We start from the raw sequence: 72,089 nt of genomic DNA, 5'->3' as shown, positions 1-72,089 counted from the left end.
GACAAAACAAATTTTATTTTATTTTATTTTTTAAAACTTTTATTAGTGAAATACCATGAAGTGCAGTTGTACATTTACAAATTTTTGTTCTTGGGTTTTGATTATACAATGATAAATTGCTCATCCCTCCGCCAGTGCCCATTTCCCACCACCATGGATTCCAGTATCCCTCTCACACCTATCCCCCCCATCCCACCCTGCCTCTGTGGCAGGGGATTCCCTTTTGTTCTCTCTCTCTTTTTGGGTGTTGTGGTCTGCAAAAAAGGCATTGAGTGGCAATAATGTACAGTCCATAGTCACAATTTTTATTTTAAAAGGATTTCTTGGCAGAGATTTGGCATTCTTTGATAGCAACAACTCCTTTTCTTCTGCTTTTTTTCCCTAGAAATATATACTTATACTAAGACTGATTAGTCATGGCACCAAATTGACAAATGTCCCTGTTTTGACTTCAGTTCTGTTTCCTAATTATCACATACGATTAGCAGTGGATAGATAAGAACTAGCCCCAAATTCTTGGGGCAAAGGGAAATGTTTATGCTTTCCTTAGTTTGGAAAATCCCTGTCACTAGTATAGTGACTTTCATCTAAATTTGTAAACACAATGATTAAGAAGAGGTAAACCATGACTGCCAATTCAAGGAAGAACAGGCCTTCAGCAAATATCCTTGGTTTCAGAAGGTTGGCTCTGGCCTGGGTGTGGGTAAAACATGAGATCTGTGAGCTGCTGGCAGTTAACACAGCTCTGAGGCTATGTGGTGACTTAATCACTTATCACTTAAGTGATAAGTGATTAATCACTTAATCCCCGTTATTCATCGATTTATTCGAGCGGGTGCCAGTAACGTCTCCATTCATCCCGGTTGTGTGCTAGCGTAGCCCAATGGTATCTGTTCGTTTTAGGAACATGTAGAGCCTCAAACCGATCATTTAGGGTCTTGACGAAGAAGTCTGACCATCTTATAGGTGGGCGTCCACATGATCTTTTGATGTCTCGTGGAATCCAATCAGTAATGGCTCTAGTCCAGCGGTTGTCTGTAAACCTCATTACGTGTACAGTCCATCTGATTTTTGATATCTTGGCAAATGAGACAGCGTCCCTGATTCTTGAGCGTTGACGAAGATCAGAACTCCGGATTCTATCTCTCATTTGAGTGAATTGTGATATTCCAAGCATAGTTCTTTCGATTCCTCTTTGAGAGACCCGAATAGTGTTCTCATCCTGTTTTCATAGGGTCCAGGTTTCTGAGGCATATGTTAATGCAGGAAGAATAGTGGAATCAAAGAGATGTGCTCGTAGCTGGAGGTTCTTTGTCCTTTTAGTTATTTCTTCAATGCTCTTGAAGGCATTCCAAGCCGCTCTCTTCCTTCTGCGCAACTCAGGTGCCAGGTCATTCATCATGTTGATTTCTCGACCAAGGTATATATAACTGTTGCATTCGGAGATGGTGGTTCCGTTGAGAGCGAATGGAGCGTCAGGAACAAGGCTGTTTCTCATAAACATTGTCTTCGCAAGATTCAGCTGTAGTCCGACCTTTCTACAATCACCGTCAAAGTCGTTCAGCATTTGTGCCGCTTGGTTGATGTTTGGTGTTATTAGAACGATGTCATCAGCAAAGCGGAGGTGGTGTAGTTGCCGACCATCTATCTTCACTCCCATGTTTTCCCATTCCAGCCGTCGCATGATGTTCTCGAGGGAGGCACTGAAGAGTTTTGGTGAAATGGTATCACCCTGCCGAACCCCTCTCTTGATATGGATGATTACTTCTTTGTAGAATGGTGAGATCTTGGTAGTGAATCCGCAATAGAGCTCACGAAGGATCCTGATGTATTGAGTTTGTACGCCCTGATTGGCTAGGGCTTCTATGACCGCTTCCGTTTCAACAGAATCAAAGGCCTTCTTTAAATCAATGAACGTTAGACAGAGTGGAATCTTGAACTTCCGAGATACCTCGGTGGTGGTGTGACACTGCTGAGAAATACGGAGAGCCCTGGTTAGGTAGGGTCATGGGGGAGAATGGAATGATGACAAGAAAACAGAGCAACAGGACAAGATGATAGATTCCTTTGTACAAACGTTTTCATGTCTAATTTATTAATCTGTGAAAAAGAGAACCAACTTCTTATCATTCTTCCTGGCAATATATCATACTTACATAGTGCATCAGGAAAAAAAAACGCTTCCCTTGTTAGTTAATATAGCCTGAATATCAGTGAGGTCTTTGAACTCTCTCTATGTATACACTCCTGATGTCTTAAACGAATCTCTCTATTTAACTATCTAAACTGCAATGTTCTCACCATTTAACTCTTTAAACGCTGATGGCTCCAAATCTTCTAAGATCAGCTTTCATCTCTTCCATGATATCCAGGCTTCTCTTCCCAACTGTCAACTCTCCCTTTCTTTCTCCCTCTACCTACCAACTATGGTCTCCCTGCCAAAATTTGCTAAGACAAGATTTCCTGAAATATAGACGTAAATTGACTTCTTTTTTTTTAAATTTAGGCAATTTTGATTTTCAAAGTCATTTATAATGGAGTTTTGTCATACAATATTCCAATTCTAATCACACCACCAGTGTCTGCATCCCTCCACCAACAAATGACCCATTTCTCCCTGCATTCCCACCGATCTCCTTGACAAACCCGTTTTGATGTTTAACTATTTTAATTTGGGTTCCATACTTACAGTAGTGTTGGCATTGGTGGTTAAGACATACACCTCATCTTTTTCATGCTGGCCTTCCTGGATCAATGCCCACTGACACCATGTAGGGGAAATATATGAGAACAAATCGTTTAGCTCCAAATTTATCAAATAGTCTTTAAACAATTCTGATCGAAAAGAAAATAGTGTGAACTGGACGGGACAACCCTCTGGCAGCCTGAAAAGTTTTTTCATTTTTCCACATTAAGAAGAGGAAATCATACCTGCTGTCCACAAGGCTCCCATGTGGCCGCCATCTTTCTTTCCAGAGAGGAGAGGGCGAATGGGGCAACACCCTTTCCCCTCCACCAGACTTGATGGCCTGGATCAATGCATAGTCCGTTCACTTTTCTGCTCCAAGCTGCTGGGTTCTGCATTAAGTCCTTGTGCTTCTGGGGCCGTGGCCGTGCTGGAGAGCCGCTCGCGGGGGGCAACTGGTGACCTCGGTAGGGCGTGAAGGACGGACCAGAACGTCCCCCTTCCCATGAGGTTTTAGTCGCCCCCACACCCCCGGCTCATACCTGCTGTCCACAAGGCTCCCATGTGGCCGCCATCTTTCTTTCCAGAGGGAGGAGGGCGGAAGGGAGCAACACCCTTTCCCCTCTGGGCAGAAATGATTGCCTGGATTAACGCATAGTCCTTTCACTTTTCTGCTCCAAGCTGCTGGGTTCTGCATTAGGTCATTGTGCTTCTGGGGTGGCCGTGCTGGAGAGCCGCTCGTGGGGGTCAACTGGTGGCCTCAGTAGGGCGTGAAGGGCGGACCGAAACGCCCCCCTTCCCTTGAGGTTTTAGTCGCCCCCACACTCCCGGCTCATACCTGCTGTCCACAAGGCTCCCATGTGGCCGCCATCTTTCTTTCCAGAGAGGAGAGGGCGAATGGGGCAACACCCTTTCCCCTCCGGCAGACTTGATGGGCTGGATGCCCCCCGCGAGCGGCTCTCCAGCACGGCCAGGACTCCAGAACACAGAAACCAATTTCTTAACTATCTGACTTTCAGTAGAAATACTTCCAGGGTCAATAGGTAAAAGAGCAGAAATCCAAAACCAACATTTAATTCTTGAACCCAGCCGTAGAAAGCAAATCACTTCACAATGCTTTTTCAGCATGTCTGATTTGGGGGGGGGGTAAACTCTAAATAATAGTGGTGAATCTTTTATTGAAACAATGAATCTAATCAAAGCAGATAGAGTGTTAACTAGAATTCATCTGCCTCACAGGGACGGGGAGGGGTGGGGGGTGGGGTTTTATTGGGGTTCTTCATGGTAAAAAATAAGTATTGGTAAAGGGAAATGTGTTTGATATTTGCATGACTGAGACATAAACCTGAAAGCTTTGTAACCTTTCCCACAGTGATTCAATAAATAAATTTTTATGAAAAAAAAAAGAGGAAATCAGTGAAGGAGGTCAGTCATAAAGCATGTTAGTTGACCCTGCTGAGCTGTGGTCAACAGGGTGTTTTGTGCTCTTCTCCCCTTCAACCAGAAGTCCCAACCCTTTTAGTTTTGCCTCTTAAGTCTGCATAAAATGAAAAATGTTTTACCACACAGGCAACTATGTAATGAGCCGAGCCAAGGTGATAAAAATAAATTTCAGCAAACTCATATGTGAGTCACGGTGGTAGATACTAAATATGATGTTTTTGTATTAAATCTGCAAGAGACACATATTACAAACCTTTTCATGATTCAGATTTAATCATAGGATATTTTAACACCCAACCTCCACTAGTATACAGTTCCATTGCTACTGTCCCCAGTTTCTCTCCCACCACTCTCTCTCCCAACCCCAAACCCCAAATTTTAAAAGACTCTGGGAGTGGGGAGGACGAAAAGTTATGGACCCATAAGGATCAGTACAAGTCTTTGGGTGTGTGGTGCAGGGATGTCTAGAAAAGTTCCGATCACACTCCGCTATGTGATCTAATCTCTATATATCTATTCTCTAAATTAGATACCAGCGATGTATCCACACAGGTGTATTCATATGACTATCATGTACACTTGTGAGATCCAGGGAAATAATTCTTAGAACTGACATTCATGGAAACTTAAGTAGTAATCAGGTTTTTATGATTAAGTTGTTATGATTTCATAGCCAGTGTTAGTTTCCTTAACCAACCTGGAATGTCTTTAAAAGACCAAATACAGGAATATTAATTCATTTTTAATTTAATATGGAAAATGCTGAATTTACAGTTTATATTGTGAAGAATATCTTTTTCAATATTTTATTTGGGACAATGTCCTTTACTAGTATTATTAGGAACTGAATGTGGTACCCTATAATGTCTAATTCCATTCCTAGTCCTCCCATTTCTACTTGTACCAATCAAGACAAACTTCACTTTATACCTAGATTTCAGTAATCTCAACTAAACATTAAAGTAAAAAATAAGTCTAATCAAATAATTCTGTTATCGAGCAGTTATTTAAAATGCTTACACAAATGAACAGAATATTGAGAAAGAAATGAATACTCCAAATTGTGTTTGAAGAAGGCTAAGAATACATGTTGTAATTGACCATATATAAGAAAGAAAATTAAAGTAAATTACTTGGTAAGTTCTGGTAGTCTTGGAACCATGTTGCCCATGGGGTATTCAGCTAGATAAGTCTTCCTTAACTTGGATTTTCCTTGTTCACATCCCTGATATCACTCTTTTCCTCCTCAGATCCCATTTCCAGTAAACCATGTTCCCACCAGATCTTGTTTCAAGCTTTGTTTTCAGAGGAATCCCAATTTCAAGCCCTTCCTTTTGCACTTATTGTCCCTTTTCCCATTATTTCAGACTTTTCTCCCAACATTTTTTCCTTAGTGAATACAAAATTACTTCAAGAGAGTTGAAGCTTGTTAGTTTTGAGAGATTACTGGGATCAATTCCCTCCAGCCATACATTAAGGTAGCAAAACACGTTTCACGTTTTTTTGTTCCCAGCCAGTCAACTACCCTTGCCTGGGAAAATCTATTAACTGGTCAGTCTCAAGTCAGTCAGAAATTGCGTTCATTTCCCCCCATTTTCAACAAAGTAGTTACTGCTACCAAGCAGAGTTAGTTAAATATATGTTCCTGTTAACATATATTTGTACTTGGGATCCATGGGAATGCCTTCCATCTGGCTTTTATTGAAGGTGGTCATCCCGTTTGCTTTTCTGGTGGCATTTTGTTTCTCACTATTCCTCTCCACAGCTAAAGTGATGTGAAAATAACATATTTAGTAAATGGTATGATTGAAAGCCCAGAAGGAATGCCAGCCCTTTCTGCTCTCTCGGTCTTATATGTAACCTGTTCTTTGGAACCTATCTTACTTTCGTATTTTGTCTTGAATCTCATTTACAAAAAATATTTTAAGGTATTTGAAAAACATCCACCAACTATCCCATGATGATCACCAGATTTCCACTTCCCTACCCTTCCCGGTTTCCTTTCCATCCATCCATCACCCCATTAACTCTCCTAGGATGATCTCTTTCCACCATCACCTTCCAGGCTCAAGGTCAACCGGTACCAACTGCTTTGGGAGTGGTGACCTAGGACACATGTTTTAGTATGGTACCTACCGCAACACAGTCACAACGCCATTTATAAAGCTGGATCTTGTGTGAGCTACAGTTTAAAGCGATGTTTAGAGAAACCTACAGGCACCAGGGACCATGGAAGACCAAAGACCAGCCCGCTGAAGCTAATATAATTTGAGCTCCCGCCACCAGAAATTTCCTGAAAGCTGGCTTGGCTACCTTGGGGAGTTTACAAATCCAAAGACTTAAATCGGCACTGGATCTCATTGTTGAAACTAGCTAGTAAAGTGTCACCGTGATAGAAACTATGAATATTGTTGGGAATAAGTGAAATGATGGAGCTATGGGTGCTGAACAGAGGGCCCGAGGACATGGTAATTTATCTTTGTATCTCCCAGGAACTGATCTTCAGGCTTCATGCTGCAACTGTTCTCTTGGCTTTGTCACTGTTCAGAGTCATCATTGAATGACTCTGAGGGCATTGGTCACTCATCTGGTAGGTTGATTACCCAGTGTAAGTGTTCGCATCCCCCAGCCAACATTTATGGATAGACCACCCAAAATTTTAGTGATGTGTCTCAAATTTGGTTATCTTCCAAAGGTTGCCATGAGACGTAAACACAGCCTCCATGGAAGAATTTTAACTTTTCTACTGGTCATATTAGACTCATCTGCCTACCTCAGCCTATTCCAAATTTATTTTTTTAACCAAAAACCGCAGACCGTGCCATTTCTCCCATTTTTTTTTGGAGGACACCAGGGATGGGGCATACTTGACTGTGCTCTGGCCTTACTCCTGGCTCAGTGCTAAAGTTTCACATCTGGTGGGTCTCTGGGGACCATAAAAGATTGCAAGAAATGAACTGAGTCCTTCTTACTTGCAAAGCAAATGCCCTGTCAGCTATATTCTTCCTCTGACCCTACCCCACTCTTCCTCAGGTCCATGCAATTTCTCTTCTTATGGGCTTTATAACCCTGGACAAAGTTTGTATTTCTTGGAGTCTTGCCTATTCCCCCTTTTTCCTCTCTCTAACTTCCCATTCTTTCCCATCAAATCCTTCCATCCCCAGCCACTCCCAAATCAACCAGAGAGGACTGCATCTCAAAATTCAGAACTTTTATTAAGAACCAATTAACTATGTTACATCTATTTAATTTGAAAAATATATTAGAATAAATAAAAGGTGTATGGCATTTCAGTGTTTGCCTAGGGCAACCATCTGGTACATAAATTGGAACCTACCATTCCAGCTCTCTCATTACGTAGCCATAGTAGAGGGAGATGTTCATCTCTTTTTCCCTCTCAATAAAGAACTGCACTTTCCCCCAACGAGGTGTGCTTGGCAGCGTTCTCACGCACCTGCTGAACCTTCCTTTTCATAGCCTCAGGCTCTGTTCTCTGCTCTTTGGTGATGGGCTTTGACATGACTGGCTCGGGAACATTGGGCTTTCTCCATGGAATCGGCTGGAAATGGAAGTCATGGAGGAGAAAGTGACTCTGACGTTTGGGTGGCGACTGCCGCTTGTTCACAGAGACAGGAGGACCCTCCCACTGCAGAAATGTGCCAGCTGCTGTCTTGTAGGGAGCAGGTATTGAAGCTGCAGGATGACGAATAGGCTGGCTACTGGGGTTATGCAAACCTGGTCGAGATGGTTTGGTTGAAATGGACTGAGCAGGTTTGGCAGAACCAGACAAATATTCAGTGGTTGAACGGGAAGAATTGGCAGCAGTTGACTGAGCTGCATTGGTAGAGCCAGACTTGGCAGGGTCAACTGCAGCAGGATGATGTGAGGCCACAGATTGTCGCCTCCGATGAACAGGTCGAGCTTGCAGTCTCTCCATGTTAAGAAAAGGCAAAGGTACCAATTTGACCTATCCAAGGAGGTGGCAGCTCAGACTGGGTTGGAGATGAACGTTTGTCAGCACTGCTATTTGGTTTCTGTGCTTTGACCTGAGATTTCTCAAGGACTTTTCCATCCTGTGCAGCACCTAGCAATGGCTTGACAGCTGTGGGTGGCTTGATATCTGTAGGCTTCTTTGAGCTACTCAGGACCTGTGAGGAAGAGATTCCAGGTTTTGGATCACTCTTCTTCCCAGAGCATGAAAAACTTTGACAGAATCCAGCATGTGTATGCCTAGGTAGCGGCGGGGCTTTTTAACAGCATCTTGGCAAGCATTAGGTTGACTTTTCTTGTGTTTCATCTTGCCAATGTTGGGCTTTTCTTCTGCCTTGACCTTGTTCCCTGGCTGCTTACACTCGTTAGCTTTCTTAGATTTTTCTCTGGTGTTTTTTATCTTCTCCTGGCCATGGCTCTTTGTCTTGCTGATCCTGCTGCATGCAGCTTTGTGAGGTTTGCTGTTAGTTTTGGCAATGGTCACAGGACACCTATCACTGACTGCAGCATTATGAACAATCCCCGCTCCCCCTAGCAAGCAATCTTGGACTTTTGGCTGGATTTTGGCTGGGTTCTCCCTCAAGAGGCTCAGAAGCCTCCTTTTTGTTCTTCCGTTTTGCATGGGAGGTCCCCTTGGTGCCACTTGAATTTTCTTGCACCTGCTTCAGAGTGATGGTGTCAGTGGTGTTCATTACCTGCAGGTCTTTTCATTGTTCTAGGTCTACTGGGATCTGGTAGGTCTCCAGAGCTTTTGAAAGCCCATGGTTCATCTGATCAAAATTTATACCTTTTTGTTCCTGAGTTGGAGTAGGGGTCAGCGCCAGGTTACTTTGGGCTGGAGATATTATGGGAACTTTCCCAATCTCAGGTGGTTGATTACTCAAAGGTCTTTGAATCCTGCTACTGCAAATGTGGGCAATTCGGAAATTTGTGTCAGACCAAATGTCTGACCTGAAGGTTGCGATGGCAGGGAAGTCTCCATCCCCAGGAAATTCATCTCTAAAAAGGAACCAAGGAAGAATTCAGTCCCTGCAAAATGAGATATTCCCTCCACAAACCTAGTGCTGCAACAACTGTGCACCTACCAGCCATAGGGAAAGCATTGTTACTGAGTATTCTACGGATGATGGACAAGGTCCTGTGCTAGAAGATTGGAGGTAACTGTTATAGTTCTTACTGTTTGTCATGTGATGCTGTTGATTTTTGGTTTTCTTTGTATTTGAAAGAGTTTCTGTGTAAACTAACTTAAAAAATAAGAGACTTGGACAGAGGGATAGTACATTTGATAAGGCACTGGCCCTACGCACAGCTGACCTCAGTTTGATCTTTTGTATCATGTATTATCTCCTAAGCATCTTCAGCAGTGATTCCTAGCACAGACCCAGGAGTAAATCCTGAGCACTTCAGGCTATGACACAGATTCTACATCCTCCAAAAAAAGCTTTTTTTTAAAAAAAATAGAGATTTTCAAACTAATAAGTGCCATAGAGAGCTTAGCATTGTAATGTATTTTACTCTCAATTTATTCACTTTCATAGAAAAATAAAAGGACGTTAATATCATAGAATAATAGTATGAATGAAGCACTACTTCAGCATGATATTTGTGCTGAAGTACAGATTCTAGGTTTCATGATTTGAGACAGAATCTCTAAACCACAAGTGTATTCAGAACCTTGCTGCTCATTAATGGAAGGAAAAGTTAACGTGGTACCATTACATAAGAGTTCTGAAACTTCTTACGAAACTAACAAAATACTAGTTTAAGACATGTATTTTACTTTTAGTGTGGTAATTCTGGAGGACTGCTGAACTAGAACAGTGAAAAATGTGGCATTTTCTGCCACAGAAGCTGAGTGGGATGGAGGGTATGGGTGGTGGCAGGAATACTAGTAACCGTGGTGGTGGAGAATGGGCACTGGTGGAGGGATAGGTTCTACATCATTGTATAAATGAAATGCAAGCACAATAATTTGTAAGTCTACAAGTGTCCCTCATGATGTTTAACTAATAAAAATTAAAAAATAAATCAAATAACTTGGGAAAAAATGTGGCATTCTTTTGTGTGCTCCTGAAGTTCATTATAAGAAAAGTAGTTGTCCATTATACTATCATACCTTCCAATGTGCATTAGGAGCTCTTATGCTGAGTGTGAAAATAATATGCTATAAAATATGTGAGGGGAGTAAACATGAACTGAGTTTAGTTAACTTCATTTCATAAACTTAAAAATTTCAGTGTATTTAAATACCACCTGTCTATGGAAAGTTTTCCTCTTCTTTAACCCCAATTTTTGAGTTTTCTTTCCCTTCTCTCAGGTTAACTCACCTTGATAACTCGATTCTGTGATGGATTGAGCAGACACAGAGAAGTGGATTCCAGAGGAGGTGGCTGGAGGTTGGTTATTTGGAGGCAGGACCTCCTTCAGCACAATAACCATTTCTCTAGGTGAGTTCCTGTAAGCTTGGGGGGCAGAGCCATTTTGTCCTGTGTATGAAATGGAGTCATAGGACTGCAGGCCAGAAAGGCGAGTTCCCAGACCTCCTTGATGATTGTAATACACCTGGCTTCGGTCCTGGTAGGGAAGTGACAGACTTTGACTCTGATATGGATACCGAGACGGTGTTCTCTCAACAAGACTGGCAGAAAGTGATGGGTACACAGATACCGTGTTGTTGGTATCTAGGGTTCTCTCATAGCGAGCTGCCTTAGACATGGAAGAGACAGCGGTGACTTGGTCAAGGACAGTCACAGAAAAGTCTCCCATAGAAGACTTCTCTTCAGTACTTTCTGAATTATCCCATTCCAAAACACTAGTACAGGAAGAAGCTGAGGTGGATATATGACTCTGGTTAAACACTCCAGATAGCATTGTTGTGCTGAAATGTTGGTAAAGATAGGGACTACACATCAGTGGTTGGAAAGGGGAGCCAGAAGTTGAGGCCAGGAGCCAAGAAGAACTACCAGCTGGAGTAGATACTCTGGAGTAGTTGCAGACACTTCCTGTTAGGGAAGCTGCATCATTCACCACGGGAAGGGAATGCTGCAGAGTATGTGCAGTTCCCAATACAGATGGATTTTGAAAATTTTCTGTAAGGAACAAGAGGGTGATGAAAAAAATCTGTGAGACTAATAATCTCCTTCAACGCTGAGAGGAACAATATGAACTTAAAATTTAAGCCATCAAGATGCTTCTAGTACCAACAGTCAATTGAGTTTCCAAAATTCAAACAATTTGGGGTGATTCAAAGTCTGGAACCTTTTGGCACTTTGTGTATTTGGTATCGTGCTCCCAAATGAACACAGAACTGTAGAGCCACCAGGTGATCTTCTCTGTACCTGGATTTCATGGTTACAGATAGTTTTTCCTTACCCTAGCAATGCCTGTAGCTTGCTCCCCTATTGATTCATATGTTATTTCCTATAAGGGAAGCTTTTCCAAACTAGGAAGTCTAAGAGAATGGGTAACATTCTTTGGACAAGAAGAAACCTGAGGGCCAGAAATGACAAAGAGACTTCATGTTTTCCAATAATTTTTATTGGTCATGTTAAGAAGTATAGTTTGGACCAATAACTTACAGTGTTTTTGGGCTCTTTCTGGCTCTGCACTCTGAGTGACCCCTTGTAACATTCAGAAGAGTGTATGAAGTGACAGAGGTCCAACCAGATTGGCTGTGTAGAAGGCAAGTGCCTTATCTCCTCCAGTACTCTCTCTCTGTCCCTTATGAATTTCCAAGTTACGGAACCTAAGCATGTGGATTTTTTCCAGGACTCTGCATGATCACTACAATGAAAAAATGGTTAGGAATATACCTTACATTAATATAGGCATTTGGGGTCTTTACAACTATTACCATTGTAATCATCAGGTTTCCATTTGACTTGTGCAATGAATATGTGCTAGTACGGTTCACTTACGACTTAATCTTTTTGATGCATTGAAAGTTACCCTGATTTTTGATCCACTTCAAAAATGACTACTTGAGTTTTTCCCAAGAAATGTTTTTGAAAGGAAAAATTTATTTAAATTCTGTGTCTTAAGTTGTTTATAAATAAATCTAAGAATAATAATGCATACACAAATATAATTTTTCCACTTCATGTGTTTTCATAGGTGGAAGTATAAAGAAAACATCATGAAAAATATGTATCACAGAACTGAAAAAGAAGTATATAGATATCAGTGAAATCTGGGCTATGTAGCAAGCTGTATAGTACGTAAGTTATGGAGAGCAGACCCAAGTGTAAACCCTTAATAACTGTGGATGGGGTCTCAAACAAAACCAAATAAAACAGTCCAATAAGTTTATTAAAAAATTGTTCCACATCGATTCCTCCGCCCCTGTCGGAGAGCCCGGCAAGCTACCGAGAGTATTCGATATGCCAGACACAGTAACAACAAAGTCTCCAATGGAGACGTTACTGGGCCCGCTCGAGCAAATCGATGATCTACGGGAGGGCCTTTTACTTATACAATATGAATAGTGTATTCTGTTTTAGAAAAAACTGCTTGCCAAGAAATGGAATAGAAGGTGATTTTTGAGAGCACACTTTACCAGTCCATTAAACAGAAAAGATTTACCAGTAACTACATAAAAAAAAGAAAATAGGAATAAACTTGATTGTATTTCATAGGTAAGAAATGTTTCAAATGAGTAAAATAGAGAAACTTCGTAATTACAAAAAATTATTCTCATCAATACCTCTGAATATTAAACAGCAAACAACAAGTGTTAAACTTAGCATATGATTTCAGTTTATCACACAAATAGAAAAGACCATATAAAATGATCACAAAATATTGAAAATTACTTTCAAAACCTAGTGTTGAATTATCTTTATTAACCTGGAAAACGTTCTTCTCAATGTTTATAAATGAGCACCAAAATTCCATTAAATATTCTTAATGTAGGAACAATCAAAATTAAGAAATATGACAAAAATGTGTAATTCGACATGTGTGACTTGATTTTCCTATTTCCTCTTAGGATCTAAAAACGGAAGTTGACTATTATCAAAATACTCTCATGTTAGGAAGAAAAAATCACATGAAATAATATTTGTAAAGATGACAAGCAGCTTTAACCTGGAACCTACTAACCACACAAATGAATCAAATCTCCTGAATCAAGTTAGAAGATACGATTTTTTTAAATTTCAACAGGCAACGCGTACATGTACTTAAAAACTAGAACGTCATAAAAAACATTGAAGATTCTATTTCTTCCACCCACCTAGATAGCCACTATTAGCTATTAATGGGATGCATCATTTCTGAAGCATGTTCATATTCCAAATTGTCATGTACCAAGTACTGTGTTCTAAAAGTTAATAAGGAAAAATGTCACCAAGGATGGCTTTCTGATATACTGGTTTTCCTACTGGTACCCTACTCAAGGAATTGTATACTTTCTAGTCCTGGCATTTATTGTAGTAAATTGCTTTGACTTGTTCTCAGTGTATTTACCTCAGCATATTTAACATATATTCTTTCTTTTTTGATTTTAAATCCTTGGTTTTCTTCAACATTGAATCCAGATGGTTTCCCCTTCCTTGATAATTGCCATTCATATTCTTTCTTTCTTTCTTACCTATTTTATTCTCCCTCATATAGTCTTGGTTTCGATTGGTCAATGTTTGATGAAAGTGATCCCAAACTTTCTTACCTCAGACGGCTTGCCTCCCTATCGCTCAGCACTCCACACCTTCCCCATGCCCCAAATTTTCTTATTACCTGGTTTAAATAGAAAACTCAAAGATCAATGATTATTACTGTGTAATACAACTATATTTAAAATACTGAAGTATAAATACAAGAGGAGAGACCATTAGAGAGAAACCATGCGGGTATATATTAACAGGTTTCCACAGCATCTACATTTTTTGTTTCTGTAAAAATACTGTATCTGATTTACTTTTGTCAATGGATATTTTATAAAATACACGATTAAAAGGAAAAAGAAACACAGAGAATCAACATATATATATATATATGTGTATTTGAGCTTGTAAACATTTCTAAAATATAATGTAATCAATGAGGAAAAACAGTTTGTATGTGAGAGAAAGAAAGCCTATGTCTAAAATCACACAGGAAATATCAAAGTCAAGCTAAAATGAGACTTATAAAATTCTACTTGAACACTTTCTTTCATTACTACGTGCTGGTTTTACTAGACTTCTTTTAAGTTTAGTGATGATAAATCTAATGAAAAGCTTTGAAAAATATTATACCTTACCTGACATGGTCAGAGAAGAGGAAATACCGATGAAAGGTAGACGAGAAAAGGAGACGGTAGGAGAGTACGTCTGAATACTGAAGCGGATAAAGACCACAAGTGTCCAGTACAGACGACTGCTCACTGGTGATTGGTCATTGGTCACTCGTCACTTGCCATGATGATTCAAATTTGTTTACAAACAACTACATGGGACCCCCAAGATTCTACCAGTTGGTGGTTGGTTTGGTGGGAGAATGATGTCATAAAGTAGGCAGTTGAAAGGTAGAGGCTAGCCAATCAGGAGGTCAGAATCCCAAGAAGAAGACCGGATTGGATAGAGAGCAGAGTAGAATGAATCAGGCTAGAGCGATGGAATCCTACAAGACGGTTATAACAGTTTCACCTTCGTCAGACTCTTGTGTTAGAAAAATACTCCCATGATACTCAAGAGCTTAGCTATTTCATTAACACATCAAGAAAATTACGAAATAATCGTTTATATTGCACTGTTAAAGAAACAACATTTGGTATTACTAGTATATTTTAGATAACGTTTACAGCACAGCGGGTAGGGCATTTGCCTTGCAGGAGGCCAACCCTGATTCCAATTCCTCTGCCCGGCAAGCTACCCAGAGTATCTCGTCCACATAGCAAGAGCCTGGCAAGATACCCATGACGTATTCGATAGGCCAAAGCCAGTGACAACAAGTCTCACAATTTGTTGTAAGATGTTACTGGTTCCCGCTCGAGCAAATGGATGAACCGCAGGAGGACAGTGCTACAGTGCTATGATTGAAAAAATTGGTGGTTTCTTTCAATATGACAACACTTACTAGGACAAATTGTAGATGAATCGAGATGTCTTATAATGTAAATAAAATGAGAAGAAATAGTAAAGGCACAGGTATCTTATTTGTACAAAACAAACAGTTGTTCTCAGTTTAAAACTGTAGAAGATAAAGAAAAACATATGCTCATTTCTGTGAAAATCTTACAATCTGAAAGAAAAGATAAAAAGTAAATTAAGTGATCAAAAAACAATAAAAACATACAACTAATGTCAATTAATATGATAGGCAAAAGATGAATGTTTTTAATAAATTAGTGCTGTGAAATAAATCAGTATTTAGCTATTAAACTTCTATATAAAAATAAGCATAAATTATGATCATATAATCTATATTCAAAGAAGTGTAAATAACTTGTAAACACAGGAGCAATTTTCAAACTCAGTAGTAGACAAAGAGCACAAATTAAAATGACAAATTAAAATGTGTCCCAAATTACAAACATTTAAAAATCAGGTAACATCTTTTCCTAGCAAAGATGATAAAAATAGACCTTTTCAAGTTATTTTATTGAGAATTAAATCTGTATAATAGTATGGCAATATATACTTAGCTTTAAGCAGTTTAATATTCTTTAAGTAAATTAGCTTTTGTGTGCGTATATGGAAATTCAGGGATCAAGCCCATAACCTCACAAATGTGAGGCAAATATTTTACCACTGAGATATATTTTCAACCACAGTGAGATATTTTGGTTTTGTTTCTATAGTGTGAGGAATAGAACCCAAAATTTCATACTTGCAAGCCAAGTGCTTTAGCCCTGAGCTACATACCTAGTCATAAGTAAGTAAGCTCTTTTCTTTCTTTTTGGGTCACATCTGGCGATGCACAGGGGTTACTCCTGGCTCTGCACTCAGGAATTACCCCTTGTAATGCTCAGGCGAACATATGGGATGCTGGGAATTGAACCCAGGTCGGCCAATTGCAAGGTAAACATCGTACCAGCTGTGCTATCGTTCCAGCCCTAGTAAGGTAGCTTTTTATATCAGATCTTAAGTAAACAATCAGAAAAGTAGACAAATAGATATAAATGTTCACAACAATATCATCTTAGCAGTAAAACATTACAATTATAAAAAACTCAATAGAATGTTATAGTAACTGAAATTTATTTTTTAAAGATTATACTTGTATATATACTAATATAAATACATAATTGAAAGACTCCAAAGAAATGTACCTTCATTTTACTTGTATGTTTATTGTGGTTCTTTTCTCTTTTTAATATAGTTATCCCATGAACAATAAAAATTTGGACTTCTGTATGATTTTTTGTCAATAATTATATTTTGAAACTTTTTTGGAGATTGGTAAAGGTAAAGGCCCTCCCGTTGATCATCGATTTGCTCGAGCAGGCCCAGTAACGTCTAAAGCCCTCTTTACTATTGTAAGATCTTTCTCTGGTTTTATTTTTACTTTATGTTCTAATCTTAATGCTACCACCATCTACTCAGTCAACCTAGCTAAACCCTAAGGTCTCTTCCACTTTCTCCTGCACAAGTTTCTGCTTTCTGACAAAAGGGAGGACCTTGAATGCTGACATCAATCTAATACCCAGGGCCATAGGAGATAATGTAGTGCTTATGGAACTTGTCTCACAGGCACTCAATTTGACTCCCAGCACCACCTGATTGCCAGAGTATAACATAGGAGGACCCCAAGCACCATGGCTACGTTTTCTGAGAATTGCCTGTGGGGCCCCCACACCTCCTGAGCATTGCTGTAGAGACTCTCCCAGCAACCAAAAAATATGTAATACCCCAGAAACATGTACTTGTCTTAAATAGGGACCCTCACTTGAGGTGAGGTTCACAAGGAAATATTGCATGAAAAGATAAATCAAAGAAGCAGGGGAGAAAGGGTATATCATGTGAGAAGAGATCATATATTTGGTGAAATGTGTTAAGATTCAGATGCCCTAGTCTTCCCACCAGGGATATTCCTTCAAAAATGCCCCCATTATACTGGAAGGGTGCTAGAACATTACATGACTGAAACTCAATTATGAGCAACTTTGTAACTGTGTATCTCTTGGTGATTCTAATTTTTAAAGTAATTTTTAAATGCACCCATCAAAGTTACCTTTTTACCACTAAATGGGAAAGGTACTTTCTAATACTTATCCTCACCAAAATCTCAACAAAGTGTGACACTTGCCAGGAAATGTCCTCCCTTGCATTTTTCTCATGATACTTATTAGTACTTCACTCTTCTGTTTCTTCCCTCTTCTCATACCAAATCTTTCCGTCTCCCTTGCAAGCTCCTCAAACATTATGTATCTATTCAACACTGATGCTCTTTGCCACTTGCTCCTCTTGATTTCTTGTTCATGAACTGATTCTAAAACATAGCATAGCTGCAATTACAATATTCATGCCAAAGACAGTCATTGATGTAACTTTGGGTTTAGCATTCTACAAGCTATTGGCACACTGGTGAGTAACATTATTTTCCTACAGAGAACACAAAAATAGTTATGCTGGGTTTTAAAGTTCTATCAGTAGTCTGAGTTACAAATTAAGGATATATATTTTTAATGTTTTTTTGAATATCTGTGAGATAGACCATTACAAATCTATTCATAATTTGCTTCCAGTCATACAACGATCCAACATCCATCCCTCCACTAGTGTACATTTCCCACCACCAATGTTCCTGGTTCCCTAAAGCCATCCCCCAACACCCTACCCCCATCACCAGCCTGTCTCTATGGCAGGATCTTTGATTCTTTCTCTCTGTCTCCTATTTATTTTGTGCATCATGGGTCTCGTACATGTACTAAGAGGTCATCATGTTTGTTCAAGGATTTTAGTATTTTTTACAGGAAGCTAAGGCTGGAGTAGCTTTAAGGTATGGAAATGACTGCTGAGGCTTCCATAAGTACAGGGCAGTGGGGATGGGATGCCCATTGTGACCCAGAGAATGCCTGGAGATTTCAGTCACAAAACCCGCATATCCGAATTTTCAGCTGTTATATTTCAGTGAGAACCATCCTGAGAAGTTGGAAACCAGACGATTTTCGATTGTGGGAGCAAGTGGCTGCACTGGGTTCTGGTTGGGTGGACACCCAACTAACCTGCCTCCCTCGATTTACCCTAGTGTGTTCATCCTTTTGCAGGTCCAAGGTTAACTGTGGTTTTTGATCTCTTTCAAGACTTGTTTATGGGTCTCTGAAACAAGACCAATCCATTAGCTTGTATAGCTGAGCCAGGGGTGGTTTGTGAACATGGCTCCCACATATCTTTAGGGAGTTTAATTTCTCGGGAAACTTAGTCCTGAGGTGTTGGGATCCAGCCAGAGGCACAGTGGCAATTTGAGGTTATCAGGAAGCATGAAGACACCATCACAGTGTTGATGCACTCACCTGAGGGTACAGGTTGACTTCCTGGAGGCATTGCACCACCAGACTAACAAAGATTCATTGAATTAATGAGCGAATAATCAATATTTTTAAAATGTGTCACTTTATTGCATTTTAGAAGGGTAACTCCTAACAAGGAAATAATCTTCAGGGTATAATCAAGATATACGATTTATTCTTAATATATTTAATAAAAGCTACACATTTTGGAAATTTATACAAAGAAATTTTTTATAGTATCTGTCTTCATAATTTACTTGTAAATTACTAAGATATCACTGTATATTCCACTGTTCTTAGCATAGAAATTTACACGCAGAAAGTGCTACGTAAAAGTTCATTTTGGCACTTCTGTTCAAGGTGGTAGTGGAAGTACTTGCAATAGAAATAAGGTAAGAAAAATATATTAAGGGTTTTTATGTATAAAAGGTAGGAATAAGCTCTCACTATTCACAGCAGATATCATACTCTATTTAAAGAATACTAGAACCTCTACCAAAAAAGCTTCTAGATACAATAGACTTTCATAGTAAAATTGAGGTTATAAAACCAATACCCAAAAGTGTATGGCTTTTTATATGCAACTTATGAGAGAGAAGAAAGTGAAATGAAAAAGCAATTCCATTCACAATCGTGCCTCAGAAAAATCAAGAACCTTGGAATCTGCTTAACTAAGGAGGTAAAGGACCTACACAACAGGAAATAACAAAGGACATGAGGAAATGGAAACATATCTCCTGCTTATGGAATGGGAGAATTAACATTGTCAAAATGGCAATGCTCCCCAAAGCATTGTACAAATTCAATGTGATCCCTATAAAGATACCCATGACATTCTTCAAAGAACTTGATCAAGCACTCCTGAAATTCGAATGGAACAACAAACACCCACTAATAGCTAAAGCAATTCTTGGGGAAAAAACGATGGATGCATCACCTTCCCCAACCTCAAACTCTACTATGAAGTAATAATAATGAGAACAGCATGGTACTGGAACAAAGGCAGAGCCGCAGACCATTGGAAATGGATTGAATATACTGACACACAACCACAAATATATAATCATCTAATCTTTGATAAGGGAGCAAGAAATGTGAAGTGGAGCAAGAGAGTCCTCTAACAAACGGTGCAAAAAAAACTGGACAGCTACATGCAAAAAAAAAAAAAATGGCTCAGACCTCTACCTAACACCATGCACAAAAGTCAGATAAAAATGGGTCAAAGACCTCAAAATCAGACCAGAATCCATCAGGTACATTGAAGACAAGGTTGGCAAATCCCTCCACGACATTGAAGTTAAAGGTATCTTCAAAGATAACACTCCACTTGCAAAGCAAGTGGAAACAGAGATAAACAAAGGGGACTATCTTAAATTAAGTAGCTTCTGTACTTCAAAAGAAACAGTGACCAGAAGCACAGACTCTGCCATGTGGGCAAGATACTCGCAGAAGCCTACCAGGTTCTCTGAGAGTGAGAGCTGGACAATAAGAGTTGTTATCTTATCAACAATATCCAGTCTCTGGATCTTGGCTCCAGGGGCTGTTCATGGTTACATGGCTCCAGGGGCTGTTCGTGATTGTAACACTTAGCTACTAGAAGATGGGGGATCTGGATGGCGGGGGTCCAGTCTTGATCTGAGCAGACTTGGAGATCACATCCCCCTGTCCCACACACCTGGGTTCTGTTGAAGTACACGGGGCTTAGGTTTATCCAATTGCACCCATCACAGTGCTCCCGAGTCACTTCCATTACTTTGTCTGTCTGTAACCACTTCTATGCTCTCTGCCCCAACCCATTTGTAAGGTCTCATCCTTCTTAGACACTGAAGCTATACTGTAAGTTATTGCCTTCCTCCTCTTCTTATGTCTTTTGAGCAGTTTACCTTAATGCAATGTCCTTTTGTATAGATACAGGAAGACAATTAATTAATATGCTTTGTAACTTAGGAATTGGTTGGCTTTGAATATTATTCACTCCTGGGCTTCTGCCTTCTCAACTTAAGCCTCAGTTGCCCTCACTTCCTAGCACCCCAAGGGCAGGGTTCCAACGTGGGACTGGATGGAACCAGGACAAGCCAGTAAGTTATGTGCTAACCTGGCATCGCGATGGGCCAGGCCAAGGTGCCACGATTCTTAACTATAAGTTAAGAGGTTGATCATAGGCATATGATGTCATGATCCAAAAGTAACGACAACACTAGGGCCCTGCTGCTAGGAATAGGAAAGATATCTTGCCTGAGCACTGCAGTCTGAGATCGAGATGGCCCTAGGAGAGCAATTCTACAAGCTCAAAATATTTCTTACTGTGTCCATACAAAATGATTAATATTATATATGCTTATATGTTGGTTGGACAAGGAGAGGAGAAAGATCTCCTATAAGCTGTTTTCCTGTGTGTCCTGACTAGCTTGGATGAAACTGCTTTCTCCCCTTCAAACTGCCTTCAGTAAATGATTTCAGTATACTGAGACAGTTTTCCTTTTCTTTCAGAAACCTAGCTGGTCTTAGATCTGCAGATATCAGGTGCTAGCCAGGACTGATCTTTGGGATGTAGATTCCCAGCTCTAGCCAGGCTGGTCTTTGGGATGCAAATCAAGGTGGTTGCAGCTTGTGAAAGTGCTTGTGGAAGGTTTCAGTTTGGCTTTGTATCTTCTTCCCTGAGGCCAGTATTACTACTGGCCTGCTGATGTAAGGAAACAATGTGGATGTAAAGAATCAATATATGGTTTGCTGCCTCAATGTTCTTTCTGTAACTCCTTTTGATGACATCACTGTAATGCCCCTTTTAATGACAAACTGATGCCTTGGGTATGGTAAAAGATAATATGGTAAAAACCATATTTTTCTTTCTAGGACATTAAAGTTCTAAATCTATCTATTGAAGCTGCTTTGAAATACATTCCTTGATTTGGAATCACTGTCTGCCATAGGAGTGAGTAAGGACAACACTCAAAGTAATAAGGTTACTTATTACTTAGAGGTTCTATGATCTATATAAGGGAATCTTCCTGGATCTCAGTGCCCGCACCTGCTTTAGGATTCCTGAGGCCTCTATGACATACATCTCTTCCATGTAATAACCTGCTGCTCCACGACCAACCAGCCTGACCCCCGTTTCCTTCCATCTCCTGACCATCGCCATCGACCTCTGTGGAGTGGTGAAACGGCCTGACCGCCAGCCTTTTATTTTTTGTGTGTTTACAGAGGTTCTGCTTCCACTTCCTTCATGCATGAGTCTCCTTCAAGCTTGGGCAGCGTGGTCTTAAGCGTACCTATGGCTGGTTGCAGAGGTCTTCAGCTGCCGGGGCTCTACTCAGGGCAGTGAGGGAAATTCACCCATCCACGTCCAAGGGGCCCTGGTGAGGAAAGACAGGTGCGGGGTCAGGGGACTGTCGTTTTAGACATATTTGGAATTAATTTTAGATCGAAAAGTACTTATGTGCTTAGTAATAAATTACTATACACTTGTTCAATCACTTCAGAGACCCCACTCTGCTTAGAGAACTAGATTTTTAAATACAGGGCTGTTTTGCCTGTGTGTCATGACTGAGAATCACTCTCAGTAGATATGAAACTCACTATACACAAAGATACACACAGGCTACTTGGAGTCATCTGGGTTGTTAATGTGTGTTAGCCATTAAACTTCACTGAGACCCCTTTTTCTGTCCTTTACAGGAGCCTCATGAGTCTCACCTTCCATTCAAGTTGTACTTGTAATAAGGTGGAATGAAATCATCAATATTCTCCTCACCTCTTCCTTCAGGAGAAAAATCCTACTTACATTCAAGGTGGTCAAATTGCAGAGAACACCATCCACCTTTTCCTGGTGATGTACACGGGACTGAGGTGAGAACAGCAAAAGGCTCTAGTTTAATGGTCTTAATGAAGGTTTCAGGGAAGGGCATTAAAGAAGACTCATATACCATCTTCCAAAAGAATTATTTTGTAAAACTGATGCCTTGGGTATGGTAAAAGATAATATGGTAAAAACCATATTTTTCTTTCTAGGACATTAAAGTTCTAAATCTATCTATTGAAGCTGCTTTGAGACACATTCCTTGATTTGGAATCACTGTCTGCCACAGGAGTGAGTAAGGACAACACTCAAAGTAATAAGAAGAGAAAAATATGGAAAAATTAACTCATAAAATGTTTGGTAACATATATACTAAAATTGAAATGATACAGAGATTAACATGGTCCTTGCACAGAGATGACATGCAAACTTGTAAAGTGATCCATATTTTTGTTGCAAGAAGAATTAAGAGGGCGACTTTAAGCTAAGACAATCCACACAAGTACAAAAATTCTACATAAAGATAGCACAAATCCCCATCACAACAATCTCCTCAATGTCACTGGACTAAATGTGCCAATTCAGAGGCACAGAATGGGAAGATGAATTAGAAAACTGAACCCAACATTCAATTGCCTGAAGAAACACTTCTGAACAATCAAAGCAACCATGGGCTCAAAGTCAAAGGCTGGAAAACAATTCTTCAAGAAAGAAAAGAACACCTCCACAAAGCTGGAGTGGACATACTAGTATCAGACCATATGGACTTCAGGCTATAGGTTATAAGAGAGAGTGAAGGTCATTTCTTCATGATCATGGGATCTGTACATCAGAAAGAACTCACCCTCCTCACTGTAGGTGCTCCTAATGACAGACCAGCAAAATACTTAAAAATAACTTCTAAAAGACTTAAAGAAAAACATTGAGAGCAACACAATACTAGTTGGAGATTTCAACACTACTTTGTCACTTCTCAATAGATCAAACAGACTAAAGCTCAGCAAGGAAATATTTTTTAAGGGAAGTAATGAACAACCTTTGACTTAGAGAAGACATCAAATGGGAAATAAAAAGTTTCAGGAAACAAATGAGAACGAGGACATGAGCTACCAGAACTTGTGGGACACAGCAAAAGCAGTGTTAAGAGGAAAGAGTATAGCTCTGCCAGAATTCATTAGGAAGAAAGAAAGGGCCTACATGAATAAATTAGAGCTCAAGATTTTGGAAAATGACCAACAAAAGTAGTCCAAACTAGGCTGGAGGAAGAAAATAATAAAACTTTTACCAGATATCAATGAGCTAGAATCCCAGAATACAATCCAAAAGACCAATAAGAGCAAAAGCTGGTTCTTTGAGAAAATAAATAAGATCAATAAATCACAAGAAGCCTCTCAAAGAAACAAAGAGAAAGAATTCTAACAAATGGAATCAGAAATGCAAAGGGGCATATCCTAATAGAAAATACAGAAATCCATAGGATCATCAGAGATTATATTGAGAATCTTTACAGCAGGAAATGAGAGAATCTTGAATAAATTGATAAATTTTTGGATTCCAATTACCTCCCAAGGCTGAACCAAGAAGATTTGGAATACTTGAACCTATCACTACCAAGGAAATTGAAAGGATGGTCAAAAGTATCCCCCCAAACAGAATCCCTGGCCCAGATGGATTCAATAGTGAAATATTTCAAACCTTTAAAGAGGAAATGCTGCCAACATTTATCAAGATTTTCCAGGAAATTGAAGAATCATAAATACTCCCAAATAGTTTCTATGAGGCAAAGATCACCCTAATACTCAAATCAGACAGAGACACCACAAAAAAAGAAAATTACAGACTTATTTCCTTGATGAATACAGATACACAGATTCTCAAGAAAATACTAGCAAAGAGAATCCAGAAACTCAACAAAAGATCACACACTATGACCAAGTAGGTTTATCTTGGGGATGCAAGGATGGCTTAACATTCTCTAGTCAATCAACAGAATACAACATCTCAATAAAATAAAGATAAAAGTCATATAATCATATCAATTGATGTAGATAAAGCATTTGATGAGATCCAGAACGCATTCATGATGAAAAACTCTCAACAAAATGGGAATTGAAAGTACTTTCCTCAATATAGTCAAAGCAAATTACCACAAACCTAAAGCAAGCAGTATTCTCAATGGGGAAAAACTGAAGGCTTGGAGCAGAAATCAATGAACTAGAATTCCAAAATACAATCAGGCACAAAACAAGTTACCCACTCTCACCACTCCTATTCAACATAGTACTTGAAGTATTTGCCATATGATTTTGGTAAAAAAAAAGATATCAAAGGCATCCAGATAAAAAAAGGAAGAACTCAAGCTTTTACTATTTGGAGATGACATGATACTATACTTAGAAAATCCCAAAGAATCTAAAAAAAAAGCTCCTGGGAACAATAGATTTGTTTAGTAAAGTAGCATATTACAAAATCAATATCTGGTACTCCATGGCTTTCCCATATATTAATAATGAAAGAGAAAAAAGAGATAGAGAAAAAACAATCCCATTCACAATAATACCTCAGAAAATCGAGTATATTAGAATCACCTAAAAATGTTAAGGATCTATACCAAAAAAAAAAAACTTACAAAGCTCTACTTTACGAAATAAGAGAGTATATGAGGAAATGGAATCACATCCCATGCTCATGGATTGAGAGGTTTAACACTGTCAAAATGGCAATACACCCCAAAGCTCTATAAAGATTTAATGCACTTTCTATAAGGATACCCATAACATTTTTCAAATAAATAGATTAAACACTCTTGAAAGTCATACACAACAATAAACTCCCATGAAGAGCTAAAGCAATCTTTGGTAAAAAGAAGAAGGGAACACCTTCCCCAACTTCAAACCCAACTACAAAGTTGTAGTAATCAAAATACCATGATATTCAGATAAAGACAGGCCTCAGATCAATGGAATATAGTCAAATATCCTGACGCTGGCCCTCGGATTATTATTACCTAATCTTTCATAAAGAGCTCAAATACATCACATGTAGCTTGCCAGGCTCTGCCGTGAGGGCTAGATACTCTCTAAGCTTGCCGGGCTCTCCAAGAGGGGCGGAGAAATCGAACTCGCATCGGACATGTTGGCTGCGTGCAAGGCAAACGACCTACTCGCTATGCTATAGCTCCAGCCCATTAGATGTATTCGATATACCAAACACAGTAACAACAAGTCTCATGATAGAGACTTTACTGGGCCCGCTCAAGCAAATTGCAGCCAACATGGCCGACCCGAGTTCGATTCCTCTGCCCCTCTCGGAGAGCCTGGCTAGCTACCGAGAGTATCTCACCCGCATGGCACAGTCTGGCAAGCTCCCCATGATGTATTCCATATGCCAAATACAGTAACAACAAAGTCTCCAATGGAGACGTTCCTGGGCCCGCTCGAGCAAATCGACGAACAATGGGAGGGCCTTTACCTTTACCTTACCTTCATAAAGGCTCAAGAAATATGAAATTGAGCTAGGAAGTCTCTTCAGCAACTGGTGCTGGGAAAACTGGAAAGCAACATGCAAAAAAAATATGAACTCAGACCTCTTTATAGTGCCAGGCAGAAAGTCAGATCAAATGTATTAAAGACCTCAATATCATACCTGAATTCTTAAGATATATGGAGAAAAATGTGGGAAGATTCCTGCATGACATTAAAGCTAAGGGAAACTTCTAGAATGAAACACCACTGACCAAGGAAGAGGAAGTGAAGATAAACAAATGAGACTACATTAAACTAAGAAGTTTCTGCAACTCAGAAAAAATGGTGACCATGATAAAAAGAGAGCCCAAATAATGGGGAAAAATTATTTATGCAATACCCATACAATTAACCTCAAAATTCTGACTGCTGTATCATTAAGAACGCTAAATAGTTCCTGTGAATTTTATTCTTCTTCACATATATTTACTCTAAAATATTTTAGATTTCCTTTTAAACTACAGGTAAAAAGGTAAATTTATGAGTTTTTCTAAAAATTAAAAATACCCCTATACATAGCCAGGTGCGACCCAAAAAACAAAAAAGCAAGCAAGTAAGCAAGCAAGAAAGAAAGAAATTAAAAATTAAAAAATAATGCAGTTTGCAATGCTAAGGATCAATCCCAGATCATCATACAATGGAAGGCAAATGCTCTTTCACTGAGTTATATCCCTGTTCTTAAACATTTAAAAAGTTCTTAATTGATGTCTCATTGCATTTTCTTTTTTAAAAAATGCTTTTCTAAATATTCCTGGTCGCCAATGTACCTCCTACATTTTGACCCTCGTTTCTCTTCTATATTTGACCTCCAAGACTCAGTTGTCACCTTATCCTTCCTATAGCCATGTTTTCCTTGGAAAAAGTTTCCAAGATCATGTCTGGCTTGCTTTAACTTGGCATAAAATGGAAACCTTATTTTCTGTATGCTCTCATGCTAGAGGAGATGATGTTTTCGACCCAGGTGAACTCTTTTCTGGGGAACTTTCTGGCTGTTTCTACTTGACTTCAAAATATCTAAAGGTAAGTCATCATCTTTTTTTTTTTTGCGTTTTTGGGTCACACCTGCCGATGCACAGGGGTTACTCCTGGCTCTGCACTCAGGAATTACTCCTCACGGTGCTTGGGGGGACCATACAGGATGCTGGGAATCTAACCTGGGTAGGCCGTGTGCAAGGCAAATGCTCTACCTACTGTACTATAGATCAAGCTCCCCCCCCCGCATCCCCATAATTCATCATCTTGAGGGCCTCAGATTTTTACCTTCCATTTAGAAACTTCATCTTTACATTGACACAGTAAATTGAAACCATAAAACCTTTGAGTGGCATGTTATAATGGTAGCAGCCATGAGCAAACATTGATAACCTATAAGTTGGCATGAACGAATTCTGTCTCAGAGGCTTCACTTCTGAGAATACCTGTCACTACCTCCTTTCTGTTACGTATCCCAGGATCAGAATCTACATCAGGCCATCAGTAGAAATTGTTCACCTGAAAGCTAGCCTTCCACTGGGATCAGAATCCATGATCCATCTAACTTGTAATTTTTCATTCATGACTTGTTGACCTTGTTTCAGTTGGAGGCATCCAGAGCATAAACTCAGCTTTCCCGTTGTTTCCACAGGAAATCCAAATACCTAAGAATGTTATCATTTCTGACGCCACTGTGAAAGATTTTTTTGGAATCCCACCGTAAGATACTATCATTAATGTTATAATATTACTGTTCTCAATAGTCCGGATCTCCCCAAAGATCTCTCTACCCTCCTCACTCCAAGTGCAGACTCCAGTTTATCATGCTCCTGAACGTACTTCTAATAGTTTCACTCAGGTTATCCCCTAAAGTGCACAAGTTAATTTCATACCACTCAAAGTTTTTATTCCTAAACTACCAGAGTCGGCTTGGTCCTCAAGCTTGTGTTCTCCCTTGAAGAAATACCGTGCTTCCTTTCTCTATGTCTCTCTTTGCTTGCTTTGTTAAACGAGTGTTCTCTCTTGAACATATATTCCATTCCACCCTACACCGGTTTAACAAGTTTCTAAGTGTTTTTCAGTAAAATCTATTTTGCTTCACTAAACTAAAAATTTTAAACCACCAGAGCATTGTTTAAACCAATATTTGTATCTTTTAAACCACAAATTTTGAAAATGAAAGGGGGTAAATCAATGGAATACTACTCAGTTGTATGAAGTGAAATCTTACTATCTGTATAAAATTGGATCACATGAGGATATTATATTTAGTGACATAAACCAGGCAGAGAAAGATAGGCATCATACAAGTTCATGCATATGTGGTATATGGAGAAAACAAATTAAAAGAATAAAATGAGACAGACAAACGTCTATAACAATATTTATATTCTATGATTTATAATTCAATTAATAATGGTTTCTCATACACATAATTCCAACATGACACTCCTCATTCTCTCAAAAAATAACTCCTCCCTCTCCCCCAAGCCCCCAGAATCCCTCCTTCCCAATCCCCTGACTCAATTGTGTGGATCAGTTTTCCCCTTACATTGGCCTTGAACCTTTGTTGCTACCTTGCTGTGTGTCTTTACATCCCACATATGATAAAAATCTCTCTGTATCTGTTCCTTTCCTTAAGGCTACCTTTACATGCATGATATCCTCTAGTTTCATCCAATGTTGAAAATTGCATAGTTTTGATCTTTTCAAAGTAATAAAAACAAACTTTAGAACCATGAGACTATTTAATTACCAGATGGAAAGGTGTAATCAAAGTGGAAAAACTGAACAATGGTGAATGACAGAGTAGGCCTTTCAGTAGTGAGTGTAATATGATACATGAACGTTGATTCTGCATAATCCTAAAATTTATGAAATTCTAGTAATTCTATAATGTCACTTAATCACTTAATCAGTTAACTTCCCGTTAGTCGTCGATTTGCTCGAGCGGGCGCCAGTAACGTCTCCATTTGTCCCTGTCGCGTGCTAGTGTAGCCCAATGGCATCTCTTCGCTCCGGGAACATGGAGGGCCTCAAACCGATCGTTCATGACCTTGACAAAGAAGTCTGACCATCTGGTAGGTGGGCGGCCACGCGGTCTCTTGACATCCCGTGGAATCCAATCAGTAACAGCTCTAGTCCAACGGTCGGCTTTAAATCTCATTACGTGACCAGCCCATCTGATTTTCGACACCTTGGCAAATGAGACAGCGTCCCTGATCCTTGATCGTCGACGGATGTCAGAACTCCGGATTCGTTCTCTCATTTGAGTGAAACATGATATTCCAAGCATAGCTCTTTCTATTCTTCTTTGGGAGACCTGAATGGCGTTCTCATCTTGTTTGCGTAGGGCCCAGGTCTCTGAGGCATATGTTAATGCAGGAAGAACAGTGGAATCAAAGAGATGTGCCCGGAGCCGGAGGTTCTTCGTCCTCTTAGCTATTTCTTCGACGTTCTTGAAGGCGTTCCAAGCCGCTCTCTTCCTCCTGCGCAGCTCGGGTGCCAGGTCATTTGTCATGTTGACCTCTCGACCTAGGTACACATAGCTGTTGCATTCGGAGATGGTCGTTCCATTGAGAGCGAATGGGGCGTCAGGAACGAGGCTGTTTCTCATAAACATTGTCTTCGTAAGATTCAGCTGTAGTCCTACCTTTCCACACTCACGGTCAAAGTCGGCCAGCATTTGTGCCGCTTGGCTGATGTTTGGTGTTATTAAAACAATGTCATCAGCAAAGCGGAGGTGGTGTAATTGCCGACCATCTATCTTCACTCCCATTCCTTCCCATTCCAGTCGTCGCATGATGTTCTCGAGGGTGGCACTGAAGAGTTTCGGTGAAATGGTATCACCCTGCCGCACCCCTCTCTTGACATCAACGATCACTTCTTTGTAGAATGGTGAGATCCTGGTAGTGAATCCACAATAGAGCTCACGGAGGATCCTGATGTATTGGGCTTGAATGCCCTGATTGGCTAGGGCTTCAATGACCGCTTCCGTCTCAACAGAATCAAAGGCCTTCTTTAAATCAATGAACGTTAAGCAGAGCGGCATCTTGAACTCCCGAGAAACCTCAATGAGTTTGGTTATCGTGTGGATATGGTCGATGGTGCTGAATCCTTTGCGGAACCCTGCTTGCTCACATGGTTGTCCTTCATCTAGTGTTCTGCCAATCCTATTCAGGATGACTCGAGTGAACAACTTGTAGATGACAGACAATAGGCAGATCGGGCGATAGTTGCCAATGTCATGGATGTCTCCCTTCTTGAACAGTAGTACGGTCCTGCTGGTTTTCCATTGAGATGGAACCTTGCATTCAGACAGGTAGCGAGTGAAGAGCCGAGCCAGTGTATTGATGAGTACTGACGGCAGGTTCTTCAGGTGTTCAGGTCTGACCTTGTCTGGGCCGGGTGCTGTTTGCTTCTTTACCGACGAAATGGCGTGTCGGATTTCGGAGGGGAGAACGTTGGGAACAACATACCCATCCTGTGGAATTTGGTATGTCGGCAAGTGGACATGGCTATCGAAGAGATTTGAGTAGAAGTCATGGATAATCTTCTCCATTGCCGTTCTGGAGGATGTGATGGATCCATCAGGACGTCGGAGGGCAGTCATCTCGGTCTTATAGTTGGCGAAGGACAGGCGGGTGTTACGAATACTTTTCCCGGCTTCTGCCGCATCTACCAGTACTTCTGCTCTTCTCTCTTTGAGGTCTTCTTTGATCGCATCTCTGCACTGCTTTGCAAGCTCGGACGTTAGCTTGCGGTTGCCTGAGGCATGCGCCAAACCACGCTGGCGAATTAGCTCAAGAGTTTTCGAAGATAGGCGACTTTTTGTGGCTATATCTCTCTTGGCGTTCCTCGCACATTCATGGAGGTGCTGAACCAGTCGATCGTATTCCTCGTCAATGTTGTCAACAATGGCATCTTCCCATGTTGAAGCAATAGTACCAAAGAGTTCCCAGTTGGTGGTCGTTCTGGTAGTTCTCTTTTTGAACTTTGCAGCCCTTTCTCCCCACTCTGTGAAGTAGAATTTTGCACGAAGGAGACGGTGGTCCGATCCCGTTCGAAATTTTGGGACAACAGCGACATCAGTCAGGCAAAACCGTCGATTGAATATGATGTGGTCTATTTCGTTGTGGAATCGTCCACCGGGAGACTCCCGATATTCGATATGCCAAAACCAGTAACTACAACTGGTCTCATTCACCTGACCCTGAAGGCTTCACCGACATGGCAGCACTGAGAAGGATGAGAAAGGAGAGGCCGACAAAATCTCAAGGCCGACCTAGGCTGCCACAATGAAGGAAGACAAAAATGATCATCTGTACTTTCTGTACTTTCAATGCACGTATGCTAGCATCAGATGCATCCATCGAGGACCTGATGGTACAAGCGCGAATGATCAAGTACGACATCATTGGTCTGACCGAGACAAGAAGACACGAATCTCACCATGCCGTTTTCGACACTGGAGAAGAATTGTTCCTCGGAACATGCGATAAAAGAGGTGTTGGAGGCGTCGGTGTCCTTGTCAACACAAACTTGGCCAAGAGCATTGATTCATTTGAATGCCTAACAACCTGAATCGGACATTTACATTTGAATAGATGTGGCTCACTGCCTGCAGTTTCTATCTTCGTTGTCTACGCACCAACATCTCATTATGATGAAAGAGAAATCGAGAAGTTCTACATGGAGCTAGAGAAGTTCTATAAAGAAGACCACACCTTCTACAAGATCATTGTGGGTGATTTTAATGCCAAGATAGGACCGAGAAGATCAGCTGAAGAACTTCACATCGGAACCCATGGCCTAGAATGGAACGAACAGGGTGAGAGACTGTCTGAGTTCATCATGTCGACCAAGACCATTCATGGTAACTCACAGTTCCAGAAGGCAGAATCTAAACGATTCTATAATGTAATTTTAAATAATCAAAACAGTATTTAAATAACTTACATTTATATATGATTTTGACGTATATTTTGTGTCAAACTATCAGAAATAAAAATAATGTGAGATAGAGATACTGTGTATCACTATACTTTTAAACAAGAGAAGTGCTGAAAATTTCTGTGTCTTGATGAACTGTCATATAAATTGACTCCAAAATCAAATTAATATACTCAAGGAAAAATAAAGGTCAACCAATTTAATCTTTTGCCTTCACAGAGGTTCCCATCGGCTGATCTCTGGCAGACAAAACAATTTTTATATTATTTTTTTAAATTTTTATTACTGAAACACCATGAGGTACAGTTGTACATTTACAAATTTTTGTTCTTGGGTTTTGATTATACAATGATCAAATGCCCATCCCTCCCCCTGTGCCCATTTTCCACCACCATAGATTCCAGTATCCCTTCCACACCTATACCCTCATCCCACCCTCCCTCTGTGGCAAGGCATTCCCTTTTGTTCTCTCTATCCTTTTGGGTGTTGTGGTCTACAAAAGAGGCATTGAGTGGCAATTATTTTCAGTCCACAGTCACAATTTTTATTTTCAAAGGATTTCTTGGCAGAGATTTGCTATTCTTTGCTAGCAACCAATTCCTTTTCTTCTGCTTTTTTTTTCTAGAAATATATACTTATACTCAGACTGACTAGTCATGGCACCAAATTGACAAATGTACTTGTTTTTACTTCAGTTCTATTTCCTTATTATCACATATTATTAGCAGTGGATAGAAAATAACTAGCCCAAATTTCTTGGGGGAAAGGGAAATGTTTATGCTTTTCTTAGTTTGGAAAATCCCTGTCACTAGTATAGGGATATTCATCTAAATTTGTAAACGCAATGATTAAGAAGAGGTAAACCATGACTGCCACTTCAAGGAAGAACGGGTTTTCAGAAATATCCTAGCTTTCAGAAGGATGGCTCTGGCTTGCATGGGGGGCAAACATGAGAGCTGTGAGCTACTGGCAGTTAACACATGCTCTGAGGCTATGTGGTGACAATGCTGAAAAATGTGGAGAGCCCTGATTAGGTCGGATCATGGGGGAGAATGGAATGATGACAAGAAAACAGAGCAACAGGACAAGATAATAGATTCCTTTGTACAAAAGTTTTCATCTCTAATGTATTAATCTGTGAAAAAGAGAACCAACTTCTTATCATTCTTCCTGGCAATATATTATCCTTACACAGTGCTTCAGGGAAAAATCGCTCCCCTTGTTAGTTAATATAGAGTGAATATCTGTGAGGTCTTTGAACTCTCTCTATGTATACACTGCTGATGACTGAAACCAATCTCTCTATTTAACTATTTAAACTGCAATGGTCTCACCATTTAACTCTCGAAACTCTGATGGCTCCAAATCTTCTAAGATCAGCTTTCATCTCTTCCATGATATCCAGGTTTCTCTTCCCAACTGTCAACTCTCCCTTTCTTTCTCCCTCTCTCTACCAACTATGGTCTCCCTGCCAAAATTTGCTAAGACAAGATTTCTTGAAATATAGACGTAAGTTGACTTCTCTTTTTTTAAATTTAGGCAATTTTGATTTTCAAAGTCATTTATAATGGAGATTTTTCATTCAATATTTGAATTCCAATCACACCACCAGTGTCTGCATCCCTCCACCAACAAATGACCCATTTCTCCCTGCATTCCCACCGATTTCCTTGAAAAACACATTTTGAAGTTTAACTATTGTACTTTGGGTTCCATACTTACAGTAGTGTTGGCATTGGTGGTAAAGACATACACCTCAACTTTTTCTTGCTGGCCTTCCTGGATCAATGCCCACTGACACCATGTAGGGGAAATATATGAGAACAAATCATTAAGCTCCAAATTTTTCAAATATCTTTAAACAATTCTGATCGAAAAAAAATAGTGTAAACTGGAGGGGACAACCCCTTGGCAGCCTGAAAAGTCTTTTCATTTTTCCACATTAAAAAGAGGAAATCAGTGAAGGAGGTCTGGCATCACGCAAGTTAGTTGACCCTGCTGAGCTGTGGTCAAAAGAGTGTTTTGTGCTCTTCTCCCCTTCCACCATAAGTCCCAGCCCCATTAGTTTTTTCTCTTGAGTCCGCATAAAATAAAAAAATTTTACCACACAGGCACCCATGTAATGAGACCAGCCAAGGTGATAAAATAAATTTCAGAAAACTCATAGGTTACTCATGGTGGTAGAAACTAAATATCATGTTTTTGTATTGAATCTGCAGGAGACACAAATTACAAACCTTTTCATGATTCAGTTTCATTCATAGGATATTTCAACTTTCAACCTCCATGACTATACAGTTCCATTGCTGATGTTCCCAGTTTCTCTCCCACCACTCCCTCTCCCAACATCAAACCCCACCTGACAGCCTGCTGTCTCTACACTATGGCAGGCACCTCTTTCTCTCTCTTTATCTCTCTCTCTCTCTCATCCTTTGGGCATTATGGATTGTAATACAGATACTGAGAGGTTATCACGTTTATTCCTTTACCTACTTTTAGCACTCAGTTCTCACCCAGAGTAATCACTTCCAACTCTCATTGTCATAGCGGTCCCTTCTTTATTCCAAATGCCCGCCTTCAGCACTTGTGGCAAGCATCCAACCATTGACCAATTCTCCTGGCCTGTGTTTCTGCTATCCTTGGGTATTAGTCTCATATTCTGGTTTTTTATATCCAAAAAAAGGTGTAGTCCAATCAGTATACACCTTTCCTTCTGACTGATTTCATTGAGCATGATATTCTTCCCTGTACATCCATTTATAAGCAAATTTCATGATGTGATTTTCCTGCTAACTGCGTAGTATTGTATTGTGTAGGTATAACATAGTTTCTTCTGGCTATTGTGAATACTACTGCAGATGGTATTTCTGTTATAAATATCATGTTTAATGTAGCTTACATAGGAAAATACTTCCCAGGTTCCAAACATAGAGAATCCACTTACAAACCCAACTTTTTTATTTTTAAATAATATAATTTATTATGATGCTTTCTAAAAAACTGAAGCTATTAAAAAAACTCAGGGTAAGCATATTCTATAAAAGTAAAAAATAATAATCTTAAGGAAGGAAAACAGCTACGTGTTCTTGCTCCTCCAAGATCCATGTGTTTCTTGATATATTGTCAATATCTTTCTCTAGCCGTAAATTCTTCAACTTCATTTCTGAACACTATTTAAAGTTATATTAATTTAATAGGTGTAATCAGCTTTATAGAATGTTTATTTGTTTCTTTCATATTTTGCATAAACAATGTTTGAATTAACCATAGCACTGTAACACTGTCCTCCCATAGTTCACTGATTTCCTTGAGCGGGCACCAGAAACATCTCTATGGTGAGAATTGTTGTTAATGTTCTTAGAATGTCGAATACGTCACATGTAGCTTGCTAGGCTTTGCCATGCGGGAGGGTTTCTCTCAGTAGCATGCTGGGCTCTCCGAGAGGAGCAGAGGAATCGAACCCAGGTTGGCCACGTGCAAGGCAAACGTCTTACCCACTGTGCTATCGCTCCAGCCCATATATAGATTTATACATATATATGTGTATTTACACACACATACATATCTATATATTCTTCTTACACATCTCGTGAGTTCCAACTCATATTTCTTCCTCCTCCAATTATTTACTACTTACTTCTCTCCCCCTACTTCGCGCGCAACTAACTTTCCGAGTGCCCTCAGATGCATTTCTGAGGCCAGGATAAAGGCATGCATAACACATAAATGCAAGGGAGGCACAAAGAATATATAGATAAATTTCATATGGACATATAATTGTGATGACTAGTTTACAAACTGTACTCGCTTCATGTACAGACTTCCTCATCTCAGCAACTGTGTATTCATACTCCATGCACTGTCAAATATCCAGCTAAAGTCCACAACCAACTAACAACACTCCCCTACCAATTTCAGTCATTTACTTCCCCTATTGTAAGGACAATTCTGATGTCAGAGGGTAAAGGTTTGATTTTGCTTTTGTTTTATTAGTGCATTTAGTTTTTTTTCTTTATAAACCAGAAACAAATAAAATATTTTTTAAAAAAAAATAAAGGACAGGAGGTGATATCAGGCAACAAATGAAATAGTTGATCTGGCTGAGAATCAGCAAGAATCTTTCAGGTCAGTGTGACGAAAGGTACATCCAGTTTCCCTTCCCAGTATATTTCCAAAGGGCTGGCTTGGAGCAGGGTACATGCTGGGAAGAAGCCCAGGAGACTAGCAGTGTCTTGAACATCTAGGGGCCTATTTTCTTCTTTGAAAATGTAATGGTATTGACCTCCATTGCAAACCACAGCACCCTAAAGCAAAGAAAAAGCAAAAGGGAATGCCCTGAGGTAGGGCGGAGTGGGGGAGATGGGGGATGGGAGGGTCACTGGGTTCCTTGATGGTGGAGAATGGACACTGGTGGAGGGATGGATACTTGATACTTGTATAACTGAAACCCAAGCACAAAGGTATGTAAGTCTGCAACTGTACCTCATGGTGTTTCACTAATAAAAATAAATCGATAATAATATAAAAAATTAAAAATGCTATCGGCTGGTATAGGAAAAAATGTAATGGTGTTGACTAGATTACATCAAGATAATTTTTAGTTATAGGATGCTATGATTCATCTTTGATTCACTGATTGATACTTTGTAATGTCCCAGTTCATTCTCATTCAGAGAAGTCATTTATTTCTTCGAGTATTGATTTGTACAGGGAATTTCTCAGAAAATTCTTTACATAATGTATATTGAGGGACTCAATGATAATGTTCTTATTACCATTTTCAAAGAATACAAAAATACACTTTTAATAAGATTTTCTTGGTTCTCTATATAAAAGATAAATGACAACAATTAAGGTTAACTCAAGATTTTCTAAAGTGCATTACATTAGTACTGGAAAAGAAATTTTAAAAGACTCTGGGAGAGGGGAGGAGAAAAAGTCATGGATCTATAAGGATTAGTACAAGTCTTTGGGTGTGGGGAGGCAGGGCAGTGACTAGAAAAGTTGAGATCACACTCAGTTATGTGATCTAATCTCTATATATCTATTCTCTAAATTAGATACCAGCGATGTATCCACACAGGTGTATTCATATGACTATCATGTACACTAGTGAGATCCAGGGAAATAATTCTTAGCACTGACATTGTTGGAAATTTATGTACTAATCTGGTTTTTATGATTAAGTTGTTATGATTTCACAGGCAGTGTTTGTTTCCTTAACCAGCCTGGAATGTCTTTAAAAGACCAAATATAGGATCATTCTTTCATTTTTAATTAAATATAGAAAATGCTGAATTTACAGGTTAAATGGAGATGAATATCTTTTTCAATATTCTATTTGGGACACCGTCCTTTATTTGTTTTATTAGGAACTGAATGTGGTACACTATAATCTCTAATTCCATCCCTAGACCTCCCTTCTCTATTTGTACCAATCAAGACACACTTCACTTTAGACCAAGATTTCAGTAATCTCAACTAAACATTAAAGTAAAAAATAAGTCTGATCAAATAATTCTGTTATCCAGCAGTTATTTAGATGCTTACACCAATGAACAGAATATTGAGAAAGAAATGAATACTCCAAATTCTGTTTGAAGAAGGCACAGAATACATGTTGTAATTGACCATATAAAAGAAAGAAAATTAAAGTAAATTCCTTGGTAATTTCTGGTAGTCTTGGAACCATGTTGCCCATGGTATAGTCAGCTAGCTAAGTCTTCCTTAACTTGGATTTCCCTTGTTCACATCCCTGATATCACTCTTTTCCTGCTCAGTTCCCATTCCCAGTATATCATATTACCACCAGATCTTGTTGTTTCAAACTTTGTTTTCAGAGGAACCCAAATTTCCAGCCCTCCTTTTACACTTATTGTCTCTTTTCCCAACATTTCAGACTTTTCTCCCAACATTTTTTCCTCAGTGAATACAGCATTCCTTTAAGAGAGTTGAAGCTTGTTAGTTTAAGAGATTACTGGGATCAATTCCCTCCACCCATACATTAAGGTAGCAAAACACTTTTCACGTTTTTCTGTTCCCAGCCAGTCAACTACCATTTCCTGGGAAAATCTATGAACTGGTTAGTCTCAGGTCAGTCAGAAACTGCGTTCATTTCCCCCCCATTTTCAACAAAGTAGTTACTGGTACCAAGCAGAATTAGTTAAATATATGTTCCTGTTAACATATCTTTGCACTTGGGATACATGTGAACACATTTCACCTGGCTTTTATGAACCCTGGTCATCCAGTTTGCTTTTCTGGTGGCATTCTTTTTCTCACTATTCCTCTCCACAGCTAAGTGATGTGAAAATAACATATTTAGTAAATGGTATGATTGAAAGTTCCAGAAGGAATGCCAGCCCTTTCTGCTCTCTCGGTCTTATATGTAAACTGTTCTTTGGAACCTATCTTATTTTTGTATTTTTGTCTTGAATCTCATTTACAAAAAATATTTTAACTTATTTGAAAAACATCCACCAACTATCCCATGATGATCACCAGATTTCCACTTCCCTACCTTTCCCGGTTTCCTTTCCATCCATCCATCACCCCATTAACTCTCCTAGTACCATCTATTTCCACCACAGCCTTCCAGGCTCAAGGTCACCTGGTACTAACTGCTTTGGGAGTTGTGACCTAGGACGCATGTCTTAATACGGTACCTACCGCAATGCAGCCACAACGCCATTTATAAAGTTGGTTCTTGTGTGAGCTGCAGTTAAAAGCGATGTTTAGGGAAAACTACAGGTATCAGGGAACATGGAAGACCAAAGACCAGCCCTCAAGCTAATATAATTTGAGCTCCCCCCACCAGAAATTTCTTGATAGCTGGCTTGGCAACCCTGGGGAGTTTACAAATCCAAAGACTTACAGAGGCAATGGACCTCATTGTTGAAACACGCTAATGAAGTGTCACCGTAACTGCAACTCTGAATATTGCTGGGAATAAGTGAAATGGTGCAGCTAGGGATGCTGAACAGAGGGCCCGAGGACATGGTGACTTATCTTTGAATCTCCCAGGGGCTTGTCTTCAGGCTTTATGCTGCAACTGTTCTCTTAGCTTTGTCCCTGTTAAGAGTCATCCTTGAATGACTCTGAGGGTGTTGATCACTCATCTGGTAGGATTATTCCCCAGTGTATGTGTTCTGATCCCCCAGCCATCATTTATGTATAGACCACCCAAACCTTTTAGTGATATGTCTCAAATTTGGTTATTTTCCAAAGGTGGCCATGAGGCGTAAACACAGCTTCCATGGAGAATTTTACTTCTCGTCTGGTCATCTTAGACTCATCTGCCTTCCTCAGCCTATTCCAAATTTATTCTTTTAACCGAAAACCTCAGATCGTGCCATTTCTCCCATTTTTTTTTTTTCGAGGACACCAGGGATGGGGCATACATGACTGCGCTCTGGTCATACTCCTGGCTCTGTGCTCAAGTTTCACATCTAGTGGGTCTCTGGGGACCATAAAAGATTGCAAGAAATGAACTGAGTCCTTCTTGCTTGCAGAGAAAATGACCTGTCAGCTATACTCTTCCTCTGACCCTACGCCACTCTTCATCATGCCCATGCAATTTCTCCTCTTATGGGCTTTATAACTCTGGACCAAGTTTGTATTTCTTAGAGTCTTGTCTATTCCCCCTTTTTCCTCTCTCTAAATTCCCATTGTTTCCCATCACATCCTTCAAACCCCAGCCACTCCCCAAAACAACCACAGTTGACAGCATCTTTAAATTCAGAAGTTTTATTAACAACCAATTAACTATGATGCATGTCTTTAATTTGAAAAAATATATTAGAATAAGTAAAATGTGTATGGCATTTCAGTGTTTGCCTAGGGCACCATCTGGTACCTAAAGTGGAACCTACCATTCCAGCTCTCACATTACGTAGCCATAGTAGAGAGAGATGTCCTTCTATTTTTCCCTCTCAATAAAGAACTACACTTTCCCTCATAGCTGTGTGTTTGGCACTGTTCTCACGCTCCTGCTGAGCCTTCCTTTTCATAGCCTCACGCTCTGGTCTCTGCTCTTTGGTGATGGGCTTTGACATGACAGGCTCGGGAACATTGGGCTTTCTCCACGGAATCGGTTGGAAAGGGAAGTCTTGGAGGAGAAACTGACTCTGACGTTTAGGTGACCACTGCCGCTTTTTCACAGAAACAGGAGGAAGCTCCCACTGGAGAGAAGTGCCAGCTGCTGTCTTGTAGGGAGCAGGTCTAGGAGCTGCAGGGTGAAGAATTGGCTGGCTACTAGGGTTCTGCAAACCTGGTCGAGATGGGCTGGTTGTAATGGACTGAGCAGGTTTGGCAGAACCAGAACAATATGCAGTGGTTGACCGTGAAGAATTGGCAGCATTTGGCTGAGGTGCATTGGTAGAGCCAGGCTTGGCAGGGTAATCTGCCGCAGGAAGATGTGAGGTCACATTGTCGTCTCCGAGGAACAGGTCGAGCTTGTGGCCTCTCCATGGTAAGAAACGGCAAAGGTACCAATTTGACCTTCCCAGGAGGTGGCAGCTCAGACTGGGTTGGATATGAGAGTTTTTCAGCACTGCTACTTGGTTTGTGTGCTTTGACCTGAGTTTTCTCAAGGCCTTTTCCATCCCATGTAGCACCTAGCCATGGCTTGACAGCTAAGGATGACTTGACATCTTTTAGCTTCTTTGAGCTACTCAGGACCTGGGAGGAAGAGATTCCAGGTTTTGGATCACTCTTCTTCCCCAGAACATGAAACACTTGGACAGAATCCAGCATGTGTATGCCTAGGTAGTTTAATGGCCTCTTGGCAAAGCTCAGTTTGACTTTTCTTGCGTTTCATCTTACTTCTGGTGGGCTTTTCTTCTGCCTTTATCTTGTTCCCTGGCTGCTTACACTCGTTAGCTTTCTTAGAATTTTCTCTGGTGTTTTTTATCTTCTCCTGCCCATGGCTCTTTGTCTTGCTGATCCTGCTGGAGGCAGCTTTGTGAGGTTTGCTGTTAGTCTTGGCGTTGGTCACAGGACACCTCTCACTGACTGCAGCATTACGAACAATCCCAGCTCCCCATAGCAAGCATTCTCAGACCTTTGGCTGGATTTTGGCCTTGGTTTCTCCCTCAAGAGGTTCACAAGACTACCTTTTGTACTTCCATTTTGCATGGGAGGTCCCCTTAGTGCCACTTGAATTTTCTTGCACCTGCTTCAGAGTGATGGTGTCAGTGGTGTTCATTACCTGAAGATCTTTTCATTGATATAGGTCTACTGGGATCGGTAGGTATCCAGAGGTTTTGCAAGCCCAGTTTTCATCTGATCAAAATTCTTAACCTTTTGTTCCTGAGTTGGAGTTGGTGTAAGCCCCACGTTACTTTGGTCTCGAGATATTATGGGAACTTCCCAAAATTCAGGTGGTGGATTACGCTCAGGTCTTTGAATCCTGCTACTGCAACATGTGGGCAATTTGGAAATTTGTGTCAGACCAAATGTCGGACCTGAAGGTTTCCATGCCAGGGAAGTCTCCATCCCCAGTAAATTCATCACTACAAAGGAAGGAAGGAAGAAATCAGTCCCTGCGAAATGAGATATTCCCTCCACAAAACTAGTGGTGCAACAACTGTGCACCTACCAGCAACAGGCAAGGGATTGTTACTGGGTATTCGACGGATAATGGACAAGGCCCTGTGCTTGAAGATTGGAGGTAAATGTTGTAGTTCTTACTGTTTGTCATGTGGTGCTGTTGTTTTTTGGTTTTCTTTGTACTTGAGTTTCTATGTAATCTAACTTTAAAAATAAGAGACTTGGGACAGAGGGATAGTCCATTTGGTAAGGCACTGGCTCTGCACACAGCTGACCTCAGTTTGATCTTTCGTATCCCGTATGATCTCCTAAGCATCTTCAGCAGTGATCCCTAGCACAGACCCAGTACTAATCCCTGAGCAGTTCGGACTGTGACACAGATTCAACCTCCTACAAACAAAAGCTTTTTTAAAAGAAAAAATACAGACTTTTAAACTAATAAATGCCATACAGAGCTTAGCATTGTAATGTATTTTACTCTCAATTTATTCATTTTCATGGAAAAATAAAAGGAGATTAATATCATATAATAAGAGTATGAATGAAGTACTAATTCAGCATGATATTTGTGCTGAAGTAAAGTTTTTAGGTTTCATGATTTGAGACAGAATCTCTGAACCACAAGTGTATTCAGAACCTTGCTGTTCATTAATGGAAGGGAAAGTTAAAGAGGTACCATTACAATAAGAGTTCTGAAACTTCTAAAGAAATTAACAAAATACTAGTTTAAGACTTGTATTTTACTTTTAGTGTGGTAATTCTGGAGGACTGCTGAACTAGAACAGTGTAAAATGTGGCATTCCCTTCCACAGAGGCTGGTTGGAATTGGGGGGATGGGTGGTGGGAGGCATAATGGGACACGTGGTTGTGGAGAATGGGCACTGGTGGAGAGATAGGTACTACATCATTGTATAAATGACATCTAAGCACAATAATTTGTAAGTCTACAACTGTGCCTCAAGATGTTTAACTAATAAAAATTAAAAAATATATGAAATAACTAGGGAAAAATGTGGCATTCTTTTGTGTGCTCCTGAAGTTTCATTATATGAAACCTAGATATCCATTATACTATCATAACTTCCAATTTCCATTAGCAGATCTTATGTTGAGTGTGAAAATAACATGTTGTAAAATGAGTGAGGGGAGTAAACATGAACTTAGTTTAGTTAACTTCATTTCGTAAACTTAAAAATCTCAGTGTATTTAAATACCACCTGTCTATAGACAGTTTTCCTCTTTTTTGACCCCAATTTTTGAATTTTCTTTCCCTCCTCTCAGTTTAACTCACCTTGATAACTAGATTCTGTGATGGGTTGAGCAGAAATAGAGAAGTCGATTCCAGAGGAAATGGTTGGTGTTTGGTTATTTGGGGGCCGAAACTCCTTCAGAACCATAACCATTTCTCTAGATGAGTTCCTGTAATCTTGGGGGGCAGAGCCATTTTGTCCTGTGTATGACATGGAGTCATAGGACTGAAGGCCAGAAAGGAGAGTTCCCAGACCTCCTTGATGATTGTAATACGCCTGGCTTCGGTCCTGGTAGGGAAGTGACATACTTTGACTCTGATATGGATACCGAGACGGTGTTCTCTCAACAAGACTGGCAGAAAGTGATGGGTACACAGACACCGTGTTGAGGGTATCTAGGGTTCTCTCATAGCGAGCTGCCTTAGACATGGAAGAGACAGCGGTGTCTTGGTCAAGGACAGACACAGAAAAGTCTCCCATAGAAGACTTCTCTTCAGCATTTCCTGAATTATCCCATTCCAAAACACTAGTATAGGAAGAAGCTGAGGTGGATATATGACTCTTTTTTAAACACTCCAGATAGCATTGTCGTGCTGAAATGTTGGTAAAGTTAGACACTACCCATCAGTGGTTGGAAAGAGGTGCCAGAGGCTGAGTGCAGGAGCCAAGCAGAACTACCAGCTGGAGCAGATTCTCTGGAGTAGTTGCAGACACTTCCTGTTAGGGAAGCTGCATCGTTCACCACGGGAAGGGAATGCTGCCGAGTATGTGAAGTTCCCAATACAGATGGGTTTTGAAAATTTTCTGTAAGGAACAATAAGGTGATGAAAAAAATCTGTGAGACTAAGAATCTCCTTCAATGCTGAGAGGAACAATATGAACTTAAAATTTAAGCCATCGAGATGCTTCTAGTACCAACAGTCAATTGAGTTTCCAAAATTCCAACAATTTGGTGTGATTCAAAGCCTGGAACCTTTTGGCACTTTGTATATTTGATATCGTGCTCCCAAATAAACACAGAACTGTAGAAGAACCAGGTGATCTTGTCTGTAAATGGATTTCTTGCTTACAGATAGTTTCTCCTTACCCTAGCAATGCCTGAAGCTTGCTCTCCTATTGACCCATATGTTATTTCCTATAAGGGAAGCTTTTCCAAACTAGGAAGTCTAAGAGAATGGGTAAGATTCTCTGGACAAGAAGAAACCTGAGGGCCAGAAATGACAAAGCGATTTCATGTCTTCCAATCATTTTTATTGGGCGCGGTAAGGAGTAGATTTTGGACCAATAACTGACAGTGATCTTGGGCTCTTTCTGGCTCTACACTCTCGAGTGACCCCTTATAACATTCAGAAGAGTGGATGCAGTGACAGAGATTCAACTAGATTGGCTGTGTACAAGGCAAGTGCCTCATCCCCTCTCCAGTACTATCTCTCTGTCCCTTATGAATTACCAAGTTACGGAACCTAAGCATGTGGACTTTTTTCCAGGACTCTGCATGACCTCTACATTGCAGAAACGGTTAGGAAGATACCTTACTTTAATATAGGCATTTGGGGTCTTTACAACTATTACCATTGTAATCATCAGGTTTCCATTTGACTTCTGCAATGAATATCTGTTACTTACGGTTCACTTATGACTTAAGCTTGTTGATGCATAGAAGGTTAGCCTGAGTTTTGATCCACTTCAAAAATGGCTACTTGAGTTTTTCCCAAGAAATGTTTTTGGAAGGAAAACTTTATTGAAACTCTGTGACTTAAGTTGTTTATCTAAAATGTAGTTACTAATAACTCTAAGAATAATAATGCATACATGAATATAATTTTTACATTTCATACGGTTTACATAGGAGGAAGTATAAAGAAAACATAATGAAAAATATGTATCACAGAAATGAAAAAGAAGTATATAGATATCAATGAAATCTGGGCTCTGTAGCAAGCAGCATAGTACAGTAAGTTATTGAGAGCAGACCCAAGAGTAAGCCCTGAATAACAGTGGATGTGGTCTCAAACAAAACCAAATGAAACAGTCCAATAAGGTTATTAATAAATTGTTCCACATATACAATATGAAAAGTATATTCTATTTTAGAAAACTATGCTAGCCAAAAAATGGAATAGAAGGTGATTTTTGAGTGCACACTGTACCAGTCCATCAAACAGAAAAGATTTACCAGTAACTACATAACAAAAAGAAAATAGGAATAAACGTGATTGTATTTCATAGTCAAGAAATGTTTTAAATGAGTAAAATACAGAAAAAACTTCGTAAGTACAAAAAAGTTATTCTCATCAATACCTTTGAATATTAACCAGCAAACAACACCTGTTAAAATAGCATAGGATTTCACTTTATCACACAAGACACACAAAAGACCATTTAAAAAGTGATCATAAAATATTACAAATTTAATTTCAACACCTAGATTAGAATTATATTTATCAAACAGGAAAACGTTCTTCTCAATGTTTAATAAATGAGCACCAAAATCCAATAAAATATCTTTAATGTAGGAAAACTCAGAATTCACAAATATGACAAAAATATGTAATTAGATCTGTGAGACTTGATTTTTCTATGTCTTCTTAGGATCTAAAAACAGATGTTGACTATTATCAAAATACTCTCATATTAGGAAGAAAAAATCACATGAAATAACATTTGTAAAGATGACAAGCAGCTTTAACCTGGAACCTACTTACGTCACAAATGAATCAATTCTCCTGATTCAAGTTAGAATAAACCATTTTTTAAAAATTTTAACAGGCTGCCTGTACGTGTACTTAAAAACCAGAACGTAATAAAAACATTGAAGATTTATTGTCTTCAATCCCCCTCGATAACCACTATTAGCTATATATGGGAAGCATCATCTCTAAACCGTGTTTATATTGCAAATTGTCAAGTGCCAAGTACTGTGTTGTAAGAGATAATAAGGAAAAAAGCCAGCAAGGATGGCTTTCTGATAAAGTGCTTTTCCTACTGGTACCCTAATCAAGGCATAGTATACTTTCTAGTCCTGGCATTTTTTGAAGTAAATTGCTTTGACTTGTTCTTAGTGTATTTATCTCAGCATATTTAATATATATTCTTTCTTTTTTGATTTTAAATCTTTGGTTCTCTTCAACATTCTGTCCAAACGTTTTCCCCTTCCTTGATAATCGCCGTCCATGTTCTTTCTTTTTTTCTTTCCTATTTTATTCTCCCTCATATCGTCTTAGTTCTATTGGTCAATGTTTGAAGAAAGTGATCCCAAACTTTCTTAACTTTGAGGGCTTGCCTCTCTACCACTCAGCACTCCACACTTTCCACATGCCCCATATTTTCTTATTACCTGGTTTAAATAGAAAACTCAAAGATAAATGATTATTACTGTGTAATAGCACTATATTTAAAATACTGAAGTATAAATACAAGTGGAGAGACCATTACAGAGAAAACTTGCTAGTATATATTAACAGTTTTCCACAGCATCTACATTTTCTGTTTCTGTAAAAATACTGTCTCTGATTTATATTTTTTCAATGGATATCATGTAAAATTCTCTATTAAAAACAAAAAGAAACACAGAGAATCAACACTCATACATATATATGTGTATTTGAGCTTGTAAACATTTCTAAAATATAATGTAATCAATGAGGAAAAGCACTTTGTATATGAGAGAACGAAAGCCAATGTCAAAAATCACACAGCAAATGTCCAAGTCAAGCTAAAATGAGGCTTATAAAATTCTACTTGAATACTTTCTTTCATTACTACATGTTGTTTTCACTTGACTGCTAAGTTTAGGGATGATATATCTAATAAAAAGCGTTAAAATGTATTATTCTTTACCTGCCATGGTCAGAGAAGAGGAAATACCGATGAAAGGTATACGAGAAGAGGAGACGGTACGAGAGTATGTCTGAACACTGAAGCGGCTTAAGACCAAAAGTGTCCAGTACAGATGACTGGTCACTGGTGATTGGTCATTGGTCACTGGTCACTTGCCATGATGATTCAAATTTGTTTACAAACAATTGCATGGGGACCCCAGATTCTACAATTCGGTAGTTGGATGGGTGGGAGAATGATGTCATAAAGTAGGCAGTTGAAAGGTAGAGGCTAGCCAATCAGGAGGTCAGATTCCCAAGAAGAAGACCGGATTGGATAGAGAGAGAGGTAAAATGAAGCAGGCTAGGGAGATGGAATCCTACAAGACAGTTATAACAGTTTCACCTTCGTCAGACTCTTCTGTTAGAAAAATACTCCCATTATACTCAATTGCTTAGCTATTTCATTAATCAAGAAAATTACGAAATAATCGTTTATATTGCACTGTTAAAGAAACAACATTTGGTATTACTATTCCAAACAGGAGACGTTCCCAACTCCTCGCCAGTGCCAGGGACTCTTTAAGGAGCCGCGGCCGCTGTCACCGCCGCAAAATATTTTCCCACTACGTATACCATAGGAACCATAAGCTACCTTCTTAGATGGAAACTTCTCTATTTTAGCTCAGCCACTAGAAACACAGTAGCCAATAACTCATAAGCCTATCTCAACTCACACTGCATATCAAGCAGAATAGTAACAGTGAACGTGAAGCACTAAACCACACCTCTCACAATGGTAAAGCAACGAAAAAGCCCACCAAACTTTCATATTGAAGAGTCTAGCCCAGATTACACCAACAGTATTGTAGTGTTAGACAACCTCTCTGACAAGGAATTCAGAAGGGAGCTACTTAGGATGCTTAGGGAATTAAAAGAAACAATGGAAACCAATGCCAATAGAAGACAAGAGGATCTGAAGGCAGAAATGAGGAAAATGCAATCAGAAATGTCAGACCTGAAAAATCTCATAGGCGAATTGAAAAGCTCAGTGGAAGGCCTCAGCAGCAGAGTAAGAGTGGCTGAGAACAGAATCAGTGAGCTCGAAGATGAAGTTCAGAGACTCTCCAGAAAAGAGCAGAAAATGGAAAAGAGACTCACAATTCGGGAACAGATGGCAAGAGAAGATCGTGATGAAGCCAAGAGGGGTAACATAAGAATTATTGGAGTCCCAGAGGTACAGGAAGAAAACCTCGATGAAGAAGAAACTGTCAAAGAAATCATTGCTACAACATTTCCAGAGCTGAAGAAAACTTGTGACCACATTCAGGAGGCCCGAAGGGTACCAGCTAAAAGAAATCCGAATAAAAATACCCCAAGACACATTCTGATCAAAATGACCAAAACCTTAGATAGAGACAAAATTCTGAAAGCAGCAAGATCGAAGAAAGAAATCTTTTACAAAGGAGCATCCTTAAAATTCACAGCTGATTTTTCTGATGAAACCCTCATGGCCTGAAAACAGTGGTGGGACATAGTGAAAAAACTCAATGACATAAATACCTCCCCCAAAATACTTTTCCAGCAAGACTCTCATTCATAATAGAAGGAACAACACACAGTTTCACAGAGAAACAACAGCTCAGGAACTTCATAGACTCAAAAACATGGTTACAAGTACAACTAAATGGGCTACTTTAATGCAAGAAAGGCCCCTCAAATACACCAAATTTTAACAGAACAATGGGACAAAATCCCATAACAATAATCTCTCTCAATGTCAATGGGCTAAACGCACCAATTAAAAGACATAGAGTGGCAGGATGGATTAGAAAATTGATCCCAACATTCTGCTGCCTGCAAGAAACGCGTCTCAACAGTCAAAGCAAACACAGACTCAGAGTCAAAGGCTGGAAAACAATCCTACAGGCAAACAGCTCCCATAAAAAAGCTGGGGTAGCCAACCTTATATCAGAGCACATCGATTTCAGAGTGAGGAAGGTCATAAGAGACAGTGAAGGCCATTTCTTATTGATCAAAGCATCTGTACAACAGGAAGAACTTACAATAATAAATGTATATGCACCTAATGAGAGACCAGCAAAGTACTTAAAACAACTACTCATAGATTTGGAAAAAGACATCAATAGCAACACAATACTAGTGGGAGATTTCAACACTGCTTTGTCACCTCTTGATAGATCAACCAGACTCAAGCTTAGCAAGGACATACTTCATTTGAGGGAAACAATGGAAGAAAGGGACTTAGTAGATATATACAGGGCACTTCATCCACAAAAAGCTGAATACACATTCTTCTCTAGCTTACATGTAACATTCTGCAAGATAGACCACATGCTGAGCCACAAAACATGCCTCCATAAAATTAAGAAGGTAGAGATTGTATCAACAATCTTCTCAGACCATAATGCGCTGAAATTAGAAGTAAATCACACACAAAAACAGAAAACTAAATCAAACACCTGGAAATTAAACAGTGCTCTATTGAACAACGAGTGGATTAGACAGGAAATCAAAGAAGAAATCAAAAGATTCCTAGAAACGAATGAAAATGAGAACACGAGTTACCAAAACTTATGGGACACAGCAAAGGCTGTGTTAAGAGGAAAGTTTATAACTCTACAAGCATTCATCAGGAAGGAGGAGCGAGCACACATAAGTAACCTAACCTCACAGCTTAAGAGCTTGGAGAAGGACCAAAAAAATGAGCACAACCCGAACAGGAGAAAGGAAATAATAAAACTCAGAGCAGAGATTAACGAGATGGAAACCCAAAAAACAATCCGAAAGATCAATGAAACCAAAAGCTGGTTCTTTGAGAAAATTAACAAGATCGATAAGCCTCTAGCAAAACTCACAAAGAAAGGAAGAGAGAAAACACTAATAAAAGTCCTGGTCCGGATGGATTCACTAGTGAATTCTTCCAAATCTTTAAAGAGGACTTACTCCCAATGCTCTTTAATCTTTTCCACGAATTGAAATATCAAAAACACTTCCGAACAGTTTCTACGAAGCAAATATCACACTGATAACAAAAGCAGACAGAGATACCACAAAGAAAGAGAATTACAGGCCGATATCCCTGATGAACACAGATGCAAAGATCCTCAACAAACTACTAGCAAATAGAATCCAACTACTCATCAAAAAGATCATACACCATGACCAAGTAGGATTCATCCCAGGGATGCAAGGATGGTTTAACATTCGGAAATCAATCAACATAATCCACGATATCAACAAAAGAAAAGATAAAAAGCATATGATCATATCAATATATGCAGAGAAAGCATTTGATAAGATCCAGCACCCCTTTATGATGAAAACCCTAGCCAAAATGGGTATAGAGGGGACCTTCCTCAACATAATTAAAGCCATCTACCACAAGCCTACAGCAAGCATCATCCTCAATGGGGAAAAACTGAGAGCCTTCCCTCTAAGATCAGGGATGAGACAGGGATGTCCACTCTCTCCACTGCTGTTCAATATAGTACTGGAAGAACTTGCAATAGCGATTAGGCAGGAAAAATATATTAAGGGCATTCAGGTAGGAAAGGAAGAAATCAAGCTCTCACTATTCGCAGATGATATGATACTCTACTTAGAGAACCCAATAACTTCCACCAAAAAACTCCTAGAAACAATAGACTCGTATAGTAAAGTTGCAGGTTATAAAATCAATACCCAAAAGTCCACGGCTTTACTATACGCACAGTGAGAGAGAAGAAAGTAACATGAAAAAAAAATCCCATTCACAATTGTGCCCCAGAAAATCAAGTACCTAGGAATCAGCTTAACTAAGGAAGTAAAGGACCTGTACAAAGAAAACTACAAAACGCTACTTCAGGAAATAAAAGAGGACATGAGGAAATGGAAAGATATCCCCTGCTCATGGGTCGGGAGACTTAACATTGTCAAAATTGCAATACTACCGAAAGCATTGTATAAATTCAATGCAATCCCTATAAGGATACACACGACATTCTTCAAAGAAATGAAGCAAACACTCCTGAAATTTATATGGAACAATAAGCCCCCACGAATAGCTAAAGCAATTCTTGGGAAAAAGAAAATGGTAGGAATCAACCTCCCTAACTTCAAACTGTACTACAAAGCAGCAATAATTAAAACAGCATGGTACTGGAAAAAAGGCAGAAATGCAGACCAATGGAACAGGGTTGAATACACTGACATCTCCCCTCAATCATATGCTCATCTAATCTTTGATAAAGGTGCAAGTAATGTGAAGTGGAGTAAGGAAAGCCTCTTTAATAAATTGTGTTGGCATCACGGGACGGCTACATGCAAAAAATAGGCTCAGAACTCTGCCTAACAACATGTACAAAAGTAAGATCAAAATGGATTAAAGACCTCAACATCAGACCAGAAACCATAAGGTACATTGAAGATAAAGTTGGCAAAACCCTCCATGACATTGAAGCTAATGGTATCTTCAAAGATGCCACGCCACTGGCCGAGCAAGTGAAAACAGAGATAGATAAATGGGACTATCTTAAACTAAGAAGCTTCTGCACCTCCAAAGAAACAGTGACCTAAATACAAAGACAGTCTACAGAATGGGAAAGGATATTCAGCAAATACACATCTGACAAGGGGTTGATATCCAGGATATACAAAATACTGGTTAAACTCCACAAGAAGAAAACATCCAACCCCATCCAAAAATGGGGCAATGAAATGAACAGAAACTTTCTCAAAGAAGATATCCGAATGGCAAAAAAGCACATGAGAAAAGGCTCTACATCATTAATTATCAGGGAGATGCAGATCAAAACCACAATGAGATACCGTCTCACACCTCAGAGACTGGCTCACATTAAAAGAACAAAAGCAACCAATGCTGGCGCGGATGTGGCGAGAAAGGGACACTCCTTCACTTTTGGTGGGAATGTCCACTGGTCCAGCCCTTCTGGAAAACAGTATGGACGATTCTCAAAAAATTAGAAATTGAGCTCCCATTTGACCCAGCAATACCACTCCTGGGAATATATCCCAGAGAGGCAAAAATGTATAGTCGAAGTGACATCTGCTCTTGTTTGTTCATTGCAGCACTCTTTACAATAGCCAGAAACTGGAAGAAACCTGAATGCACACGAACAGATGACTGGTTAAAGAAACTTTGGTACATCTACACAATGGAGTACTATGTAGTTTTTAGAAAAGATGAAGTCACGAAATTTACATACAAGTGGTACAATATGGAAAGTATCATGCTAAGCGAAATGAGTCGGAAAGAGAAGGATAGACATAGAAAGATTGCATTATTCTGGGGGATATAAAGTAACAAAGTATGAGATTAATACCCAAGAATAGCTGAGATCAGCACCAGGAGGATTACTCCATAACTTAGAGGCCAGCTGGGTATCCTAGAGGAAAGGGCAGTTCAGATAGAGAAGGGAGCACCAAATAAAGGATGTTTGGAGGATCCTCCCAGGAGGGGAGATGCATGTGGAAAGTAGACTATGGACTGAACATGTTTGCCACTCAATGCCTCTTTTGCAGACCACAACACCCAAAAGGAGAGAGAGAACACAGGGGATTGCCCTGCCACAGAGACAGCGGGGATGGGGGGATGGGGGTGGGAGGGATATTATCCATGGTGGTGGAAAATGGGCACTGGTGGAGGGATGGGTATCTAATCATTGTATAATTGAAAACAAAGCACAAAAAATTGTAAAACTACAACTGTAAAAAAAATAAAATAAAATAAAGGGGAAAAAATGTAAATATAAAGGTAAAGGTAAAGGTAAAGGTAAAGTCCCTCCCGTTGATCGTCGATTTGCTCGAGCGGGCCCAGTAACGGCTCCATTGGAGACTTCGTTGTTACTGTGTCTGGCATATCGAATACTCTCAGTAGCTTGCCAGGCTCTCCGAGAGGGGCGGAGGAATCGAACTCGGGTCGGCCATGTTGGCCGCTTTTAAGGCGAACGCCCTACCGCTTGTAAATGCACAGGTATCTTATTTGTACAAAACAAACAGTTGTTCTCAGTTTAAAATTGTAGAAGATAAAGAAAAACATATGCTCATTTGTGTCAAAATTTTAGAATTTGAAAGAAAAATTTAAAATTCAAATTACGTGATCAAAAAACAAGTAAAACCAACAAATTCTGGCAATTAATATGATAGGCAAAGTATGAAAGTTTTTAATAAATTAGTGCTGTGATATAAATCAGTATTTAGCTAGTAAACTTGTATAGAAAAAATAAGCATAAACCATGATAATATAATCTCTATTGGAAGAAGTGTAAATGACTAGTAAACACAAGAGCAATTTCCTTTTTTTAATTTTTTTTTTGTTTCATTAGTGAAACACCATGAGGTACAGCTGTAGACTTACAAGTTGTTGTGCTTGGGTTTCAGTAATACAATGATCGGGTACCCATCCCAGCACCAGTGCCCATTCTCCACTCCAAACAATCCCAGTATCCCTCCCAACCCCCATCCCCATCCCACCCTGCCTCTTTGGTAGGGCACTCCCTTTTGTTCTGTCTCTACCTTTGGGTGCTGCGGTCTGCAGAAGAGACATTGGGTAGCAATTCTGTTCGGTCCTTAGACTACTTTCAGCAGGCATCTCCCTTCCTGGGCAGATCTTCCCAGCACCCTTTATTGGGTGCTCCCTTCTCTATCTGCGCTGCCTTTACCCCTAGAGAATGAAGTTGGCCTCTAAGCCATGGAGTGAACAACCTGATATTTATCACAGCAGTTCTTGGTTGTTAGTCTCTTATTTTGTTACTTTATGTTACCCAGATGAATGCAACCTTTCTATGTCTGTCCCTCTCTTTCTGACTCATTTCGCTTAGCATACTATTTTCCATGTAGTACCACACAAGAGCAATTTTCAAGCTCACTAGTAGACAAAGAGCACAAATTAAAATGAGAAATTAAAATGTCCCCCCAAATTACAAATATTTAAAAATCAGGTAATATCTTTTCCTAAAGATGATCAATATATCCTAGATATATCAAAGAATCTAAGAAAAAGTATGCCATGAATGTATAAAATATATGCAGATAATTTATTTGATTGGACCCCAGACTTAGTATAGGGATTAATGCATTTACCATGCACACAGTTAACACAAATTATTGGCTGGCTCCACCAAGAATGACCCTTGAGCACAGAGTCAGAAGTCCCAAGCACCACATACTATGGCCCAAATACCCCACAAAAACAGAAATATAATTTATCACTTATTACTATAAAATACAAATGTATTATAAAGTCCATTATAAAATGCATTATAATTTTTTAAAATGTATCACAATGTACAGATTTCTATACTTATCACTACTTAGACAATGTAAGTAAATACTATTAAAAAACCATCTTCTTGGTCAATAGCAAACTATCTAATAATTTTGGGGGCTTTCAAAAATTATACAGGAATTAGCACCCTTAACCTCTATGTTACTCAAGTATCAGTTATATGTTTTTCTTTTCTTCCTTTTTTGTGGCGAAGGGAGCGCACCCAGATGTGCTCCGGGCTCATTTTTGACTCTGTATGCAGAGATCACTTCTGGAAGGCTCAGGATTCTGGGGATTGAACTCAGATTCGCTGCATACAAACCCTCTACAAATTGCACTAACTATGTGGCCCATATGTTTTTTTTAAATAACATTTTAATAAAACATTTTAAATAAATTTTTTAAAAAACATTTTTAATGAAATATTTCATTCAAAAGATTAATGTAGAGAAATACTCTTTTAATGATTAAAGTAAATTTAAAAATTAGAATAATACTTGGTAAAGCATAGGAACACAGCAGAAATATATGATGAAATATATGATGGTATATATCTTATTTGTAAATTTGTAACTGTAACACATTGTCCTTTTCCATTTCAAGGATGAGATGAATCCATAGAGTAGATTCGTTCACTCACAATATTATATTCTCTCCTGGATGCTTTTTAGAACTACTTGCCAATGTGCCTGTTTCTAAACTTTTTGAGTGCTATCACTTCACTTAAGTGATAATCACTTAACTTCCCGTTAGTCCTCGATTTGCTCGAGCGGGCGCCAGTAACGTCTCCATGTGTCCCTGTCGCGTGCTAGTGTAGCCCAATGGCATCTCTTCGCTCCGGGAACATGGAGGGCCTCAAACCGATCGTTCATGATCTTGACAAAGAAGTCTGACCATCTGGTAGGTGGGCGGCCACGCGGTCTCTTGACATCCCGTGGAATCCAATCAGTAACAGCTCTAGTCCAACGGTCGTCTTTAAATCTCATTACGTGACCAGCCCATCTGATTTTCGACACCTTGGCATATGAGACAGCATCCCTGATCCTTGATCGTTGACGGATGTCAGAACTCCAGATTCGTTCTCTCATTTGAGTGAAACATGATATTCCAAGCATAGCTCTTTCTATTCTTCTTTGGGAGACCTGAATGGCGTTCTCATCTTGTTTGCGTAGGGCCCAGGTCTCTGAGGCATATGTTAATGCAGGAAGAACAGTGGAATCAAAGAGATGTGCCCGGAGCCGGAGGTTCTTCGTCCTCTTAGCTATTTCTTCGACGTTCGTGAAGGCATTCCAAGCCACTCTCTTCCTCCTGCGCAGCTCGGGTGCCAGGTCATTTGTCATGTTGACCTCTCGACCTAGGTACACATAGCTGTTGCATTCGGAGATGGTCGTTCCATTGAGAGCGAATGGGGCGTCAGGAACAAGGCTGTTTCTCATAAACATTGTCTTCGTAAGATTCAGCTGTAGTCCTACCTTTACACACTATCGGTCGAAGTCGGCCAGCATTTGTGCCGCTTGGCTGATGTTTGGTGTTATTAAAACAATGTCATCCGCAAAGTGGAGGTGGTGTAGTTGCCGACCATCTATCTTCACTCCCATTCCTTCCCATTCCAGTCGTCGCATGATGTTCTCGAGGGTGGCACAGAAGAGTTTCGGTGAAAGGGTATAACGTTGCCGCACCCCTCTCTTGACATCAACGATCACTTCTTTGTAGAATGGTGAGATCCTGCTAGTGAATCTGTAATACAGCTCACGAGGATCCTGATGTACTGGGCTTGAATGCCCTGATTGGCTAGGGCTTCAATGACCGCTTCCGTCTCAACAGAATCAAAGGCCTTCTTTAAATCAATGAACGTTAAGCAGAGCGGCATCTTGAACTCCCGAGAAACCTCAATTAGCTTGGTTACCATGTGGATATGGTCGATGGTGCTGAATCCTTTGCGGAACCCTGCTTGCTCGCATGGTTGTCCTTCATCTAGTGTTCTGCCAATCCTATTCAGGATGACTCGAGTGAACAGCTTGTAGATGACAGACAATAGGCAGATCGGGCAATAGTTGCCAATGTCATGGATGTCTCCCTTCTTGAACAGTAGTACGGTCCTGCTGGTTTTCCATTGGGACGGAACCTTGCATTCAGACAGGTAGCGAGTGAAGAGTCGAGCCAGTGTATTGATGAGTACTGACGGCAGGTTCTTCAGGTGTTCAGGTCTGACCTTGTCTGGGCCGGGTGCTGTTTGCTTCTTTACCAACAAAATGGCGTGTCGGATTTCGGAAGGGAGAACGTTGGGAACGACATACCCATCCTGTGGAATTTGGTATGTCGGCAAGTGGACATGGCTATCGAAGAGATTTGAGTAGAAGTCATGGATAATCTTCTCCATTGCCGTTCTGGAGGATGTGATGGATCCATCAGGACGTCGGAGGGCAGTCATCTTGGTCTTATAGTTGGCGAAGGACAGGCGGGCGTTACGAATACTTTTCCCGGCTACTGCCGCATCTACCAGTACTTCTGCTGAGTACTATAGCCCTGTTTATAATTGTTAGATCTTTCTCTTGTTTTATTTTTACTTTATGTTCCAATCTTAATGGTATCACCGTCTACTCAGTCAACCTAGCTAAACCCTAAGGTCTCTTCCAATTTATCCTGCACAAGTCTCTGCTTTCTGACAAAAGGGAGGACCTCAGAATGCTGACATCAATTTAATACCCAGGGCCTCAGGAAATAATGTAGTGCTTATGGAAATTGTCTCACATGCTCTCAATTTGACTCCCAGCACCACCTGATTGCCAGAGTATCAAAGACTGTATAGCCTCAGAGGACCCCTAGCACCATGGACACGTTTTCTGAGAATTGCCGGTGGGGCCCCCACACCTCCTGAGCATTGCTTTAGAGACTCTCTCAGCAACTAAAAAATATATAATGTCAGAGAAACATGTACTTGTCTTAAATAGGTACCCTCGCTTTTGTTGAGTTTCACAAGGAAATATTGCGTGAAATCGTAAATCAAAGATCAGGGGAGACAGTGTAAATCATGTGAGTACAGATCATATATTTGGTGAAATGTGTTAAGATTCAGATGCCCTAGTCTTTGCACCAGGGATATTCCTTCAAAAACACCCCCATTTTACTGGAAGGGTGCTAGAACATTATATGACTGAAACTCAATTATGAGCAACCTTGTAACTGTGTATCTCTCGGTGATTCTAATTATTAAAGTAATTTTTTTAAATGCACCCATCAAAGTTACCTTTTTACCACTAAATGGGAAAGATGCTTTCTAATACTTATCCTCACCAAAAGCTCAACAGAGTGTGACGATTGCCAAAAAATGTCCTCCCTTGCATTTTTGTCATGATACTTATTAATACTTAACTCTTTGGTTTTTTCCCTCTTCTCATGCCAAATCTTTACTCTCCCTTGCAAGCTCCTCAAACATTATCCATTCAATATTGTTGCTCTTTGCCACTGGTTCTCTTGCCTTCTTGTCCATGAACTGATTCTAAAACATAACATACCTGCAATTACAGTATTCATGCCAGAGACAAGCATTGATGTATCTTTCGGTTTAGCATTCTTCAAGCTATTGGCACACAGGTGAGTAATATTTTTTTTCCTACTGAGAACACAAAAATAGATATGCTGATTTTCAAAGTTCTATCAGTAGTCTGAGCTACCAATTAAGGATATATATTTTAAATTTTTATTGAATATCTGTGAGATAGACCATTACAAACTATTCATAATTTGCTTCCAGTCATACAACGATCCAACATGCTTCTCTCCACTAGTGTAAATTTCCCACCACCAATGTCCCTGGTTCCCTACAACATCCCCCAACACCCTACCCCACCCCCAGCCTGTCTCTATGGCAGGCTCTTTAAATTCTTTCTCTCTCCTTTTAATTTTGTGCATTATTGTTCTCATACAGGTACTAAGAGGTCATCATGTTTGTTCAAGGAACTTAGTATTTTTATTGGGGGAGTCACATCCGGCGATGCTCAGGAGTTATTCCTGGCTCTGCTCTCAGGAATTACTCCTGGCGGAGCTCAGGGAACCATATGGGATGCTGATAATCGAACCCGGGTCAGCCGCATGTAAGGCAAACATCCTACCCACTGTGCTATCACTTCAGCCCCGGAATTTAGTATTTTTATCAGGAAGGTAAGGCTGGAGTTGCTTTGAGGTATGGACATGACTGCTGCGGCTTCCATAAGTACAGGGCAGTGAGGGTGGGCTGCCCATCCTGACTCAGAGAAAGCCTAGAGATTTCAGTCACAAAACCCGCATATCCGAAATTTCAGCTGTTGTATTTCAGTGAAATCCATCCTGAGACGATGTAATGAGACTAGGGCATGGTGGAGATTTTGGTTTGTGGGAGCACGTGGCTGCCCTGAGTTCTGGTTGTGTGGGCAACAAACTAACCTCCCTCCCTCCGATTTACCCTCGTATGTTCTGCCGTGTGAAGGTCCAAGGTTAACTGTGACTTTTGATCTCTTTCAAGATTTATTTATGGGTCACTTAAGCAAGACCAATACATTAGCTTGTATAGCTGAGCCAGGGGTGGTTTGTGAACATGACTCCCACATACCTTTTTGGGAGTTTAATTTCTTGGGAAACTTAGTCCTGAGGTGTTGGGATCCAGCCAGAGGCACAGTGGAAATCTGGGGTTATCAGGCAGCATGATGGCACCATTAGACTGTAGATGCACTCACCTCGAGGGTGCAAGTTGACTTCCTGGAGGCACTGCACCCCCAGACTAACAAATATTCATTGAATTAATGAACGAATAATCAACATTTTCAAAATGTGTCACTTTATTGCATTTTAGAAGGGTAACTTCTAACAGGGAAATCATTTTCATGGTATAATCAAGACCTCCGGTTCATTCTTAACATATTTAATAAAAGCTACACATTTTGGAAATTCATACAAAGAAATTCTTTATATTATCTGTCTTCATAATCTACTTGTAAATTACTCAGATATCACCGTTTATACCACTGTTCTTAGCATAGAAATTTACAGATAGAAAGTGTTTAGTAAAATTTCATTTTGGGGGCTGGAGCAATAGCACAGGGGTAGAACGTTTGCCTTGCATGCAACCAAACTAAGTTCGATTCCCAGCATCCCATATGGTCCCTCGAGTACTGCCAGGAATAATTCCTGAGTGCATGAACCAGGAATAACTCCTGAGCATCGCAGGGTGTGACCCAAAAAGAAAAAAATTCATTTTGGCACTTCTGTTGAATATAGTACTGGAAGTACTTGCAATAGGAGTTATATAAAAAAAGATTTTAAGGGCAGTCATGTAGGAAAAGTAGAAATCAGGCTCTCACTATTCACAGAAGATGTGATACTATATTTAGAGAATTCTACAACCTCTACCAAAAAACTCCTAGAAAAAATAGATTTATATGGTAAAGTTGCAGGCTATAAAATGAATACCCAAAAGTCTATGGTTTTCTTTATGCAAATAATGAGAGAGAAGAAAGTGACATGAAGAAAGCAACCTATTCACAATCATGCCTCAGAAAATCAAGTATCTCAGAATCACCTTAACTAAGGAAGTGAAGGACCTATACAACAGAAAATAAGAGGACACGAAGAAATGGAAACATATCTCCTGCTTATGTATTGAGAGAATTAACATTGTCAAAATGACAATACTCCCCAAAGCATTGTACAAATTCAATGTGATCCCTATAAAGATACCCATAATATGCTTCAAAGAAGTTTATCAATCACTCCTGAAATTCATATGGAACAACAAACGCCCATGAATAGCTAAAGCAATTCTTGGGACAAAGACGATGGGAGGCCTCACCTTCCCCAGCCTCAAACTCTACTACAAAGCAATTATAATTAAAACAGCATGGTACTGGAACAAAGGCAGAGCCACCGACCAATGGAACATCATTGAATATACTGACACACACCTTCAAATATATGTTCATCTAATCTTTGATAAGGGAGCAAGAAATGTGAAGTGGAGCAAGAAAGACTTCTTTAACAAACGGTGCTGGAAAAACTGGACTGCTACATGCAATAAAATGGGCTCAAACCTCTACCTAACAGCAAGCAAAAAAGTCAGATAAAAATGGGTCAAAGACCTCAACATCAGAACAGAATTCATCAGGTACATTGAAGACAAGGTGGGCAAAACCCTCCACGACATTGAAGCTAAAGGTATCTTCAAAGATAACATGCCACTGGCCAAAAAAGTGAAAACAGAGATGAACAAAGGGGACTATCTTAAATTAAGTAGCTTCTGCACCTGAAAGGAAACAGTGACCAGAATACAAAGACAATCTACAGAATGGGAAAGGATATTCACCCAATGCCTATGTAATAAGGGGTTGATATCAACAATATACAAGGCTCTGGTTGAACTCTACAAGAAGAAATCATGCAACCCCATCAGAAAATGGGATGATGAAATGAACAGTAACTTTCTCAAAGAAGATACCAAATGGCCAAAAGGCACATGAAAAATGCTCTTCATCAATCATCAGGGAAAAGCAGGTACAACCAACAAAGAGATATCACCTCACACCACTGAAACTGACCCACATCCAAAAGAACAAAAGCTACCGGTGTTGCCGTGGATGTGGGGAAAAAGGGACTCTCGTTCACTGCTGGTGGAAATGCGGACAGGTTCAGCCATTTTGGAAAACAGTATGAACGGTTCTCCGAATACTAGAAATTGAGCTCCCATTTGACCCAGCAATATCACTCCTGGGAATATAGCCTGGAGAGGCAAAAAAGTACAGCCGAAATGACATATGCACTTGTATGTTCATTGCTGCACTGTTCACAATAGCCAAAATCTGGGGAAAAAAACCCGAGTGCCCAAGAACAGATGACTTGTTAATGACACTTTGTTTCATCTACAAAGTGGAATACTATGCAGCTGTTAGAAAATAAGAAATCATGAAATTTGCATAAAGTGGATGAACATAGAAAGTGAAATGAGTCAGAAAGATATGGACAGACATCGAAAGATTGTACTCATCTGTGGAATATAAAGTAACAGAATAAGAGACTAATACCCAAGAATAGAGTGATAAGGACTAGGAGGTTTGCTCCAGGCCTTGGACACCAACATCACATGCTGGGGGGAAAGGCAGCTCAGATAGAGGCCAGAATACCAACTAAAGGGTATTTGGAGGACCCGCTCTGGGTGGGAGATGCATGCCAAAAGTAGACCATAGAGCCATTCTTTCTGCCCCACCAAGATCACGATTTGACCCCCACAAGAGGCTATCCAGCACGACCCCAGCCCCAGAGGCACATGGATCCAATTCGGAACCCAGAGGCTTTTGGCAGAAATGTGACTGAACTATGCATTAAGCTACGGCACCATTCTCCCTCAGGTGGGAAAGGGTATTTGTCGCTTCTGCCTTTCTCCCCCTGGTGGCATGATGCCCACCACCTCAGAGATTATTGGACAGCCAGGTATGAGCTAGGGTGATAGGGCAACTACAGCCTCGTGGGAATGGGGGTGAGGGGTAAAACCAGCCCATTCGTCCTGCCAGCCAAGACCATGAGTTGCCCACCACGAGTGGCTCTCTGGCATGTCATGGCCCCAGAGAACAAAAGAGAATGCCCTGCCACAAAGGCATGTTTGGGGGCATGGTGGGAGGAATAATGGTATCATGCACCAGTTACATCTCCATTCGTCCTAGCCCTGAGATTTTAGCAAGTGCCACATTGGAGGTTTTTTCACGGTCAGGGAAATGAGATGCTTCATTGTTACTGGGTTTTGGCATATAGAACACACCACGGGTAACTTGCCAGTCTCTGCCATGTAGGCAAGATACGCTTGGTAACCTGCCATGTTCTCCGAGAAAGAGAACTGGACAATATGAGTTGTTATCTTATCAACAAGATCCAGTATCTGGATCTTGGCCATTGATGGGATTACATGGCTCCAGAGGCAGTCCGTGGGTGTAACACTTAGCTACTGGAAGATGGGGGATCTGGATGGAGGAGGCCCATTCTTGGTCCGAGCAGTCTTGAATATCTCAGCCCCGGGTCCCGCACACCTGGGTTCCTCTGCCAGTTCCTTCATGCATGAGGCTCCTTCAAGTGTGGTGAGAGTGGTCTTAAGCATAACTATGGCTTGTTGCAGAGGTCTTCAGCTGCCAGGTCTCTGCTCGGGGTGGTGAGGGAAACTCAACCCACCCCCTCCAAGGGGCCCCAGTGAGGAAAGCCAGGTGCGGCATCAGGAGACTGCCATTTCAGAGATATTTGGACTTAATTTTTGATCGAAAAGTACACATCATTCAAACAGTTGTATGTGCTTAGTAATAAAATATTACACATGTTCAATCACCTAAGAAAGCCCATTCTGCTCAGAGAACTAGATTTTTAATTACAGGTCTGTTTTGCCCATGTTGAAGGACTGAGAATCACTATGAGTAGATATAAAACTCACTATACACACAAAGATGCACACAGGTTACTTTGAGTCATCTGTGTTGTTAATGTGTCTGGGCCATTAAACTACATTGAGACCCTTTTTCTGTCCTTTACAGGAGCCTCATGAGTCTCTCCTTCCCTTCAAGTTGAACTTGTAATAAAGTGGAATGAAATCATCAATATGATTCTCACCTTTTCCTTCAGGAGAAAAATCCTACTTACTTTCAAGGTGGTCTAAGTGCGGACAACGCCATCCTCCGTTTTCTGGAGATGTACATGGGACCGAGGTGAGAATAGCAAAAGGCTCCAGTTTAATTTTCTTAATGAAGATTTCAGGGAAGAGCATTAAACAACACTGATTCTCCATCTTCCAAAAGAATTATTTTGCAAAATTGATGCCCTGGGTATGGTAAAAGATAATATTGTAAAAACCATACTTTTTCTTCTGGGACATTAATGTTCTAAATTTATCACTTCAAGCTGCTTTGAAATACCTTCCTAGATTGGGAATCACTGTCTGCCATAGGAGTGAGTAAGGACAACACTCAAAGAAATCAGAAGAGAAAAATAGGGAAAAAAATCAACTCTTATACTCAGTTTGGCAACACATATACTAAAATTGAAATGATACAGAGATTAGCATGATCCTTACACAGAGATGACAGGCCAACTTGTAAAGTGTTCCATATTTTTGTTGCATTAAGAATTAACAGAGCTACTTTAAGCTAAGACAAGCCGCACAAGTACTCCAAATTTCGACATAAAGATAGCAAAAATCCCTATCACAATGATCTCTCTCAATGTCAATGGACTAAATGCACCAATTCAGAGGCACAGGATGGCAGGATGAAATAGAAAACTGAACCCAACATTCTGCTGCCTGCAAAAAATACATCTGAATAATCAAAGCAACCATGGGCTCAAAGTCAAAGGCTGGAAAACAATTCTTCAAGAAAAGAACACCTCCAAAAAGCTGCAGTGGCACATGGACATCAGGCTAAAGGTTATAAGAGACAGTGAAGGTCATTTCTTAATGATCATGGGATCTGTACATCAGAAAGAACTCACCCTCCTCAATGTAGATGCTCCTAATGACAGACCAGCAAAATACGTAAAAACAACTTCTAATAGACTTAAAGAAAAACATTGATAGCAACACAATACTAGATGGAGATTTCAACAGTACTTTCTCACTTCTCAATAGATCAAACAGACAAAAACTCGGCAAGAAAATATTTTATTTGATGGAAGTAATGAACAAACATTGGCTTAGAGAAGAAATCAAAGAGGAAATTAAAAGATTCCAGAAAAAATGACAACGAGGAACTACCAGAACTTGTGGAACAGAGCAAAAGCAGTTCTAAGAGGAAAGATTTTAGTTCCGCCAGAATTCAACTGGAAGAAAGAAAGGGCCTACAAAAATAACTTACAGCTCAAGATTTTGGAAAATGACCAAGAAAAGGAGTCCAAACTAGCCAGGAGGAAAGAAATAATAAAACCTGGAGCAGAAATCAATGAGATATAATCCCAAAATACAATTCAGAAGACCAACAAAGGCAAGACATGGTTCTTTGAGAAAATAAATAAGATCGACAAACCACTAGCAAGACTCACAAAGAAGAAAAGAGAAAGAATCCTAATAAACCGAATCAGAAATGCAAAGGGGGACATCATAATAGAAACTACAAAATCCATAGGATCATCAGAGATTATTTTGAGAATCTTTAAAGCAGGAAATGAGAGAATCTTGAATAAATTGATAAATTACTGGATTCCAATTATCTCCCAAGTCTGAACCAAGAATATTTTGAAAACTCGAACCCATCACTACAAGGAAATTGAAATGATAATCAAAAGTATCCCCCAAAACAGGAGCCCAGGCCAAAATGGATTCACTAATGAAGTATTTCAAACCTTTCAAGAGGACCTACTGCCAACATTTTTTAAGATTTTCCAGGAAATTGAAGAAACAGAAATACTCCCAAACAATTTCTATGAGACAAAGATCACCCTGATATTCAAATCAGACAGAGAAACCACAAAAAAGAAAATTACAGACCTATTTCTTTGATAAATACAGATGCAAACATCCTCAAGATTATACCAGCAAAGAGAAATCAGAAACACAACAAAAGGTCACACTCTATGACCAACTAGGTTTATCTTGGGGATGCAAGGATGGCTAAACATTCTCAAGTCAATCAACAGAATACACCATCTCAATAAAATAAAGATAAAAATCATATGATAATATCAATAGTTGTAGATAAAGCATTTGATGAGATCCAGCACCCATTCATGATGAAAAACTCTCAATAAAATGGGAGTTGAAAGTACTTTCCTCCATCTAGTCAAAGCAAACTACTACAAACCCACACCAAGCATTATTCTCAATGGGGAAAAACTAAAGGCTTGGAGAAAAATCAATGAGCTAGATTCCCAAAATACAATCAGGCACAAAACAAGTTACCCACTCTCACCACTCCTATTCAACATAGTACTTGAAGTACTTGCCATATGATTTTGGTAAGAAAAAGATATCAAGGGCATCCAGATAAAAAAAGGAAGAACTCAAGCTTTTACTATTTGGAGATGACATGATAGTATACTTAGAAAATCCCAAAGAATCTACCAAAAAGCTCCTGGGAAGAATAGATTTGTTTACTAAAGTAGCATATTACAAAATCAATATCCAATAGTCCATGGCTTTCCCAAATACTATTAATGAAAGAGAAAAAAGAGATAGGCGAAAAACAAACCCATTCCAATAACCTCAGAAAATCAAGTATACTAGAATCAACTAAAAAGGTTAAGGACCTATACCAAAAACACTCTACAAAACACTACTTCATGAAATAAAAGAGGATATGAGGAAATGGAATCACAACCCATGCTCATTGATTGAGAGGATTATCACTGTCAAAATGGCAATACACCCCACAGCGCTATAAAGATTTAATGCACTTTCTATAAGGATACCCATAACATTTTTCAAAGAAATAGATTAAACCCTCTTGAAACTCATACACAACAATAAACTCCCATGATGAGCTAAAGCAATCTTTGGTAAAAAGAAGAAGGGAACAGCTTCCCCAACTTCAAACCCTACTACAAAGTCGTAGTAATCAAATTAGCATGATACTCAGATAAAGACAGGCCTCAGATCAATGGAATATGTGAAATATCCTGACGGTGGGCCTCATATTATTATTACCTAATGTATCATAAATGCTCAATAAATATGAAGTTGAGCAAGGAAGTCTCTTCAACAAGTGCTGCTGGGAAAACTGGTCAGCAACATGCAAAAAAAGTTTAACTCAGACCTCTTTATAGAGCCAGGCACAAAGTCAGATCAAATGAATTAAAGACCTCAATATCATACCTGAATTCTTAAGATGTATGGAGAAAAATGTGGGAAGATCCCTCCATGACATTAAAGCTAAGGGAAACTTCTAGAATGATACACCACTGACCAAGGAAGCGGAAGTGAAGATAACCAAATGAGACTACATTAAACCAAGAAGTTTCTGCAACTCAGAAAAAATGGTGACCATGATAAAAAGACAGCCCTCATAATGGGGGAAAATTATTTATGCAATACCCATATAATTAACCCCTTATTGTATATAACCCAAGATATATATGGCACTGTTAGAACTTTATGAGAAAAAGACATCCAACCCCACCAAAACATGAGGAGAAGAAATGAACGGAAACTTCCTCAAAGAATAAATACAAATGACCAAAAAACAGAGGTAAAATGTTCTACATCATGAATCATCAGGGAGATACAAATCAAAACAGCAATGAAATATCTCACACCACAGAGATTGACACACATCAAAAAGAACAAGAGCAACCAATGTCAGCATGGAAGTGGGGAGAAAGGGTCTCTTCTTCACTGTTGGTGGGGATGCCGATTGGTTCAGCCTTTTCGGAAAACAATATGGGCATTTCTCAGAAAGCTACAAATTGAGCTTCCATGAATCAAGCAATACCACTTTTGGCAATATACTCCCAGGCCCCAAAACACACAGCAGAAATGCTATCTGCACTTCTATGTTCATTGCAGCACTATTCACAATAGTGAGAATCTGGAAACAACTTGTATGCCCAAGAATTCTCAATGATTAGTTAGAGAAACTATGGTATATCTAAACAATGGAGTACTATGCAGCTGTTAGTGAAAATGAAGTTATCAAGTATGCTTATAAATGGATGTACATGAAGAGTATCATGCTGAGTGTGATGAGTCAGAAGGAGACAGACAGATATAGGATTACATTCATTTGTGGGATATGAAAAAACATAACTTTAGATTAATACCTTAGGACAGTAGAAATAAGGGCCAGGATGATTGGTCCACTGTTAGAAGCCTACCTTATGGGCTGGGGGAGATGGCAGTTGGGATCGAGAAGAGACCACTATGACAAAGATAGTTGGGAATGATCATGCTGGAAAAGAACGGTGAAGTGAAAATAGGTAAAGGAAGAAACATGGTAACCTATCAGTTCCTGTGTTGTAAACCATGATGCCTCAAAAGGGAGAGATCGGTAGATAGGTAGATAGGTAGAAGAAAGGGAGAGACAGGGGGCGGGGGTGAGGAGAGAGAGAGGGAGATAAAGGATTTCCGGGGGAAAACTGGGGACACTGTAGGTGGGAAATGTTCACTGGTGGAGCAATGGGTCTTGGAACACTGTATGACTGAAACCTACTCATGAACAGCTTTGTATCTCTTTATGTCCTAGTGATTCAGTCAATCACTCAATGGTGATTCAGTCAACCACTTATGGTGATTCAGTCAATCACTCAATCAATCAATAAGTAAATAAATAAAAATCAACTCTTTGGGCCCAACCATACCTAGAGGGCACTCCAGCTTTATAGGCACATGAATCAAGTATCTTCTTAGTTTAAAATGAGTGTGGTATGAGTTTGTCACTTTCAAACATAAGAATTCTGATTAATCACCATGGAATGTTTGTTTAATATAATGTTTTCTGAATAATTTTTATGAGACAAGATCTGTGAATAAAACCTTCAAGTGAAGAAAACAACATTCAATTATTTCTGTCACTTATTCATATATTCAATTATTATTATGGAGAATAGGATTCAGGTGAGAAAACAAGAAATCTTTTACTTATAGCATGAACCTCTAATGTTTGGACTGCAAATTTCTAACATCTTTAGAATGGCTATAATATAGCTAGTTCTGCTTGAGAAATAATTGACTTCTGTCCAATATTCTGAATTTTTCCTTATTGTGTGGCCTGAATAAGTACTTCTATGAATAGAAATTATTAATTATCATTAGAACCCACTTGAATGTTAACAATAGTGTGATTTATATTTTAATCTAATTACTTTTTCTAAAAGAGATAAATTTGGATGTGGCAGATTGAATCCAATTGAGTCCTGAAGAGGTCAGCGAGTAAATGAAAATTATAGGAAGAATTTGATGAATTGGAGGAGGGGAAGGGCTTAAAGGCCAACATATTTCACCACCTGAATTTAATAAAAATTATTTATTACATTCTCAAAATGAATGACAGCATCACTTGGTACAGTAGTTCAGGTGAAATATAGGATTTTTCTAAGAAAACACACACACACGGATACATGCACACACACTCATTCTCTCTCTCTCTCTCTCTCTCTCTCTCTTACTCACACATTCATGCATGAATTCTTATAAACTCAACATTCTCACACAATAGCACTCATAAACACACACACTTATAATCTCTTCCCATCTTTCCACCCTCCCCTGCAGTCCGCACCACCCCTGATCCCTATCTCCAGCTACTTAAATACATTCTACCCATCTACAGTTTTCATCCAAGCCATTGCTAAAGAAACAACAAAAGTGTTCATGTGTGTACAGATTTACTCATTTTATTTTGCCTCTTTTATGTACCTTAGGCCTTCAACATTTTAAAAACGCAATACTGTTTATTATAGAATATACCACTGCCACCCCTAATATCTACAAGCTACTAGAGAAAAATAAATTATCAAAGAAGCTACACAACAGTCCTGAATTTTCTTGTTTGGTATCAACCTCTAACAAGTTTTATAATAGGTTGGGTCCAAAATGCTGCTGCGTGTCAGTATTTCCTGGGGCACTATCTTGAGAATCCAAGTATGGAAACCCTTGCTCATAGCATTGTCACTCCCGGTGTGGGTGTGGGCAGCAGCATTGATGGTACCTGACCACTTTTTTTTATGCATTGCCTCACTTTTTATTCTTTTAATGCTTATTACTGAAACACCATGAGGTACAGTTGTAGACTTACAAATTTTTGTGCTTGGGTTTCAGTTATACAATGATCCAGTACCCATCCCTCAATCAGTGCCCATTCTCTGTCATTTACATTTTTTTTTAATTTTTGTTAGTGAAACACCATGAGGTACAGTTATAGATTTACAAATTTCTGTGCTTGGGTTTCAATTGTACAATGATCAAATACCCATCCCTCCACCAGTGCCCATTTTCCACCACCACGGGTCCCAGTGTCCCTCCCACCCCTTATCCCCCCATCCCACCATGCCTTTGTGGCAGGGCATTCCCTTTTGTTCTCTCTCTCCTTTTGGGTGTTGTGGTTTGCAAAAGAGGCATTGACTGGCAATCATGTTGGTCTATACTCTACTTTCAGAATGCTTCACCAATCCTGGGATGATCCTCCAAACACCCTTTATTTGGTGCTCCTTACTCTATATGAGCTCCCTTTCCCCCTAGAATGTGTGGCTGGATTCCAAACCATGGAGCAAAACTCCTGGTATTAATCTCACTGGCCACTTTTTGAATGAAAGCTGGTGTCTCTGGTTCCATGCCAAACAATTTAAACAAGCATCTGCAATAAAGGTTCCCCACTTATTTTGTGTATCAATATACTTTTAAATAAGAGAAGTGATGAAAATTTCTCTGTCTTGATAAACTGTCAAATAAATTGATTCCAAAATCAAATTTATATACTCAAGGAAAAATAAAAGTCAACCAACTTAATCTTTTGCCTTCACTCAGGTTCCCATCTATTGATCTCTGGCAGACAAAACAATTTTTATTTTTTTTTTTAATTTTTATTAGTGAAACACCATGAGGTACAGTTGTAGATTTACCAATTTTTTTCCTTGGGTTTCGATTATACAATGATCAAATGCCCATCCCTCCCTCATTGCCCATTTTCCACCACCATGGATTCCAGTATCCCTCCCACACACATCCACCCATCCCACCATGCCTCTATGGCAGGGCATTCCCTTTTGTTCTCTCTCTCCTTTTGGGTGTTTTGGTCTGCAAAAGAGGCATTGAGTGGCAATCATGTTCTGTACATAGTCACAATTTTTATTTTCAAGGGATTTCTTGGCAGAGATTTGGCATTCTTTGCTAGCACCCAACTCGTTTTCTTCTGCTTTTTTTTCTAGAAATATATATTTATACTAAGACTGACTAGTCATGGCACCAAATTGACAAATGTCCCTGTTTTTATTTCAGTTCCTTTGACTAATTATCATATATTATTTGCAGTGGATAGAAAATAACTGCCCAAAATTCTTGGGGTAATGGAAAATGTTTATTCTTCCCTTAGTTTGGAAAATCCCTGTCACTAGTATAGTGACATTCATCGAAATTTGTAAACACAATGATTAATAAGAGGTACACCATGACTGCCACTTCAAGGAAGAATGGGACTTTAGCAGACATCTTCATTTGCAGAATGATAGCTCTGGCCTGGGTGTGGGTAAAACAAGAGAACTGTGAGCTACTGGCAGTTAATACATGCTCTGAGGCTATGTGGTGACGCTGCTGAGAAATGTGGAGAGCCCTGATTAGGTAGGGACATGGAGGAGAATGAAATGATGAAAAGAAAGCAGAGCAACAGGACAAGGTGATAGATTCCTTTGTATAAAAATTTTCATCTCTATTGTACTAATCTGTGAAAAAGAGAACCAGCTTCTTATCATTCTTTCTGGCAATATATTATACTTAAATAGAGCTTCAGGAAAAAAACGGTCCCCTTGTTAGTTGATATAGCCCGAATATCTGTGAGGTCTTTGAAATCTATGTATACACTGCTGATGACTTAAACCAATCTCACTATTTAACTACCTAAACTGCTATGGTCTCACCATTTAACTCTCTAAACTCTGATGGCTCCAAATCTTCTAATATCAACTTTCATCTCTTCCATGATATCCAGGATTCTCTTCCCAACCTTCAACTCTCCCTTTCTTTCTCCATCTCTCTATCAACTATGCTCTCCATGCCAAAATTTGCTAAGACAAGCTTTCTTGAAATATAGATATGAGTTGACTTCTCTTTTTTTAACATTTAGGCAGTTTTGATTTACAAAGTCATTTATAATGGAGTTTTGTCATACAATATTCCAATTCTAATCACACCACCAGTGTCTTCATCCCTCAACCAACAAACGACCCATTTCGCCCTGCATTCGCACCGATTTCCTTGACGAACACATTTTGAAGGTTAACTATTGACTTTGGGTTCCATACTTACAGTGGTTTTGGCATTGGTGGTTAAGATATACACCTCAACTTTTTCATGCTGGCCTTCCTAGATCAATGCCAAATTACACCATGTAGGGAAAATATATGAGAACAAATCATTAAGCTCCAATTTTTTTCCTTTTTTTTTTCTTTTTATTAGTGAAACACCATGAAGTACAGTTGTAGATTTACAAATTTTGTGCTTGGGTTTCTATTATACAATGATCAAATACCCATCCCTCCACCAGTGCCCATTTTCTGCCACCGTGGATAATATCCCTCCCACCTCCACCCCCACCCCATCCCACCCTGCCTCTGTGGCAGGGCATTCCCTTTTGTTCTCTCTCTCCTTTTGGGTGTTGTGTTCTGCAAAAGAGACATTGAGTGGCAAACATGTTTAGTCCATAGTCTACTTTCAACATGCATCTCCCCTCCTTGGTGGATCCTTCAAACACACTTTATTTGGTGCTCCTTCTCTATCTGAGCTGCCCTTTCCCCTAGAATGCCCGGCTGGCCTCTAAGCTATGGAGTAATGCTCCTGGTGCTGATCTCAGCTAATCTTGGGTATTAATCTCGTATTTTGTTACTTTATATCCCCCAGATGAATGCAATATTTCTATGTCTATCCCTCTCTTTCTAACTCATATCGCTTAGCATTATACTTTCCATATTGTACCACTTGTATGTAAATTTTATGACTTCATCTTTTCTAACAGCTACATAATACTCCATTGTATAGATGTACCAAAGTTTCTTTAACCAGTCATCTGTTCTTGGGCATTCAGGTTTCTTCCAGTTTCTGGCTATTGTAAAGAGTGCTGCAATGAACAAACAAGTGCAGATGTCACTTCGACTATACATTTTTGCCTCTCTGGGATATATTCCCAGGAGTGGAATTGCTGGGTCAAATGGGAGTTCAAGTTCTAATTTTTTGAGAATTGTACATACTGTTTTCCAGAAGGACTGAATCAGTCCGCATTCCCACCAACAGTGAAGGAGTGTCCCTTTCTTGCCACATCTGAGCCAGCATTGGTTGCTTTGGTTCTTTTGAATGTGGGCTGCTACTGCTGCAACAACTGTGCACCTACCATCAATAGACAAGGAATTGTTACTGGCTCTTCTACGGATCATGGCAAGGCCCTGTGCTAGAAGATTTTAGGTAACTGTTGTAGTTCTTACTGTTTGTCATGTGGTGCTGTTGTTTTTTGGTTTTCTTTGTATTTGAAAGAGTTTCTGTGGAAACTAACTTAAAAAATAAGAGACTTGGACAGAGGGATAGTCCATTTGGTAAGGCACTGGCCCTGCGAAGAGCTGACCTCCATTTGATCTTTCATATCACATATGATCTCCTAAGCACATTCAGCAGTGATCTCTGGCACAGACCCAGGAGTAATTCCTGAGCACTTTGTGCTATGACGCAGATTCAATGTCCTCCAAACAAAAGCTTTTTATAAAA

The 72,089-nt window shown here is 39.6% G+C and overlaps 2 pseudogenes; both read left to right on the top strand.

Annotated features, from left to right (window-relative positions):
• The first annotated feature begins 22,700 nt into the window (after positions 1-22,700).
• Positions 22,701-22,799, top strand: LOC130025934 (uncharacterized; annotated as a pseudogene).
• A 39,919-nt stretch (positions 22,800-62,718) lies between these two features.
• Positions 62,719-62,815, top strand: LOC130025796 (uncharacterized; annotated as a pseudogene).
• Positions 62,816-72,089: the final 9,274 nt, after the last annotated feature.

Source organism: Sorex fumeus, unplaced genomic scaffold (genome assembly GCF_029834395.1).
Source record: "Sorex fumeus unplaced genomic scaffold, SorFum_2.1 ptg000032l, whole genome shotgun sequence".
In the NCBI taxonomy this organism is placed as follows: domain Eukaryota; kingdom Metazoa; phylum Chordata; class Mammalia; order Eulipotyphla; family Soricidae; genus Sorex; species Sorex fumeus.
The sequence above is the reverse complement of the archived record's forward strand: the minus strand, read 5'-3'. Positions and strand labels throughout refer to the sequence as shown.